The following is a 68,309-nucleotide window of genomic DNA, read 5'->3' on the forward strand; positions in this document are numbered from 1 at the left end:
GTAGGAGTCAGGCGAATGGACATGGCCGGAGTTCGAGTGTAAAAGTTCGGCAGGACGTTCGACCTTACCTCGGCAGGGCGACCAAGGTTCCTAAGCCTAGTAGGAGAGTTAGGCGAGGGGACTTGGCCGGAGTTCGAAAGTGAGGCTCGGCAGGATGTTCGACCTTACCTCGGCAGGGAGACCAAGCTTCCTAAGCCTAGTAGGAGTCAGGCAAAGGGACTTGGTTGGAGTTCGAATGTAAGGCTCAGCAGGACGTTCAACCTTACCTCGGCAAGGAGACCAAGCTTCCTAAGCCTAGTAGGAGAGTTAGGCCAGGGGACATTTCCGGAGTTTGAGTGTAAGGCTCGGCAGGACGTTCGACCTTACTTCAGCAGGGAGACCAAGCTTCCTAAGCCTAGTAGGAGTCAGGCGCGGGGACATGGCCGGAGTTCGAGTTTAAGGCTCGGCAGGACGTTCGACCTTACCTCGGCAGGGAGACCAAGCTTCCTAAGCCTAATAGGAGAGTTAGACGAGGGGACATGGCCGGAGTTAGAGTGTAAGGCTCGGCAGGATGTTCGACCTTACCTCGGCAGGGAGACCAAGCTTCCTAAGCCTAGTAGGAGAGTTAGGCGAGGGGACTTGGCCGGAGTTTGAGTGTAAGGCTCGGCAGGATTTTTGACCTTACCTCGGCAGGGAGACCAAGCTTCCTAAGCCTAGTAGGAGTCAGGCGAGTGGACTTGTCCGGAGTTCGAGTGTAAGGCTCGGCAGGGCTTTCGACCTTACCTCAGCAGGGAGACCTAGCTTCCTAAGCCTAGTAGGAGTCAGGCGAGCGGACTTGTCCGGAGTTCGAGTGTAAGGCTCGGCAGGATGTTCGACCTTACCTCGGCAGGAAGACCAAGCATCCTAAGCCTAGTAGGAGAGTTAGGCGAGGGGACTTGGCCGGAGTTCTAGTGCAAGGCTCGGCAGGATTTTTGACATTACCTCGGCAGGGTGACCAAGCTTCCTAAGCCTAGTAGGAGAGTTAGGCGAGGGGACCTGTCCGGAGTTCCTGTGTGAGACTCGGCAGGACGTTCGACCTTACCTCAGCAGGGAGACCAAGCTTCCTAAGCCTAGTAGGAGTCAGGCCAAGGGACTTGGCCGGAGTTCGAGTGTAACGCTCGGCAGGACGTTCGACCTTACCTAGGCAGGGAGACCAAGCTTCCTAAGCCTAGTAGGAGTCAGGCAAAGGGACTTGGCCGGAGTTCGAAAGTGAGGCTCGGCAAGACGTTCGACCTTACCTCGGCAGGGAGACTAAACTTCCTAAGCCTAGAATGAGATTTTGGCGAGGGGACCTGTCCGGAGTGCCTGTGTAAGGCTCGGCTGGACGTTCGACCTTACCTCGGCAGGGAGATCGAGCTTCCTAAGCCTAGAAAAAGAGTTTGGCGAGGGGACTTGGCCGTAGTTCGAAAGTGAGGCTCGGCAGGATGTTCGACCTTACCTCGGCAGGGAGACCAAGCTTCCTAAGCCTAGTAGGAGTCAGGCAAAGGGACTTGGCCGGAGTTCGAGTGTAACGCTCGGCAGGACGTTCGACCTTACCTAAGCAGGGAGACCAAGCTTCCTAAGCCTAGTAGGAGTCAGGCAAAGGGACTTGGTCGGAGTTCGAGTGTAAGGCTCAGCAGGACGTTCGACCTTACCTCGGCAGGGAGACCAAGCTTCCTAAGCCTAGTAGGAGAGTTAGGCGAGGGGACTTGGCCGGAGTTCTAGTGCAAGGCTCGGCAGGATTTTTGACCTTACCTCGGCAGGGTGACCAAGCTTCCTAAGCCTAGTAGGAGTCAGGCAAAGGGACTTGGCCGGAGTTCGAGTGTAAGGCTCGGCAGGACGTTCGACCTTAGCTAGGCAGGGAGACCAAGCTTCCTAAGCCTTGTAGGAGAGTTAGGCGAGGGGACCTGTCCGGAGTTCCTGTGTGAGACTCGGCAGGACGTTCGACCTTACCTCGGCAGGGAGACCAAGCTTCCTAAGCCTAATAGGAGAGTTAGACGAGGGGACATGGCCGGAGTTAGAGTGTAAGGCTCGGCAGGATGTTCGACCTTACCTCGGCAGGGAGACCAAGCTTCCTAAGCCTAGTAGGAGAGTTAGGCGAGGGGACTTGGCCGGAGTTCGAGTGTAAGGCTCGGCAGAACGTTCGACCTTACCTCGGCAGGGAGACCAAGCTTCCTAAGCCTAGTAGCAGAGTTAGGCGAGGGGACTTGGCCGGTCTTCGAAAGTGAGGCTCGGCAGGACGTTCGACCTTACCCCGGCAGGGAGACCAAGCTTCCTAAGCCTAGTAGGAGTCAGGCAAAGAGACTTGGCTGGAGTTCGAGTGTAAGGCTCGGCAGGACGTTCGACCTTACCTAGGCAGGGAGACCAAGCTTCCTAAGCCTAGTAGGAGTCAGGCAAAGGGACTTGGCCGGAGTTCGAGTGTAAGGCTCGGCAGGACGTTCGACCTTACCTCGGCAGGGAGACCAAGCTTCCTAAGCCTAGTAGGAGAGTCAGGCGAAGGGACATGGCCGGAGTTCGAGTGTAAGGCTCGGCAGGACGATCGACCTTACCTCGGCAGGGAGACCAAGCTTCCTAAGCCTAGTAGGAGAGTTAGGAGAGAGGACTAGGCCTAAGTTCGAGTGTAAGGTTCGGCAGGATGTTCGACCTTAACTCGGCAGGGAGACCAAGCTTCCTAAGCCTAGTAGGAGAGTTAGGCGAGGGTACTTGGCCGGAGTTCGAGTTTAAGGCTCAGCAGGACGTTCGACCTTACCTCGGCAGGGAGACCAAGCTTCCTAAGCCTAGTAGGAGTCAGGCGAATGGACATGGCCGGAGTTCGAGTGTAAAAGTTCGGCAGGACGTTCGACCTTACCTCGGCAGGGCGACCAAGGTTCCTAAGCCTAGTAGGAGAGTTAGGCGAGGGGACTTGGCCGGAGTTCGAAAGTGAGGCTCGGCAGGATGTTCGACCTTACCTCGGCAGGGAGACCAAGCTTCCTAAGCCTAGTAGGAGTCAGGCAAAGGGACTTGGTTGGAGTTCGAATGTAAGGCTCAGCAGGACGTTCAACCTTACCTCGGCAAGGAGACCAAGCTTCCTAAGCCTAGTAGGAGAGTTAGGCCAGGGGACATTTCCGGAGTTTGAGTGTAAGGCTCGGCAGGACGTTCGACCTTACTTCAGCAGGGAGACCAAGCTTCCTAAGCCTAGTAGGAGTCAGGCGCGGGTACATGGCCGGAGTTCGAGTTTAAGGCTCGGCAGGACGTTCGACCTCACCTCGGCAGGGAGACCAAGCTTCCTAAGCCTAATAGGAGAGTTAGACGAGGGGACATGGCCGGAGTTAGAGTGTAAGGCTCGGCAGGATGTTCGACCTTACCTCGGCAGGGAGACCAAGCTTCCTAAGCCTAATAGGAGAGTTAGGCGAGGGGACTTGGCCGGAGTTCGAGTGTAAGGCTCGGCAGAACGTTCGACCTTACCTCGGCAGGGAGACCAAGCTTCCTAAGCCTAGTAGCAGAGTTAGGCGAGGGGACTTGGCCGGTCTTCGAAAGTGAGGCTCGGCAGGACGTTCGACCTTACCCCGGCAGGGAGACCAAGCTTCCTAAGCCTAGTAGGAGTCAGGCAAAGAGACTTGGCTGGAGTTCGAGTGTAAGGCTCGGCAGGACGTTCGACCTTACCTCGGCAGGGAGACCAAGCTTCCTAAGCCTAGAAGGAGAGTTTGGCGAGGGGACTTGGCCGGAGTTCGAGTGTAAGGCTCGGCAGAACGTTCGACCTTACCTCGGCAGGGAGACCAAGCTTCCTAAGCCTAGTAGGAGAGTTAGGCGAGGGGACTTGTCCGGAGTTCGAGTCTAAGGCTCGGGAGGACGTTCAACCTTACCTCGGCAGGGAGACCAAGCTTCCTAAGCCTAGTAGGAGTCAGGCGAAGGGACATGGCCGGAGTTTGAGTGTAAGGCTCGGCTGGACGTTCGACCTTAACTCGGCAGGGAGACCAAGCTTCCTAAGCCTAGTAGGAGAGTCAGGCGAAGGGACATTGCCGGAGTTCGAGTGTAAGGCTCGGCAGGACGTTCGACCTTACCTCGGCAGGGAGACCAAGCTTCCTAAGCCTAGTAGGAGAGTTTGGAGAGAGGACTAGGCCTAAGTTCGAGTGTAAGGTTCGGCAGGATGTTCGACCTTACCTCGGCAGGGAGACCAAGCTTCCTAAGCCTAGTAGGAGAGTTAGGCGAGGGTACTTGGCCGGAGTTCGAGTTTAAGGCTCAGCAGGACGTTCGACCTTACCTCGGCAGGGAGACCAAGCTTCCTAAGCCTAGTAGGAGTCAGGCGAATGGACATGGCCGGAGTTCGAGTGTAAAAGTTCGGCAGGACGTTCGACCTTACCTCGGCAGGGCGACCAAGGTTCCTAAGCCTAGTAGGAGAGTTAGGCGAGGGTACTTGGCCGGAGTTCGAGTTTAAGGCTCAGCAGGACGTTCGACCTTACCTCGGCAGGGAGACCAAGCTTCCTAAGCCTAGTAGGAGTCAGGCGAATGGACATGGCCGGAGTTCGAGTGTAAAAGTTCGGCAGGACGTTCGACCTTACCTCGGCAGGGCGACCAAGGTTCCTAAGCCTAGTAGGAGAGTTAGGCGAGGGGACTTGGCCGGAGTTCGAAAGTGAGGCTCGGCAGGATGTTCGACCTTACCTCGGCAGGGAGACCAAGCTTCCTAAGCCTAGTAGGAGTCAGGCAAAGGGACTTGGTTGGAGTTCGAATGTAAGGCTCAGCAGGACGTTCAACCTTACCTCGGCAAGGAGACCAAGCTTCCTAAGCCTAGTAGGAGAGTTAGGCCAGGGGACATTTCCGGAGTTTGAGTGTAAGGCTCGGCAGGACGTTCGACCTTACTTCAGCAGGGAGACCAAGCTTCCTAAGCCTAGTAGGAGTCAGGCGCGGGGACATGGCCGGAGTTCGAGTTTAAGGCTCGGCAGGACGTTCGACCTTACCTCGGCAGGGAGACCAAGCTTCCTAAGCCTAATAGGAGAGTTAGACGAGGGGACATGGCCGGAGTTAGAGTGTAAGGCTCGGCAGGATGTTCGACCTTACCTCGGCAGGGAGACCAAGCTTCCTAAGCCTAGTAGGAGAGTTAGGCGAGGGGACTTGGCCGGAGTTCGAGTGTAAGGCTCGGCAGAACGTTCGACCTTACCTCGGCAGGGAGACCAAGCTTCCTAAGCCTAGTAGCAGAGTTAGGCGAGGGGACTTGGCCGGTCTTCGAAAGTGAGGCTCGGCAGGACGTTCGACCTTACCCCGGCAGGGAGACCAAGCTTCCTAAGCCTAGTAGGAGTCAGGCAAAGAGACTTGGCTGGAGTTCGAGTGTAAGGCTCGGCAGGACGTTCGACCTTACCTCGGCAGGGAGACCAAGCTTCCTAAGCCTAGAAGGAGAGTTTGGCGAGGGGACTTGGCCGGAGTTCGAGTGTAAGGCTCGGCAGAACGTTCGACCTTACCTCGGCAGGGAGACCAAGCTTCCTAAGCCTAGTAGGAGTCAGGCGAAGGGACATGGCCGGAGTTTGAGTGTAAGGCTCGGCTGGACGTTCGACCTTAACTCGGCAGGGAGACCAAGCTTCCTAAGCCTAGTAGGAGAGTCAGGCGAAGGGACATTGCCGGAGTTCGAGTGTAAGGCTCGGCAGGACGTTCGACCTTACCTCGGCAGGGAGACCAAGCTTCCTAAGCCTAGTAGGAGAGTTAGGAGAGAGGACTAGGCCTAAGTTCGAGTGTAAGGTTCGGCAGGATGTTCGACCTTACCTCGGCAGGGAGACCAAGCTTCCTAAGCCTAGTAGGAGAGTTAGGCGAGGGTACTTGGCCGGAGTTCGAGTTTAAGGCTCAGCAGGACGTTCGACCTTACCTCGGCAGGGAGACCAAGCTTCCTAAGCCTAGTAGGAGTCAGGCGAATGGACATGGCCGGAGTTCGAGTGTAAAAGTTCGGCAGGACGTTCGACCTTACCTCGGCAGGGCGACCAAGGTTCCTAAGCCTAGTAGGAGAGTTAGGCGAGGGGACTTGGCCGGAGTTCGAAAGTGAGGCTCGGCAGGATGTTCGACCTTACCTCGGCAGGGAGACCAAGCTTCCTAAGCCAAGTAGGAGAGTTAGGCGAGGGGACCTGCCCGGAGTTGGAGTGTAAGGCTCGGCCGGACGTTCGATCTTACCTCGGCAGGGAGACCAAGCTTCCTAAGCCTAGTAGGAGTCAGGCGAGTGGACTTGTGCGGAGTTCGAAAGTGAGGCTCGGCAGGACGTTCGACCTTACCTCGGCAGGGAGACCAAGCTTCCTAAGCCTAGTAGGAGTCAGGCAAAGGGATTTGGCCGGATTTGGAGTGTAAGGCTAGGCAGGACGTTCAACCTTACCTCGGCAGGGAGACCAAGCTTCCTAAGCCTAGTAGGAGAGTTAGGCGAGGGGACCTGCCCGGAGTTTGAGTGTAAGGCTCGGCAGGACGTTCGACCTTACCTCGGCAGGGAGACCAAGCTTCCTAAGCCTAGTAGGAGTCAGGCGAGTGGACTTGTCCGGAGTTCGAGTGTAAGGCTCGGCAGGACTTTCGACCTTACCTCAGCAGGGAGACCTAGCTTCCTAAGCCTAGAAGGAGTCAGGCTAAGGGACTTGGCCGGAGTTCGAGTGTAAGGCTCGGCCGGACGTTCGACCTTACCTCGGCAGGGAGACCAAGCTTACTAAGCCTAGTAGGAGAGTTAGGCGAGGGGACTTGGCCGGAGTTCGAGTGTAAGGCTCGGCAGGATTTTTGACCTTACCTCGTCAGGGAGACCAAGCTTCCTAAGCCTAGTAGGAGTCAGGCAAAGAGACTTGGCTGGAGTTCGAGTGTAAGGCTCAGCAGGACCTTCATCCTTACCTCGGCAGGGAGACCAAGCTTCCTAAGCCTAGTAGGAGAGTTAGGTGAGGGGACCTGCCCGGAGTTCGAGTGTAAGGCTCGGGAGGACGTTTGACCTTACCTCGGCAGGGAGACCAAGCTTCCTAAGCCTAGTAGGAGTCAGGCAAAGGGACTTGGCCGGAGTTCGAGTGTAACGCTCGGCAGGACGTTCGACCTTACCTAGGCAGGGAGACCAAGCTTCCTAAGCCTAGTAGGAGTCAGGCAAAGGGACTTGGCCGGAGTTCGAGTGTAAGGCTCGGCAGGACGTTCGCCCTTACCTCGGCAGGGAGACCAAGCTTCCTAAGCCTAGTAGCAGAGTTAGGCGAGGGGACTTGGCCGGTCTTCGAAAGTGAGGCTCGGCAGGACGTTCGACCTTACCCCGGCAGGGAGACCAAGCTTCCTAAGCCTAGTAGGAGTCAGGCAAAGAGACTTGGCTGGAGTTCGAGTGTAAGGCTCGGCAGGACGTTCGACCTTAACTCGGCAGGGAGACCAAGCTTCCTAAGCCTAGTAGGAGAGTCAGGCGAAGGGACATTGCCGGAGTTCGAGTGTAAGGCTCGGCAGGACGTTCGACCTTACCTCGGCAGGGAGACCAAGCTTCCTAAGCCTAGTAGGAGAGTTAGGAGAGAGGACTAGGCCTAAGTTCGAGTGTAAGGTTCGGCAGGATGTTCGACCTTACCTCGGCAGGGAGACCAAGCTTCCTAAGCCTAGTAGGAGAGTTAGGCGAGGGTACTTGGCCGGAGTTCGAGTTTAAGGCTCAGCAGGACGTTCGACCTTACCTCGGCAGGGAGACCAAGCTTCCTAAGCCTAGTAGGAGTCAGGCGAATGGACATGGCCGGAGTTCGAGTGTAAAAGTTCGGCAGGACGTTCGACCTTACCTCGGCAGGGCGACCAAGGTTCCTAAGCCTAGTAGGAGAGTTAGGCGAGGGTACTTGGCCGGAGTTCGAGTTTAAGGCTCAGCAGGACGTTCGACCTTACCTCGGCAGGGAGACCAAGCTTCCTAAGCCTAGTAGGAGTCAGGCGAATGGACATGGCCGGAGTTCGAGTGTAAAAGTTCGGCAGGACGTTCGACCTTACCTCGGCAGGGCGACCAAGGTTCCTAAGCCTAGTAGGAGAGTTAGGCGAGGGGACTTGGCCGGAGTTCGAAAGTGAGGCTCGGCAGGATGTTCGACCTTACCTCGGCAGGGAGACCAAGCTTCCTAAGCCTAGTAGGAGTCAGGCAAAGGGACTTGGTTGGAGTTCGAATGTAAGGCTCAGCAGGACGTTCAACCTTACCTCGGCAAGGAGACCAAGCTTCCTAAGCCTAGTAGGAGAGTTAGGCCAGGGGACATTTCCGGAGTTTGAGTGTAAGGCTCGGCAGGACGTTCGACCTTACTTCAGCAGGGAGACCAAGCTTCCTAAGCCTAGTAGGAGTCAGGCGCGGGTACATGGCCGGAGTTCGAGTTTAAGGCTCGGCAGGACGTTCGACCTTACCTCGGCAGGGAGACCAAGCTTCCTAAGCCTAATAGGAGAGTTAGACGAGGGGACATGGCCGGAGTTAGAGTGTAAGGCTCGGCAGGATGTTCGACCTTACCTCGGCAGGGAGACCAAGCTTCCTAAGCCTAATAGGAGAGTTAGGCGAGGGGACTTGGCCGGAGTTCGAGTGTAAGGCTCGGCAGAACGTTCGACCTTACCTCGGCAGGGAGACCAAGCTTCCTAAGCCTAGTAGCAGAGTTAGGCGAGGGGACTTGGCCGGTCTTCGAAAGTGAGGCTCGGCAGGACGTTCGACCTTACCCCGGCAGGGAGACCAAGCTTCCTAAGCCTAGTAGGAGTCAGGCAAAGAGACTTGGCTGGAGTTCGAGTGTAAGGCTCGGCAGGACGTTCGACCTTACCTCGGCAGGGAGACCAAGCTTCCTAAGCCTAGAAGTAGAGTTTGGCGAGGGGACTTGGCCGGAGTTCGAGTGTAAGGCTCGGCAGAACGTTCGACCTTACCTCGGCAGGGAGACCAAGCTTCCTAAGCCTAGTAGGAGAGTTAGGCGAGGGGACTTGTCCGGAGTTCGAGTCTAAGGCTCGGGAGGACGTTCAACCTTACCTCGGCAGGGAGACCAAGCTTCCTAAGCCTAGTAGGAGTCAGGCAAAGGGACATGGCCGGAGTTTGAGTGTAAGGCTCGGCTGGACGTTCGACCTTAACTCGGCAGGGAGACCAAGCTTCCTAAGCCTAGTAGGAGAGTCAGGCGAAGGGACATTGCCGGAGTTCGAGTGTAAGGCTCGGCAGGACGTTCGACCTTACCTCGGCAGGGAGACCAAGCTTCCTAAGCCTAGTAGGAGAGTTAGGAGAGAGGACTAGGCCTAAGTTCGAGTGTAAGTTTCGGCAGGATGTTCGACCTTACCTCGGCAGGGAGACCAAGCTTCCTAAGCCTAGTAGGAGAGTTAGGCGAGGGTACTTGGCCGGAGTTCGAGTTTAAGGCTCAGCAGGACGTTCGACCTTACCTCGGCAGGGAGACCAAGCTTCCTAAGCCTAGTAGGAGTCAGGCGAATGGACATGGCCGGAGTTCGAGTGTAAAAGTTCGGCAGGACGTTCGACCTTACCTCGGCAGGGCGACCAAGGTTCCTAAGCCTAGTAGGAGAGTTAGGCGAGGGGACTTGGCCGGAGTTCGAAAGTGAGGCTCGGCAGGATGTTCGACCTTACCTCGGCAGGGAGACCAAGCTTCCTAAGCCAAGTAGGAGAGTTAGGCGAGGGGACCTGCCCGGAGTTGGAGTGTAAGGCTCGGCCGGACGTTCGATCTTACCTCGGCAGGGAGACCAAGCTTCCTAAGCCTAGTAGGAGTCAGGCGAGTGGACTTGTGCGGAGTTCGAAAGTGAGGCTCGGCAGGACGTTCGACCTTACCTCGGCAGGGAGACCAAGCTTCCTAAGCCTAGTAGGAGTCAGGCAAAGGGATTTGGCCGGATTTGGAGTGTAAGGCTAGGCAGGACGTTCAACCTTACCTCGGCAGGGAGACCAAGCTTCCTAAGCCTAGTAGGAGAGTTAGGCGAGGGGACCTGCCCGGAGTTTGAGTGTAAGGCTCGGCAGGACGTTCGACCTTACCTCGGCAGGGAGACCAAGCTTCCTAAGCCTAGTAGGAGTCAGGCGAGTGGACTTGTCCGGAGTTCGAGTGTAAGGCTCGGCAGGACTTTCGACCTTACCTCAGCAGGGAGACCTAGCTTCCTAAGCCTAGAAGGAGTCAGGCTAAGGGACTTGGCCGGAGTTCGAGTGTAAGGCTCGGCCGGACGTTCGACCTTACCTCGGCAGGGAGACCAAGCTTACTAAGCCTAGTAGGAGAGTTAGGCGAGGGGACTTGGCCGGAGTTCGAGTGTAAGGCTCGGCAGGATTTTTGACCTTACCTCGTCAGGGAGACCAAGCTTCCTAAGCCTAGTAGGAGTCAGGCAAAGAGACTTGGCTGGAGTTCGAGTGTAAGGCTCAGCAGGACCTTCATCCTTACCTCGGCAGGGAGACCAAGCTTCCTAAGCCTAGTAGGAGAGTTAGGTGAGGGGACCTGCCCGGAGTTCGAGTGTAAGGCTCGGGAGGACGTTTGACCTTACCTCGGCAGGGAGACCAAGCTTCCTAAGCCTAGTAGGAGTCAGGCAAAGGGACTTGGCCGGAGTTCGAGTGTAACGCTCGGCAGGACGTTCGACCTTACCTAGGCAGGGAGACCAAGCTTCCTAAGCCTAGTAGGAGTCAGGCAAAGGGACTTGGCCGGAGTTCGAGTGTAAGGCTCGGCAGGACGTTCGCCCTTACCTCGGCAGGGAGACCAAGCTTCCTAAGCCTAGTAGCAGAGTTAGGCGAGGGGACTTGGCCGGTCTTCGAAAGTGAGGCTCGGCAGGACGTTCGACCTTACCCCGGCAGGGAGACCAAGCTTCCTAAGCCTAGTAGGAGTCAGGCAAAGAGACTTGGCTGGAGTTCGAGTGTAAGGCTCGGCAGGACGTTCGACCTTACCTCGGCAGGGAGACCAAGCTTCCTAAGCCTAGAAGGAGAGTTTGGCGAGGGGACTTGGCCGGAGTTCGAGTGTAAGGCTCGGCAGAACGTTCGACCTTACCTCGGCAGGGAGACCAAGCTTCCTAAGCCTAGTAGGAGAGTTAGGCGAGGGGACTTGTCCGGAGTTCGAGTCTAAGGCTCGGGAGGACGTTCAACCTTACCTCGGCAGGGAGACCAAGCTTCCTAAGCCTAGTAGGAGTCAGGCGAAGGGACATGGCCGGAGTTTGAGTGTAAGGCTCGGCTGGACGTTCGACCTTAACTCGGCAGGGAGACCAAGCTTCCTAAGCCTAGTAGGAGAGTCAGGCGAAGGGACATTGCCGGAGTTCGAGTGTAAGGCTCGGCAGGACGTTCGACCTTACCTCGGCAGGGAGACCAAGCTTCCTAAGCCTAGTAGGAGAGTTAGGAGAGAGGACTAGGCCTAAGTTCGAGTGTAAGGTTCGGCAGGATGTTCGACCTTACCTCGGCAGGGAGACCAAGCTTCCTAAGCCTAGTAGGAGAGTTAGGCGAGGGTACTTGGCCGGAGTTCGAGTTTAAGGCTCAGCAGGACGTTCGACCTTACCTCGGCAGGGAGACCAAGCTTCCTAAGCCTAGTAGGAGTCAGGCGAATGGACATGGCCGGAGTTCGAGTGTAAAAGTTCGGCAGGACGTTCGACCTTACCTCGGCAGGGCGACCAAGGTTCCTAAGCCTAGTAGGAGAGTTAGGCGAGGGTACTTGGCCGGAGTTCGAGTTTAAGGCTCAGCAGGACGTTCGACCTTACCTCGGCAGGGAGACCAAGCTTCCTAAGCCTAGTAGGAGTCAGGCGAATGGACATGGCCGGAGTTCGAGTGTAAAAGTTCGGCAGGACGTTCGACCTTACCTCGGCAGGGCGACCAAGGTTCCTAAGCCTAGTAGGAGAGTTAGGCGAGGGGACTTGGCCGGAGTTCGAAAGTGAGGCTCGGCAGGATGTTCGACCTTACCTCGGCAGGGAGACCAAGCTTCCTAAGCCTAGTAGGAGTCAGGCAAAGGGACTTGGTTGGAGTTCGAATGTAAGGCTCAGCAGGACGTTCAACCTTACCTCGGCAAGGAGACCAAGCTTCCTAAGCCTAGTAGGAGAGTTAGGCCAGGGGACATTTCCGGAGTTTGAGTGTAAGGCTCGGCAGGACGTTCGACCTTACTTCAGCAGGGAGACCAAGCTTCCTAAGCCTAGTAGGAGTCAGGCGCGGGTACATGGCCGGAGTTCGAGTTTAAGGCTCGGCAGGACGTTCGACCTTACCTCGGCAGGGAGACCAAGCTTCCTAAGCCTAATAGGAGAGTTAGACGAGGGGACATGGCCGGAGTTAGAGTGTAAGGCTCGGCAGGATGTTCGACCTTACCTCGGCAGGGAGACCAAGCTTCCTAAGCCTAATAGGAGAGTTAGGCGAGGGGACTTGGCCGGAGTTCGAGTGTAAGGCTCGGCAGAACGTTCGACCTTACCTCGGCAGGGAGACCAAGCTTCCTAAGCCTAGTAGCAGAGTTAGGCGAGGGGACTTGGCCGGTCTTCGAAAGTGAGGCTCGGCAGGACGTTCGACCTTACCCCGGCAGGGAGACCAAGCTTCCTAAGCCTAGTAGGAGTCAGGCAAAGAGACTTGGCTGGAGTTCGAGTGTAAGGCTCGGCAGGACGTTCGACCTTACCTCGGCAGGGAGACCAAGCTTCCTAAGCCTAGAAGGAGAGTTTGGCGAGGGGACTTGGCCGGAGTTCGAGTGTAAGGCTCGGCAGAACGTTCGACCTTACCTCGGCAGGGAGACCAAGCTTCCTAAGCCTAGTAGGAGAGTTAGGCGAGGGGACTTGTCCGGAGTTCGAGTCTAAGGCTCGGGAGGACGTTCAACCTTACCTCGGCAGGGAGACCAAGCTTCCTAAGCCTAGTAGGAGTCAGGCAAAGGGACATGGCCGGAGTTTGAGTGTAAGGCTCGGCTGGACGTTCGACCTTAACTCGGCAGGGAGACCAAGCTTCCTAAGCCTAGTAGGAGAGTCAGGCGAAGGGACATTGCCGGAGTTCGAGTGTAAGGCTCGGCAGGACGTTCGACCTTACCTCGGCAGGGAGACCAAGCTTCCTAAGCCTAGTAGGAGAGTTAGGAGAGAGGACTAGGCCTAAGTTCGAGTGTAAGTTTCGGCAGGATGTTCGACCTTACCTCGGCAGGGAGACCAAGCTTCCTAAGCCTAGTAGGAGAGTTAGGCGAGGGTACTTGGCCGGAGTTCGAGTTTAAGGCTCAGCAGGACGTTCGACCTTACCTCGGCAGGGAGACCAAGCTTCCTAAGCCTAGTAGGAGTCAGGCGAATGGACATGGCCGGAGTTCGAGTGTAAAAGTTCGGCAGGACGTTCGACCTTACCTCGGCAGGGCGACCAAGGTTCCTAAGCCTAGTAGGAGAGTTAGGCGAGGGGACTTGGCCGGAGTTCGAAAGTGAGGCTCGGCAGGATGTTCGACCTTACCTCGGCAGGGAGACCAAGCTTCCTAAGCCAAGTAGGAGAGTTAGGCGAGGGGACCTGCCCGGAGTTGGAGTGTAAGGCTCGGCCGGACGTTCGATCTTACCTCGGCAGGGAGACCAAGCTTCCTAAGCCTAGTAGGAGTCAGGCGAGTGGACTTGTGCGGAGTTCGAAAGTGAGGCTCGGCAGGACGTTCGACCTTACCTCGGCAGGGAGACCAAGCTTCCTAAGCCTAGTAGGAGTCAGGCAAAGGGATTTGGCCGGATTTGGAGTGTAAGGCTAGGCAGGACGTTCAACCTTACCTCGGCAGGGAGACCAAGCTTCCTAAGCCTAGTAGGAGAGTTAGGCGAGGGGACCTGCCCGGAGTTTGAGTGTAAGGCTCGGCAGGACGTTCGACCTTACCTCGGCAGGGAGACCAAGCTTCCTAAGCCTAGTAGGAGTCAGGCGAGTGGACTTGTCCGGAGTTCGAGTGTAAGGCTCGGCAGGACTTTCGACCTTACCTCAGCAGGGAGACCTAGCTTCCTAAGCCTAGAAGGAGTCAGGCTAAGGGACTTGGCCGGAGTTCGAGTGTAAGGCTCGGCCGGACGTTCGACCTTACCTCGGCAGGGAGACCAAGCTTACTAAGCCTAGTAGGAGAGTTAGGCGAGGGGACTTGGCCGGAGTTCGAGTGTAAGGCTCGGCAGGATTTTTGACCTTACCTCGTCAGGGAGACCAAGCTTCCTAAGCCTAGTAGGAGTCAGGCAAAGAGACTTGGCTGGAGTTCGAGTGTAAGGCTCAGCAGGACCTTCATCCTTACCTCGGCAGGGAGACCAAGCTTCCTAAGCCTAGTAGGAGAGTTAGGTGAGGGGACCTGCCCGGAGTTCGAGTGTAAGGCTCGGGAGGACGTTTGACCTTACCTCGGCAGGGAGACCAAGCTTCCTAAGCCTAGTAGGAGTCAGGCAAAGGGACTTGGCCGGAGTTCGAGTGTAACGCTCGGCAGGACGTTCGACCTTACCTAGGCAGGGAGACCAAGCTTCCTAAGCCTAGTAGGAGTCAGGCAAAGGGACTTGGCCGGAGTTCGAGTGTAAGGCTCGGCAGGACGTTCGACCTTACCTCGGCAGGGAGACTAAACTTCCTAAGCCTAGAATGAGATTTTGGCGAGGGGACCTGTCCGGAGTTCCTGTGTAAGGCTCGGCTGGACGTTCGACCTTACCTCGGCAGGGAGACCAAGCTTCCTAAGCCTAGAAGGAGAGTTTGGCGAGGGGACTTGGCCGTAGTTCGAAAGTGAGGCTCGGCAGGATGTTCGACCTTACCTCGGCAGGGAGACCAAGCTTCCTAAGCCGAGTAGGAGTCAGGCAAAGGGACTTGGCCGGAGTTCGAGTGTAACGCTCGGCAGGACGTTCGACCTTACCTAGGCAGGGAGACCAAGCTTCCTAAGCCTAGTAGGAGTCAGGCAAAGGGACTTGGCCGGAGTTCGAGTGTAAGGCTCGGCAGGACGTTCGACCTTACCTCGGCAGGGAGACCAAGCTTCCTAAGCCTAGTAGGAGAGTCAGGCGAAGGGACATGGCCGGAGTTCGAGTGTAAGGCTCGGCAGGACGATCGACCTTACCTCGGCAGGGAGACCAAGCTTCCTAAGCCTAGTAGGAGAGTTAGGAGAGAGGACTAGGCCTAAGTTCGAGTGTAAGGTTCGGCAGGATGTTCGACCTTACCTCGGCAGGGAGACCAAGCTTCCTAAGCCTAGTAGGAGAGTTAGGCGAGTGTACTTGGCCGGAGTTCGAGTTAAAGGCTCAGCAGGACGTTCGACCTTACCTCGGCAGGGAGACCAAGCTTCCTAAGCCTAGTAGGAGTCAGGCGAATGGACATGGCCGGAGTTCGAGTGTAAAAGTTCGGCAGGACGTTCGACCTTACCTCGGCAGGGCGACCAAGGTTCCTAAGCCTAGTAGGAGAGTTAGGCGAGGGGACTTGGCCGGAGTTCGAAAGTGAGGCTCGGCAGGATGTTCGACCTTACCTCGGCAGGGAGACCAAGCTTCCTAAGCCTAGTAGGAGTCAGGCAAAGGGACTTGGTTGGAGTTCGAATGTAAGGCTCAGCAGGACGTTCAACCTTACCTCGGCAAGGAGACCAAGCTTCCTAAGCCTAGTAGGAGAGTTAGGCCAGGGGACATTTCCGGAGTTTGAGTGTAAGGCTCGGCAGGACGTTCGACCTTACTTCAGCAGGGAGACCAAGCTTCCTAAGCCTAGTAGGAGTCAGGCGCGGGTACATGGCCGGAGTTCGAGTTTAAGGCTCGGCAGGACGTTCGACCTTACCTCGGCAGGGAGACCAAGCTTCCTAAGCCTAGTAGGAGAGTTAGGCGAGGGGACTTGGCCGGAGTTCGAGTGTAAGGCTCGGCAGAACGTTCGACCTTACCTCGGCAGGGAGACCAAGCTTCCTAAGCCTAGTAGCAGAGTTAGGCGAGGGGACTTGGCCGGTCTTCGAAAGTGAGGCTCGGCAGGACGTTCGACCTTACCCCGGCAGGGAGACCAAGCTTCCTAAGCCTAGTAGGAGTCAGGCAAAGAGACTTGGCTGGAGTTCGAGTGTAAGGCTCGGCAGGACGTTCGACCTTACCTAGGCAGGGAGACCAAGCTTCCTAAGCCTAGTAGGAGTCAGGCAAAGGGACTTGGCCGGAGTTCGAGTGTAAGGCTCGGCAGGACGTTCGACCTTACCTCGGCAGGGAGACCAAGCTTCCTAAGCCTAGTAGGAGAGTCAGGCGAAGGGACATGGCCGGAGTTCGAGTGTAAGGCTCGGCAGGACGATCGGCCTTACCTCGGCAGGGAGACCAAGCTTCCTAAGCCTAGTAGGAGTCAGGCAAACGGACTTGGCCGAAGTTCGAGTGTAAGGCTCAGCAGGACGTTTGACCTTACCTCGGCAGGGAGACCAAGCTTCCTAAGCGTAGTAGGAGAGTTAGGCGAGGGGACTTGGCCGGAGTTCGAAAGTGAGGCTCGGCAGGATGTTCGACCTTACCTCGGCAGGGAGACCAAGCTTCCTAAGCCTAGTAGGAGTCAGGCAAAGGGACTTGGCCGGAGTTCGAGTGTAACGCTCGGCAGGACGTTCGACCTTACCTAGGCAGGGAGACCAAGCTTCCTAAGCCTAGTAGGAGTCAGGCAAAGGGACTTGGCCGGAGTTCGAGTGTAAGGCTCGGCAGGACGTTCGACCTTACCTCGGCAGGGAGACTAAACTTCCTAAGCCTAGAATGAGATTTTGGCGAGGGGACCTGTCCGGAGTTCCTGTGTAAGGCTCGGCTGGACGTTCGACCTTACCTCGGCAGGGAGACCAAGCTTCCTAAGCCTAGAAGGAGAGTTTGGCGAGGGGACTTGGCCGTAGTTCGAAAGTGAGGCTCGGCAGGATGTTCGACCTTACCTCGGCAGGGAGACCAAGCTTCCTAAGCCGAGTAGGAGTCAGGCAAAGGGACTTGGCCGGAGTTCGAGTGTAACGCTCGGCAGGACGTTCGACCTTACCTAGGCAGGGAGACCAAGCTTCCTAAGCCTAGTAGGAGTCAGGCAAAGGGACTTGGCCGGAGTTCGAGTGTAAGGCTCGGCAGGACGTTCGACCTTACCTCGGCAGGGAGACCAAGCTTCCTAAGCCTAGTAGGAGAGTCAGGCGAAGGGACATGGCCGGAGTTCGAGTGTAAGGCTCGGCAGGACGATCGACCTTACCTCGGCAGGGAGACCAAGCTTCCTAAGCCTAGTAGGAGAGTTAGGAGAGAGGACTAGGCCTAAGTTCGAGTGTAAGGTTCGGCAGGATGTTCGACCTTACCTCGGCAGGGAGACCAAGCTTCCTAAGCCTAGTAGGAGAGTTAGGCGAGGGTACTTGGCCGGAGTTCGAGTTTAAGGCTCAGCAGGACGTTCGACCTTACCTCGGCAGGGAGACCAAGCTTCCTAAGCCTAGTAGGAGTCAGGCGAATGGACATGGCCGGAGTTCGAGTGTAAAAGTTCGGCAGGACGTTCGACCTTACCTCGGCAGGGCGACCAAGGTTCCTAAGCCTAGTAGGAGAGTTAGGCGAGGGGACTTGGCCGGAGTTCGAAAGTGAGGCTCGGCAGGATGTTCGACCTTACCTCGGCAGGGAGACCAAGCTTCCTAAGCCTAGTAGGAGTCAGGCAAAGGGACTTGGTTGGAGTTCGAATGTAAGGCTCAGCAGGACGTTCAACCTTACCTCGGCAAGGAGACCAAGCTTCCTTAGCCTAGTAGGAGAGTTAGGCCAGGGGACATTTCCGGAGTTTGAGTGTAAGGCTCGGCAGGACGTTCGACCTTACTTCAGCAGGGAGACCAAGCTTCCTAAGCCTAGTAGGAGTCAGGCGCGGGTACATGGCCGGAGTTCGAGTTTAAGGCTCGGCAGGACGTTCGACCTTACCTCGGCAGGGAGACCAAGCTTCCTAAGCCTAGTAGGAGAGTTAGGCGAGGGGACTTGGCCGGAGTTCGAGTGTAAGGCTCGGCAGAACGTTCGACCTTACCTTGGCAGGGAGACCAAGCTTCCTAAGCCTAGTAGCAGAGTTAGGCGAGGGGACTTGGCCGGTCTTCGAAAGTGAGGCTCGGCAGGACGTTCGACCTTACCCCGGCAGGGAGACCAAGCTTCCTAAGCCTAGTAGGAGTCAGGCAAAGAGACTTGGCTGGAGTTCGAGTGTAAGGCTCGGCAGGACGTTCGACCTTACCTAGGCAGGGAGACCAAGCTTCCTAAGCCTAGTAGGAGTCAGGCAAAGGGACTTGGCCGGAGTTCGAGTGTAAGGCTCGGCAGGACGTTCGACCTTACCTCGGCAGGGAGACCAAGCTTCCTAAGCCTAGTAGGAGAGTCAGGCGAAGGGACATGGCCGGAGTTCGAGTGTAAGGCTCGGCAGGACGATCGGCCTTACCTCGGCAGGGAGACCAAGCTTCCTAAGCCTAGTAGGAGAGTTAGGAGAGAGGACTAGGCCTAAGTTCGAGTGTAAGGTTCGGCAGGATGTTCGACCTTACCTCGGCAGGGAGACCAAGCTTCCTAAGCCTAGTAGGAGAGTTAGGCGAGGGTACTTGGCCGGAGTTCGAGTTTAAGGCTCAGCAGGACGTTCGACCTTACCTCGGCAGGGAGACCAAGCTTCCTAAGCCTAGTAGGAGTCAGGCGAATGGACATGGCCGGAGTTCGAGTGTAAAAGTTCGGCAGGACGTTCGACCTTACCTCGGCAGGGCGACCAAGGTTCCTAAGCCTAGTAGGAGAGTTAGGCGAGGGGACTTGGCCGGAGTTCGAAAGTGAGGCTCGGCAGGATGTTCGACCTTACCTCGGCAGGGAGACCAAGCTTCCTAAGCCTAGTAGGAGTCAGGCAAAGGGACTTGGTTGGAGTTCGAATGTAAGGCTCAGCAGGACGTTCAACCTTACCTCGGCAAGGAGACCAAGCTTCCTAAGCCTAGTAGGAGAGTTAGGCCAGGGGACATTTCCGGAGTTTGAGTGTAAGGCTCGGCAGGACGTTCGACCTTACTTCAGCAGGGAGACCAAGCTTCCTAAGCCTAGTAGGAGTCAGGCGAGGGGACTTGTCCGGAGTTCGAGTCTAAGGCTCGGGAGGACGTTCAACCTTACCTCGGCAGGGAGACCAAGCTTCCTAAGCCTAGTAGGAGTTAGGCGAAGGGACATGGCCGGAGTTTGAGTGTAAGGCTCGGCTGGACGTTCGACCTTAACTCGGCAGGGAGACCAAGCTTCCTAAGCCTAGAAGGAGAGTTTGGCGAGGGGACTTGGCCGGAGTTCGAGTGTAAGGCTCGGCAGAACGTTCGACCTTACCTTGGCAGGGAGACCAAGCTTCCTAAGCCTAGTAGCAGAGTTAGGCGAGGGGACTTGGCCGGTCTTCGAAAGTGAGGCTCGGCAGGACGTTCGACCTTACCCCGGCAGGGAGACCAAGCTTCCTAAGCCTAGTAGGAGTCAGGCAAAGAGACTTGGCTGGAGTTCGAGTGTAAGGCTCGGCAGGACGTTCGACCTTACCTCGGCAGGGAGACCGAGCTTCCTAAGCCTAGAAGGAGAGTTTGGCGAGGGGACTTGGCCGGAGTTCGAGTGTAAGGCTCGGCAGGACGTTCGACCTTACTTCAGCAGGGAGACCAAGCTTCCTAAGCCTAGTAGGAGTCAGGCGCGGGGACATGGCCGGAGTTCGAGTTTAAGGCTCGGCAGGACGTTCGACCTTACCTCGGCAGGGAGACCAAGCTTCCTAAGCCTAGTAGGAGAGTTAGGCGAATGGACATGGCCGGAGTTCGAGTGTAAAAGTTCGGCAGGACGTTCTACCTTACTTCGGCAGGGCGACCAAGGTTCCTAAGCCTAGTAGGAGAGTTAGGCCAGGGGACTTGGCCGGAGTTCGAAAGTGAGGCTCGGCAGGACGTTCGACCTTACCTCGGCAGGGAGACCAAGCTTCCTAAGCCTAGTAGGAGTCAGGCAAAGGGACTTGGCCGGAGTTGGAGTGTAAGGCTAGGCAGGATGTTCAACCTTACCTCGGCAGGAAGACCAAGCTTCCTAAGCCTAGTAGGAGTCAGGCAAACGGACTTGGCCGAAGTTCGAGTGTAAGGCTCAGCAGGACGTTTGACCTTACCTCGGCAGGGAGACCAAGCTTCCTAAGCGTAGTAGGAGAGTTAGGCGAGGGGACTTGGCCGGAGTTCGAAAGTGATGCTCGGCAGGATGTTCGACCTTACCTCGGCAGGGAGACCAAGCTTCCTAAGCCTAGTAGGAGTCAGGCAAAGGGACTTGGCCGGAGTTCGAGTGTAACGCTCGGCAGGACGTTCGACCTTACCTCGGCAGGGAGACCAAGCTTCCTAAGCCTAGTAGGAGTCAGGCAAAGTGACTTGGCCGGAGTTCGAGTGTAAGGCTCGGCAGGACGTTCGACCTTACCTCGGCAGGGAGGCCAAGCCTCCTAAGACTAGTAGGAGTCAGGCGCGGGGACATGGCCGGAGTTCGAGTTTAAGGCTCGGCAGGACGTTCGACCTTACCTCGGCAGGGAGACCAAGCTTCCTAAGCCTAGTAGGAGAGTTAGGTGAGGGGACTTGGCCGGAGTTCGAGTGTAAGGCTCGGCAGGATGTTCGACCTTACCTCGGCAGGGAGACCAAGCTTCCTAAGCCTAGTAGGAGAGTTAGGCGAGGGGACTTGGCCGGAGTTTGAGTGTAAGGCTCGGCAGGATTTTTGACCTTACCTCGGCAGGGAGACCAAGCTTCCTAAGCCTAGTAGGAGTCAGGCGAGTGGACTTGTCCGGAGTTCGAGTGTAAGGCTCGGCAGGGCTTTCGACCTTACCTCAGCAGGGAGACCTAGCTTCCTAAGCCTAGTAGGAGTCAGGCGAGCGGACTTGTCCGGAGATCGAGTGTAAGGCTCGGCAGGATGTTCGACCTTACCTCGGCAGGAAGACCAAGCATCCTAAGCCTAGTAGGAGAGTTAGGCGAGGGGACTTGGCCGGAGTTCTAGTGCAAGGCTCGGCAGGATTTTTGACCTTACCTCGGCAGGGTGACCAAGCTTCCTAAGCCTAGTAGGAGAGTTAGGCGAGGGGACCTGTCCGGAGTTCCTGTGTGAGACTCGGCAGGACTTTCGACCTTACCTCGGCAGGGAGACCAAGCTTCCTAAGCCTAGTAGGAGTCAGGCCAAGGGACTTGGCCGGAGTTCGAGTGTAACGCTCGGCAGGACGTTCGACCTTACCTAGGCAGGGAGACCAAGCTTCCTAAGCCTAGTAGGAGTCAGGCAAAGGGACTTGGCCAGAGTTCGAGTGTAAGGCTCGGCAGGACGTTCGACCTTACCTCGACAGGGAGACCAAGCTTCCTAAGCCTAGTAGGAGTCAGGCAAAGGGACTTGGCCGGAGTTCGAGTGTAACGCTCGGCAGGACGTTCGACCTTACCTAGGCAGGGAGACCAAGCTTCCTAAGCCTAGTAGGAGTCAGGCAAAGGGACTTGGCCGGAGTTCGAGTGTAAGGCTCGGCAGGACGTTCGACCTTACCTCGGCAGGGAGACCAAGCTTCCTAAGCCTAGTAGGAGAGTTAGGCGAGGGGACTTAGCCGGAGTTCGAAAGTGAGGCTCGGCAGGACGTTCAACCTTGCCTCGGCAGGGAGACCAAGCTTCCTAAGCCTAGTAGGATTCAGGCAAAGGGACTTGGCTGGAGTTCGAGTGTAAGGTTCAGCAGGACGTTCGACCTTACCTCGGCAGGGAGACTAAACTTCCTAAGCCTAGAATGAGATTTTGGCGAGGGGACCTGTCCGGAGTTCCTGTGTAAGGCTCGGCTGGACGTTCGACCTTACCTCGGCAGGGAGACCAAGCTTCCTAAGCCTAGTAGGACAGTTAGGCCAGGGGACCTGCCCGGAGTTTGAGTGTAAGGCTCGGCAGAACGTTCGACCTTACCTCGGCAGGGAGACCAAGCTTCCTAAGCCTAGTAGGAGAGTTAGGCGAGGGGACTTGACCGGAGTTTGAGTGTAAGGCTCGGCAGGATTTTTGACCTTACCTCGGCAGGGAGACCAAGCTTCCTAAGCCTAGTAGGAGTCAGGCGAGTGGACTTGTCCGGAGTTCGAGTGTAAGGCTCGGCAGGACTTTCGACCTTACCTCAGCAGGGAGACCTAGCTTCCTAAGCCTAGTAGGAGTCAGGCGAGTGGACTTGTCCGGAGTTCGAGTGTAAGGCTCGGCAGGACTTTCGACCTTACCTCGGCAGGGAGACCAAGCTTCCTAAGCCTAGTAGGAGAGTCAGGCGAAGGGACATGGCCGGAGTTCGAGTGTAAGGCTCGGCAGGACGATCGACCTTACCTCGGCAGGGAGACCAAGCTTCCTAAGCCTAGTAGGAGAGTTAGGAGAGAGGACTAGGCCTAAGTTCGAGTGTAAGGTTCGGCAGGATGTTCGACCTTACCTCGGCAGGGAGACCAAGCTTCCTAAGCCTAGTAGGAGAGTTAGGCGAGGGTACTTGGCCGGAGTTCGAGTTTAAGGCTCAGCAGGACGTTCGACCTTACCTCGGCAGGGAGACCAAGCTTCCTAAGCCTAGTAGGAGTCAGGCGAATGGACATGGCCGGAGTTCGAGTGTAAAAGTTCGGCAGGACGTTCGACCTTACCTCGGCAGGGCGACCAAGGTTCCTAAGCCTAGTAGGAGAGTTAGGCGAGGGGACTTGGCCGGAGTTCGAAAGTGAGGCTCGGCAGGATGTTCGACCTTACCTCGGCAGGGAGACCAAGCTTCCTAAGCCTAGTAGGAGTCAGGCAAAGGGACTTGGTTGGAGTTCGAATGTAAGGCTCAGCAGGACGTTCAACCTTACCTCGGCAAGGAGACCAAGCTTCCTAAGCCTAGTAGGAGAGTTAGGCCAGGGGACATTTCCGGAGTTTGAGTGTAAGGCTCGGCAGGACGTTCGACCTTACTTCAGCAGGGAGACCAAGCTTCCTAAGCCTAGTAGGAGTCAGGCGCGGGTACATGGCTGGAGTTCGAGTTTAAGGCTCGGCAGGACGTTCGACCTTACCTCGGCAGGGAGACCAAGCTTCCTAAGCCTAGTAGGAGAGTTAGGCGAGGGGACTTGGCCGGAGTTCGAGTGTAAGGCTCGGCAGAACGTTCGACCTTACCTCGGCAGGGAGACCAAGCTTCCTAAGCCTAGTAGCAGAGTTAGGCGAGGGGACTTGGCCGGTCTTCGAAAGTGAGGCTCGGCAGGACGTTCGACCTTACCCCGGCAGGGAGACCAAGCTTCCTAAGCCTAGTAGGAGTCAGGCAAAGAGACTTGGCTGGAGTTCGAGTGTAAGGCTCGGCAGGACGTTCGACCTTACCTAGGCAGGGAGACCAAGCTTCCTAAGCCTAGTAGGAGTCAGGCAAAGGGACTTGGCCGGAGTTCGAGTGTAAGGCTCGGCAGGACGTTCGACCTTACCTCGGCAGGGAGACCAAGCTTCCTAAGCCTAGTAGGAGAGTCAGGCGAAGGGACATGGCCGGAGTTCGAGTGTAAGGCTCGGCAGGACGATCGACCTTACCTCGGCAGGGAGACCAAGCTTCCTAAGCCTAGTAGGAGAGTTAGGAGAGAGGACTAGGCCTAAGTTCGAGTGTAAGGTTCGGCAGGATGTTCGACCTTACCTCGGCAGGGAGACCAAGCTTCCTAAGCCTAGTAGGAGAGTTAGGCGAGGGTACTTGGCCGGAGTTCGAGTTTAAGGCTCAGCAGGACGTTCGACCTTACCTCGGCAGGGAGACCAAGCTTCCTAAGCCTAGTAGGAGTCAGGCGAATGGACATGGCCGGAGTTCGAGTGTAAAAGTTCGGCAGGACGTTCGACCTTACCTCGGCAGGGCGACCAAGGTTCCTAAGCCTAGTAGGAGAGTTAGGCGAGGGGACTTGGCCGGAGTTCGAAAGTGAGGCTCGGCAGGATGTTCGACCTTACCTCGGCAGGGAGACCAAGCTTCCTAAGCCTAGTAGGAGTCAGGCAAAGGGACTTGGTTGGAGTTCGAATGTAAGGCTCAGCAGGACGTTCAACCTTACCTCGGCAAGGAGACCAAGCTTCCTAAGACTAGTAGGAGAGTTAGGCCAGGGGACATTTCCGGAGTTTGAGTGTAAGGCTCGGCAGGACGTTCGACCTTACTTCAGCAGGGAGACCAAGCTTCCTAAGCCTAGTAGGAGTCAGGCGAGGGGACTTGTCCGGAGTTCGAGTCTAAGGCTCGGGAGGACGTTCAACCTTACCTCGGCAGGGAGACCAAGCTTCCTAAGCCTAGTAGGAGTTAGGCGAAGGGACATGGCCGGAGTTTGAGTGTAAGGCTCGGCTGGACGTTCGACCTTAACTCGGCAGGGAGACCAAGCTTCCTAAGCCTAGAAGGAGAGTTTGGCGAGGGGACTTGGCCGGAGTTCGAGTGTAAGGCTCGGCAGAACGTTCGACCTTACCTTGGCAGGGAGACCAAGCTTCCTAAGCCTAGTAGCAGAGTTAGGCGAGGGGACTTGGCCGGTCTTCGAAAGTGAGGCTCGGCAGGACGTTCGACCTTACCCCGGCAGGGAGACCAAGCTTCCTAAGCCTAGTAGGAGTCAGGCAAAGAGACTTGGCTGGAGTTCGAGTGTAAGGCTCGGCAGGACGTTCGACCTTACCTCGGCAGGGAGACCAAGCTTCCTAAGCCTAGAAGGAGAGTTTGGCGAGGGGACTTGGCCGGAGTTCGAGTGTAAGGCTCGGCAGAACGTTCGACCTTACCTCGGCAGGGAGACCAAGCTTCCTAAGCCTAGTAGGAGTCAGGCGAGGGGACTTGTCCGGAGTTCGAGTCTAAGGCTCGGGAGGACGTTCAACCTTACCTCGGCAGGGAGACCAAGCTTCCTAAGCCTAGTAGGAGTTAGGCGAAGGGACATGGCCGGAGTTTGAGTGTAAGGCTCGGCTGGACGTTCGACCTTAACTCGGCAGGGAGACCAAGCTTCCTAAGCCTAGTAGGAGAGTCAGGCGAAGGGACATGGCCGGAGTTCGAGTGTAAGGCTCGGCAGGACGTTCGACCTTACCTCGGCAGGGAGACCAAGCTTCCTAAGCCTAGTAGGAGAGTTAGGAGAGAGGACTAGGCCTAAGTTCGAGTGTAAGGTTCGGCAGGATGTTCGACCTTACCTCGGCAGGGAGACCAAGCTTCCTAAGCCTAGTAGGAGAGTTAGGCGAGGGTACTTGGCCGGAGTTCGAGTTTAAGGCTCAGCAGGACGTTCGACCTTACCTCGGCAGGGAGACCAAGCTTCCTAAGCCTAGTAGGAGTCAGGCGAATGGACATGGCCAGAGTTCGAGTGTAAAAGTTCGGCAGGACGTTCGACCTTACCTCGGCAGGGAGACCAAGCTTCCTAAGCCTAGTAGGAGTCAGGCAAAGGGACTTGGCTGGAGTTCGAATGTAAGGCTCAGCAGGACGTTCAACCTTACCTCGGCAAGGAGACCAAGCTTCCTAAGCCTAGTAGGAAAGTTAGGCCAGGGAACATTTCCGGAGTTTGAGTGTAAGGCTCGGCAGGACGTTCGACCTTACTTCAGCAGGGAGACCAAGCTTCCTAAGCCTAGTAGGAGTCAGGCGCGGGGACATGGCCGGAGTTCGAGTTTAAGGCTCGGCAGGACGTTCGACCTTACCTCGGCAGGGAGACCAAGCTTCCTAAGCCTAATAGGAGAGTTAGACGAGGGGACATGGCCGGAGTTAGAGTGTAAGGCTCGGCAGGATGTTCGACCTTACCTCGGCAGGGAGACCAAGCTTCCTAAGCCTAGTAGGAGAGTTAGGCGAATGGACATGGCCGGAGTTCGAGTGTAAAAGTTCGGCAGGACGTTCTACCTTACTTCGGCAGGGAGACCAAGCTTCCTAAGCCTAGTAGGAGAGTTAGGCGAGGGGACTTGTCCGGAGTTCGAGTCTAAGGCTCGGGAGGACGTTCAACCTTACCTCGGCAGGGAGACCAAGCTTCCTAAGCCTAGTAGGAGTCAGGCGAAGGGACATGGCCGGAGTTGGAGTGTAAGGCTAGGCAGGATGTTCAACCTTACCTCGGCAGGAAGACCAAGCTTCCTAAGCCTAGTAGGAGTCAGGCAAACGGACTTGGCCGAAGTTCGAGTGTAAGGCTCAGCAGGACTTTTGACCTTACCTCGGCAGGGAGACCAAGCTTCCTAAGCGTAGTAGGAGAGTTAGGCGAGGGGACTTGGCCGGAGTTCGAAAGTGATGCTCGGCAGGATGTTCGACCTTACCTCGGCAGGGAGACCAAGCTTCCTAAGCCTAGTAGGAGTCAGGCAAAGGGACTTGGCCGGAGTTCGAGTGTAACGCTCGGCAGGACGTTCGACCTTACCTCGGCAGGGAGACCAAGCTTCCTAAGCCTAGTAGGAGTCAGGCAAAGTGACTTGGCCGGAGTTCGAGTGTAAGGCTCGGCAGGACGTTCGACCTTACCTCGGCAGGGAGACCAAGCCTCCTAAGACTAGTAGGAGTCAGGCGCGGGGACATGGCCGGAGTTCGAGTTTAAGGCTCGGCAGGACGTTCGACCTTACCTCGGCAGGGAGACCAAGCTTCCTAAGCCTGATAGGAGAGTTAGGTGAGGGGACTTGGCCGGAGTTCGAGTGTAAGGCTCGGCAGGATGTTCGACCTTACCTCGGCAGGGAGACCAAGCTTCCTAAGCCTAGTAGGAGAGTTAGGCGAGGGGACTTGGCCGGAGTTTGAGTGTAAGGCTCGGCAGGATTTTTGACCTTACCTCGGCAGGGAGACCAAGCTTCCTAAGCCTAGTAGGAGTCAGGCGAGTGGACTTGTCCGGAGTTCGAGTGTAAGGCTCGGCAGGGCTTTCGACCTTACCTCAGCAGGGAGACCTAGCTTCCTAAGCCTAGTAGGAGTCAGGCGAGCGGACTTGTCCGGAGTTCGAGTGTAAGGCTCGGCAGGATGTTCGACCTTACCTCGGCAGGAAGACCAAGCATCCTAAGCCTAGTAGGAGAGTTAGGCGAGGGGACTTGGCCGGAGTTCTAGTGCAAGGCTCGGCAGGATTTTTGACCTTACCTCGGCAGGGTGACCAAGCTTCCTAAGCCTAGTAGGAGAGTTAGGCGAGGGGACCTGTCCGGAGTTCCTGTGTGAGACTCGGCAGGACTTTCGACCTTACCTCGGCAGGGAGACCAAGCTTCCTAAGCTTAGTAGGAGTCAGGCCAAGGGACTTGGCCGGAGTTCGAGTGTAACGCTCGGCAGGACGTTCGACCTTACCTAGGCAGGGAGACCAAGCTTCCTAAGCCTAGTAGGAGTCAGGCAAAGGGACTTGGCCAGAGTTCGAGTGTAAGGCTCGGCAGGACGTTCGACCTTACCTCGACAGGGAGACCAAGCTTCCTAAGCCTAGTAGGAGTCAGGCAAAGGGACTTGGCCGGAGTTCGAGTGTAACGCTCGGCAGGACGTTCGACCTTACCTAGGCAGGGAGACCAAGCTTCCTAAGCCTAGTAGGAGTCAGGCAAAGGGACTTGGCCGGAGTTCGAGTGTAAGGCTCGGCAGGACGTTCGACCTTACCTCGGCAGGGAGACCAAGCTTCCTAAGCCTAGTAGGAGAGTTAGGCGAGGGGACTTAGCCGGAGTTCGAAAGTGAGGCTCGGCAGGACGTTCAACCTTACCTCGGCAGGGAGACCAAGCTTCCTAAGCCTAGTAGGATTCAGGCAAAGGGACTTGGCTGGAGTTCGAGTGTAAAGCTCGGCAGGACGTTCGACCTTACCTCGGCAGGGAGACTAAACTTCCTAAGCCTAGAATGAGATTTTGGCGAGGGGACCTGTCCGGAGTTCCTGTGTAAGGCTCGGCTGGACGTTCGACCTTACCTCGGCAGGGAGACCAAGCTTCCTAAGCCTAGAAGGAGAGTTTGGCGAGGGGACTTGGCCGGAGTTCGAGTGTAAGGCTCGGCAGAACGTTCGACCTTACCTCGGCAGGGAGACCAAGCTTCCTAAGCCTAGTAGGAGTCAGGCGAGGGGACTTGTCCGGAGTTCGAGTCTAAGGCTCGGGAGGACGTTCAACCTTACCTCGGCAGGGAGACCAAGCTTCCTAAGCCTAGTAGGAGTCAGGCGAAGGGACATGGCCGGAGTTTGAGTGTAAGGCCCGGCAGGACGTTCGACCTTAACTCGGCAGGGAGACCAAGCTTCCTAAGCCTAGTAGGAGAGTCAGGCGAAGGGACATGGCCGGAGTTCGAGTGTAAGGCTCGGCAGAACGTTCGACCTTACCTCGGTAGGGAGACCAAGCTTCCTAAGCCTAGTAGGAGTCAGGCAAAGGGACTTGGCCGGAGTTCGAGTGTAAGGCTCGACAGGACGTTCGACCTTACCTCAGCCGGGAGACCAAGTTTCCTAAGCCTAGTAGGAGTCAGGCGCGGGGACATGGCCGGAGTTCGAGTTTAAGGCTCGGCAGGACGTTCGACCTTACCTCAGCAGGGAGACCAAGCTTCCTAAGCCTAGTAGGAGTCAGGCGCGGGGACATGGCCGGAGTTCGAGTTTAAGGCTCGGCAGGACGTTCGACCTTACCTCGGCAGGGAGACCAAGCTTCCTAAGCCTAATAGGAGAGTTAGGCGAGGGGACTTGGCTGGAGTTCGAGTGTAAGACTCGGCAGAACGTTCGACCTTACCTCGGCAGGGAGACCAAGCTTCCTAACCCTAGTAGTAGAGTTAGGCGAGGGGACTTGGCCGGTCTACAAAAGTGAGGCTCGGCAGGACGTTCGACCTTACCCCGGCAGGGAGACCAAGCTTCCTAAGCCTAGTAGGAGTCAGGCAAAAAGACTTGGCTGGAGTTCGAGTGTAAGGCTCGGCAGGACGTTCGACCTTACCTCGGCAGGGAGACCAAGCTTCCTAAGCCTAGAAGGAGAGTTTGGCGAGGGGACTTGGCCGGAGTTCGAGTGTAAGGCTCGGCAGAACGTTCGACCTTACCTCGGCAGGGAGACCAAGCTTCCTAAGCCTAGTAGGAGTCAGGCGAGGGGACTTGTCCGGAGTTCGAGTCTAAGGCTCGGGAGGACGTTCAACCTTACCTCGGCAGGGAGACCAAGCTTCCTAAGCCTAGTAGGAGTCAGGCGAAGGGACATGGCCGGAGTTTGAGTGTAAGGCCCGGCAGGACGTTCGACCTTAACTCGGCAGGGAGACCAAGCTTCCTAAGCCTAGTAGGAGAGTCAGGCGAAGGGACATGGCCGGAGTTCGAGTGTAAGGCTCGGCAGGACGTTCGACCTTACCTCGGCAGGGAGACCAAGCTTCCTAAGCCTAATAGGAGAGTTAGGCGAGGGGACTTGGCCGGAGTTCGAGTGTAAGGCTCGGCAGAACGTTCGACCTTACCTCGGCAGGGAGACCAAGCTTCCAAAGCCTAGTAGCAGAGTTAGGCGAGGGGACTTGGCCGGTCTTCGAAAGTGAGGCTCGGCAGGACGTTCGACCTTACCCCGGCAGGGAGACCAAGCTTCCTAAGCCTAGTAGGAGTCAGGCAAAGAGACTTGGCTGGAGTTCGAGTGTAAAGCTCGGCAGGACGTTCGACCTTACCTCGGCAGGGAGACCAAGCTTCCTAAGCCTAGAAGGAGAGTTTGGCGAGGGGACTTGGCCGGAGTTCGAGTGTAAGGCTCGGCAGAACGTTCGACCTTACCTCGGCAGGAAGACCAAGCTTCCTAAGCCTAGTAGGAGTCAGGCGAGGGGACTTGTCCGGAGTTCGAGTCTAAGGCTCGGGAGGACGTTCAACCTTACCTCGGCAGGGAGACCAAGCTTCCTAAGCCTAGTAGGAGTCAGGCGAAGGGACATGACCGGAGTTTGAGTGTAAGGCTCGGCTGGACGTTCGACCTTAACTCGGCAGGGAGACCAAGCTTCCTAAGCCTAGTAGGAGAGTCAGGCGAAGGGACATGGCCGGAGTTCGAGTGTAAGGCTCGGCAGGACGTTCGACCTTACCTCGGCAGGGAGACCAAGCTTCCTAAGCCTAATAGGAGTGTTAGGCGAGGGGACTTGGCCGGAGTTCGAGTGTAAGGCTCGGCAGAACGTTCGACCTTACCTCGGCAGGGAGACCAAGCTTCCTAACCCTAGTAGTAGAGTTAGGCGAGGGGACTTGGCCGGTCTACAAAAGTGAGGCTCGGCAGGACGTTCGACCTTACCCCGGCAGGGAGACCAAGCTTCCTAAGCCTAGTAGGAGTCAGGCAAAAAGACTTGGCTGGAGTTCGAGTGTAAGGCTCGGCAGGACGTTCGACCTTACCTCGGCAGGGAGACCAAGCTTCCTAAGCCTAGAAGGAGAGTTTGGCGAGGGGACTTGGCCGGAGTTCGAGTGTAAGGCTCGGCAGAATGTTCGACCTTACCTCGGCAGGGAGACCAAGCTTCCTAAGCCTAGTAGGAGTCAGGCGAGGGGACTTGTCCGGAGTTCGAGTCTAAGGCTCGGGAGGACGTTCAACCTTACCTCGGCAGGGAGACCAAGCTTCCTAAGCCTAGTAGGAGTCAGGCGAAGGGACATGGCCGGAGTTTGAGTGTAAGGCCCGGCTGGACGTTCGACCTTAACTCGGCAGGGAGACCAAGCTTCCTAAGCCTAGTAGGAGAGTCAGGCGAAGGGACATGGCTGGAGTTCGAGTGTAAGGCTCGGCAGGACGTTCGACCTTACCTCGGCAGGGAGACCAAGCTTCCTAAGCCTAATAGGAGAGTTAGGCGAGGGGACTTGGCCGGAGTTCGAGTGTAAGGCTCGGCAGAACGTTCGACCTTACCTCGGCAGGGAGACCAAGCTTCCAAAGCCTAGTAGCAGAGTTAGGCGAGGGGACTTGGCCGGTCTTCGAAAGTGAGGCTCGGCAGGACGTTCGACCTTACCCCGGCAGGGAGACCAAGCTTCCTAAGCCTAGTAGGAGTCAGGCAAAGAGACTTGGCTGGAGTTCGAGTGTAAGGCTCGGCAGGACGTTCGACCTTACCTCGGCAGGGAGACCAAGCTTCCTAAGCCTAGAAGGAGAGTTTGGCGAGGGGACTTGGCCGGAGTTCGAGTGTAAGGCTCGGCAGAACGTTCGACCTTACCTCGGCAGGGAGACCAAGCTTCCTAAGCCTAGTAGGAGTCAGGCGAGGGGACTTGTCCGGAGTTCGAGTCTAAGGCTCGGGAGGACGTTCAACCTTACCTCGGCAGGGAGACCAAGCTTCCTAAGCCTAGTAGGAGTCAGGCGAAGGGACATGACCGGAGTTTGAGTGTAAGGCTCGGCTGGACGTTCGACCTTAACTCGGCAGGGAGACCAAGCTTCCTAAGCCTAGTAGGAGAGTCAGGCGAAGGGACATGGCCGGAGTTCGAGTGTAAGGCTCGGCAGGACGTTCGACCTTACCTCGGCAGGGAGACCAAGCTTCCTAAGCCTAATAGGAGAGTTAGGCGAGGGGACTTGGCCGGAGTTCGAGTGTAAGGCTCGGCAGAACGTTCGACCTTAACTCGGCAGGGAGACCAAGCTTCCTAAGCCTAGTAGCAGAGTTAGGCGAGGGGACTTGGCCGGTCTTCGAAAGTGAGGCTCGGCAGGATGTTCGACCTTACCCCGGCAGGGAGACCAAGCTTCCTAAGCCTAGTAGGAGTCAGGCAAAGAGACTTGGCTGGAGTTCGAGTATAAGGCTCGGCAGGACGTTCGACCTTACCTCGGCAGGGAGACCAAGCTTCCTAAGCCTAGAAGGAGAGTTTGGCGAGGGGACTTGGCCGGAGTTCGAGTGTAAGGCTCGGCAGGATTTTTGACCTTACCTCGGCAGGGAGACCAAGCTTCCTAAGCCTAGTAGGAGTCAGGCGAGTGGACTTGTCCGGAGTTCGAGTGTAAGGCTCGGCAGGGCTTTCGACCTTACCTCAGCAGGGAGACCTAGCTTCCTAAGCCTAGTAGGAGTCAGGCGAGCGGACTTGTCCGGAGTTCGAGTGTAAGGCTCGGCAGGATGTTCGACCTTACCTCGGCAGGAAGACCAAGCATCCTAAGCCTAGTAGGAGAGTTAGGCGAGGGGACTTGGCCGGAGTTCTAGTGCAAGGCTCGGCAGGATTTTTGACCTTACCTCGGCAGGGTGACCAAGCTTCCTAAGCCTAGTAGGAGAGTTAGGCGAGGGGACCTGTCCGGAGTTCCTGTGTGAGACTCGGCAGGACTTTCGACCTTACCTCGGCAGGGAGACCAAGCTTCCTAAGCTTAGTAGGAGTCAGGCCAAGGGACTTGGCCGGAGTTCGAGTGTAACGCTCGGCAGGACGTTCGACCTTACCTAGGCAGGGAGACCAAGCTTCCTAAGCCTAGTAGGAGTCAGGCAAAGGGACTTGGCCAGAGTTCGAGTGTAAGGCTCGGCAGGACGTTCGACCTTACCTCGACAGGGAGACCAAGCTTCCTAAGCCTAGTAGGAGTCAGGCAAAGGGACTTGGCCGGAGTTCGAGTGTAACGCTCGGCAGGACGTTCGACCTTACCTAGGCAGGGAGACCAAGCTTCCTAAGCCTAGTAGGAGTCAGGCAAAGGGACTTGGCCGGAGTTCGAGTGTAAGGCTCGGCAGGACGTTCGACCTTACCTCGGCAGGGAGACCAAGCTTCCTAAGCCTAGTAGGAGAGTTAGGCGAGGGGACTTAGCCGGAGTTCGAAAGTGAGGCTCGGCAGGACGTTCAACCTTGCCTCGGCAGGGAGACCAAGCTTCCTAAGCCTAGTAGGATTCAGGCAAAGGGACTTGGCTGGAGTTCGAGTGTAAGGTTCGGCAGGACGTTCGACCTTACCTCGGCAGGGAGACTAAACTTCCTAAGCCTAGAATGAGATTTTGGCGAGGGGACCTGTCCGGAGTTCCTGTGTAAGGCTCGGCTGGACGTTCGACCTTACCTCGGCAGGGAGACCAAGCTTCCTAAGCCTAGTAGGACAGTAAGGCCAGGGGACCTGCCCGGAGTTTGAGTGTAAGGCTCGGCAGGATGTTCGACCTTACCTCGGCAGGGAGACCAAGCTTCCTAAGCCTAGTAGGAGAGTTAGGCGAGGGGACTTGACCGGAGTTTGAGTGTAAGGCTCGGCAGGATTTTTGACCTTACCTCGGCAGGGAGACCAAGCTTCCTAAGCCTAGTAGGAGTCAGGCGAGTGGACTTGTCCGGAGTTCGAGTGTAAGGCTCGGCAGGACTTTCGACCTTACCTCAGCAGGGAGACCTAGCTTCCTAAGCCTAGTAGGAGTCAGGCGAGTGGACTTGTCCGGAGTTCGAGTGTAAGGCTCGGCAGGACTTTCGACCTTACCTCGGCAGGGAGACCAAGCTTCCTAAGCCTAGTAGGAGAGTCAGGCGAAGGGACATGGCCGGAGTTCGAGTGTAAGGCTCGGCAGGACGATCGACCTTACCTCGGCAGGGAGACCAAGCTTCCTAAGCCTAGTAGGAGAGTTAGGAGAGAGGACTAGGCCTAAGTTCGAGTGTAAGGTTCGGCAGGATGTTCGACCTTACCTCGGCAGGGAGACCAAGCTTCCTAAGCCTAGTAGGAGAGTTAGGCGAGGGTACTTGGCCGGAGTTCGAGTTTAAGGCTCAGCAGGACGTTCGACCTTACCTCGGCAGGGAGACCAAGCTTCCTAAGCCTAGTAGGAGTCAGGCGAATGGACATGGCCGGAGTTCGAGTGTAAAAGTTCGGCAGGACGTTCGACCTTACCTCGGCAGGGCGACCAAGGTTCCTAAGCCTAGTAGGAGAGTTAGGCGAGGGGACTTGGCCGGAGTTCGAAAGTGAGGCTCGGCAGGATGTTCGACCTTACCTCGGCAGGGAGACCAAGCTTCCTAAGCCTAGTAGGAGTCAGGCAAAGGGACTTGGTTGGAGTTCGAATGTAAGGCTCAGCAGGACGTTCAACCTTACCTCGGCAAGGAGACCAAGCTTCCTAAGCCTAGTAGGAGAGTTAGGCCAGGGGACATTTCCGGAGTTTGAGTGTAAGGCTCGGCAGGACGTTCGACCTTACTTCAGCAGGGAGACCAAGCTTCCTAAGCCTAGTAGGAGTCAGGCGCGGGTACATGGCTGGAGTTCGAGTTTAAGGCTCGGCAGGACGTTCGACCTTACCTCGGCAGGGAGACCAAGCTTCCTAAGCCTAGTAGGAGAGTTAGGCGAGGGGACTTGGCCGGAGTTCGAGTGTAAGGCTCGGCAGAACGTTCGACCTTACCTCGGCAGGGAGACCAAGCTTCCTAAGCCTAGTAGCAGAGTTAGGCGAGGGGACTTGGCCGGTCTTCGAAAGTGAGGCTCGGCAGGACGTTCGACCTTACCCCGGCAGGGAGACCAAGCTTCCTAAGCCTAGTAGGAGTCAGGCAAAGAGACTTGGCTGGAGTTCGAGTGTAAGGCTCGGCAGGACGTTCGACCTTACCTAGGCAGGGAGACCAAGCTTCCTAAGCCTAGTAGGAGTCAGGCAAAGGGACTTGGCCGGAGTTCGAGTGTAAGGCTCGGCAGGACGTTCGACCTTACCTCGGCAGGGAGACCAAGCTTCCTAAGCCTAGTAGGAGAGTCAGGCGAAGGGACATGGCCGGAGTTCGAGTGTAAGGCTCGGCAGGACGATCGACCTTACCTCGGCAGGGAGACCAAGCTTCCTAAGCCTAGTAGGAGAGTTAGGAGAGAGGACTAGGCCTAAGTTCGAGTGTAAGGTTCGGCAGGATGTTCGACCTTACCTCGGCAGGGAGACCAAGCTTCCTAAGCCTAGTAGGAGAGTTAGGCGAGGGTACTTGGCCGGAGTTCGAGTTTAAGGCTCAGCAGGACGTTCGACCTTACCTCGGCAGGGAGACCAAGCTTCCTAAGCCTAGTAGGAGTCAGGCGAATGGACATGGCCGGAGTTCGAGTGTAAAAGTTCGGCAGGACGTTCGACCTTACCTCGGCAGGGCGACCAAGGTTCCTAAGCCTAGTAGGAGAGTTAGGCGAGGGGACTTGGCCGGAGTTCGAAAGTGAGGCTCGGCAGGATGTTCGACCTTACCTCGGCAGGGAGACCAAGCTTCCTAAGCCTAGTAGGAGTCAGGCAAAGGGACTTGGTTGGAGTTCGAATGTAAGGCTCAGCAGGACGTTCAACCTTACCTCGGCAAGGAGACCAAGCTTCCTAAGACTAGTAGGAGAGTTAGGCCAGGGGACATTTCCGGAGTTTGAGTGTAAGGCTCGGCAGGACGTTCGACCTTACTTCAGCAGGGAGACCAAGCTTCCTAAGCCTAGTAGGAGTCAGGCGAGGGGACTTGTCCGGAGTTCGAGTCTAAGGCTCGGGAGGACGTTCAACCTTACCTCGGCAGGGAGACCAAGCTTCCTAAGCCTAGTAGGAGTTAGGCGAAGGGACATGGCCGGAGTTTGAGTGTAAGGCTCGGCTGGACGTTCGACCTTAACTCGGCAGGGAGACCAAGCTTCCTAAGCCTAGAAGGAGAGTTTGGCGAGGGGACTTGGCCGGAGTTCGAGTGTAAGGCTCGGCAGAACGTTCGACCTTACCTTGGCAGGGAGACCAAGCTTCCTAAGCCTAGTAGCAGAGTTAGGCGAGGGGACTTGGCCGGTCTTCGAAAGTGAGGCTCGGCAGGACGTTCGACCTTACCCCGGCAGGGAGACCAAGCTTCCTAAGCCTAGTAGGAGTCAGGCAAAGAGACTTGGCTGGAGTTCGAGTGTAAGGCTCGGCAGGACGTTCGACCTTACCTCGGAAGGGAGACCAAGCTTCCTAAGCCTAGAAGGAGAGTTTGGCGAGGGGACTTGGCCGGAGTTCGAGTGTAAGGCTCGGCAGAACGTTCGACCTTACCTCGGCAGGGAGACCAAGCTTCCTAAGCCTAGTAGGAGTCAGGCGAGGGGACTTGTCCGGAGTTCGAGTCTAAGGCTCGGGAGGACGTTCAACCTTACCTCGGCAGGGAGACCAAGCTTCCTAAGCCTAGTAGGAGTTAGGCGAAGGGACATGGCCGGAGTTTGAGTGTAAGGCTCGGCTGGACGTTCGACCTTAACTCGGCAGGGAGACCAAGCTTCCTAAGCCTAGTAGGAGAGTCAGGCGAAGGGACATGGCCGGAGTTCGAGTGTAAGGCTCGGCAGGACGTTCGACCTTACCTCGGCAGGGAGACCAAGCTTCCTAAGCCTAGTAGGAGAGTTAGGAGAGAGGACTAGGCCTAAGTTCGAGTGTAAGGTTCGGCAGGATGTTCGACCTTACCTCGGCAGGGAGACCAAGCTTCCTAAGCCTAGTAGGAGAGTTAGGCGAGGGTACTTGGCCGGAGTTCGAGTTTAAGGCTCAGCAGGACGTTCGACCTTACCTCGGCAGGGAGACCAAGCTTCCTAAGCCTAGTAGGAGTCAGGCGAATGGACATGGCCGGAGTTCGAGTGTAAAAGTTCGGCAGGACGTTCGACCTTACCTCGGCAGGGAGACCAAGCTTCCTAAGCCTAGTAGGAGTCAGGCAAAGGGACTTGGCTGGAGTTCGAATGTAAGGCTCAGCAGGACGTTCAACCTTACCTCGGCAAGGAGACCAAGCTTCCTAAGCCTAGTAGGAAAGTTAGGCCAGGGAACATTTCCGGAGTTTGAGTGTAAGGCTCGGCAGGACGTTCGACCTTACTTCAGCAGGGAGACCAAGCTTCCTAAGCCTAGTAGGAGTCAGGCGCGGGGACATGGCCGGAGTTCGAGTTTAAGGCTCGGCAGGACGTTCGACCTTACCTCGGCAGGGAGACCAAGCTTCCTAAGCCTAATAGGAGAGTTAGACGAGGGGACATGGCCGGAGTTAGAGTGTAAGGCTCGGCAGGATGTTCGACCTTACCTCGGCAGGGAGACCAAGCTTCCTAAGCCTAGTAGGAGAGTTAGGCAAATGGACATGGCCGGAGTTCGAGTGTAAAAGTTCGGCAGGACGTTCTACCTTACTTCGGCAGGGCGACCAAGGTTCCTAAGCCTAGTAGGAGAGTTAGGCCAGGGGACTTGGCCGGAGTTCGAAAGTGAGGCTCGGCAGGACGTTCGACCTTACCTCGGCAGGGAGACCGAGCTTCCTAAGCCTAGTAGGAGTCAGGCAAAGGGACTTGGCCGGAGTTGGAGTGTAAGGCTAGGCAGGATGTTCAACCTTACCTCGGCAGGAAGACCAAGCTTCCTAAGCCTAGTAGGAGTCAGGCAAACGGACTTGGCCGAAGTTCGAGTGTAAGGCTCAGCAGGACGTTTGACCTTACCTCGGCAGGGAGACCAAGCTTCCTAAGCGTAGTAGGAGAGTTAGGCGAGGGGACTTGGCCGGAGTTCGAAAGTGATGCTCGGCAGGATGTTCGACCTTACCTCGGCAGGGAGACCAAGCTTCCTAAGCCTAGTAGGAGTCAGGCAAAGGGACTTGGCCGGAGTTCGAGTGTAACGCTCGGCAGGACGTTCGACCTTACCTCGGCAGGGAGACCAAGCTTCCTAAGCCTAGTAGGAGTCAGGCAAAGTGACTTGGCCGGAGTTCGAGTGTAAGGCTCGGCAGGACGTTCGACCTTACCTCGGCAGGGAGACCAAGCCTCCTAAGACTAGTAGGAGTCAGGCGCGGGGACATGGCCGGAGTTCGAGTTTAAGGCTCGGCAGGACGTTCGACCTTACCTCGGCAGGGAGACCAAGCTTCCTAAGCCTGATAGGAGAGTTAGGTGAGGGGACTTGGCCGGAGTTCGAGTGTAAGGCTCGGCAGGATGTTCGACCTTACCTCGGCAGGGAGACCAAGCTTCCTAAGCCTAGTAGGAGAGTTAGGCGAGGGGACTTGGCCGGATTTGGAGTGTAAGGCTAGGCAGGACGTTCAACCTTACCTCGGCAGGGAGACCAAGCTTCCTAAGCCTAGTAGGAGTCAGGCGAGTGGACTTGTCCGGAGTTCGAGTGTAAGGCTCGGCAGGGCTTTCGACCTTACCTCAGCAGGGAGACCTAGCTTCCTAAGCCTAGTAGGAGTCAGGCGAGCGGACTTGTCCGGAGTTCGAGTGTAAGGCTCGGCAGGATGTTCGACCTTACCTCGGCAGGAAGACCAAGCATCCTAAGCCTAGTAGGAGAGTTAGGCGAGGGGACTTGGCCGGAGTTCTAGTGCAAGGCTCGGCAGGATTTTTGACCTTACCTCGGCAGGGTGACCAAGCTTCCTAAGCCTAGTAGGAGAGTTAGGCGAGGGGACCTGTCCGGAGTTCCTGTGTGAGACTCGGCAGGACTTTCGACCTTACCTCGGCAGGGAGACCAAGCTTCCTAAGCTTAGTAGGAGTCAGGCCAAGGGACTTGGCCGGAGTTCGAGTGTAACGCTCGGCAGGACGTTCGACCTTACCTAGGCAGGGAGACCAAGCTTCCTAAGCCTAGTAGGAGTCAGGCAAAGGGACTTGGCCAGAGTTCGAGTGTAAGGCTCGGCAGGACGTTCGACCTTACCTCGACAGGGAGACCAAGCTTCCTAAGCCTAGTAGGAGTCAGGCAAAGGGACTTGGCCGGAGTTCGAGTGTAACGCTCGGCAGGACGTTCGACCTTACCTAGGCAGGGAGACCAAGCTTCCTAAGCCTAGTAGGAGTCAGGCAAAGGGACTTGGCCGGAGTTCGAGTGTAAGGCTCGGCAGGACGTTCGACCTTACCTCGGCAGGGAGACCAAGCTTCCTAAGCCTAGTAGGAGAGTTAGGCGAGGGGACTTAGCCGGAGTTCGAAAGTGAGGCTCGGCAGGACGTTCAACCTTACCTCGGCAGGGAGACCAAGCTTCCTAAGCCTAGTAGGATTCAGGCAAAGGGACTTGGCTGGAGTTCGAGTGTAAAGCTCGGCAGGACGTTCGACCTTACCTCGGCAGGGAGACTAAACTTCCTAAGCCTAGAATGAGATTTTGGCGAGGGGACCTGTCCGGAGTTCCTGTGTAAGGCTCGGCTGGACGTTCGACCTTACCTCGGCAGGGAGACCAAGCTTCCTAAGCCTAGTAGGACAGTTAGGCCAGGGGACCTGCCCGGAGTTTGAGTGTAAGGCTCGGCAGGATGTTCGACCTTACCTCGGCAGGGAGACCAAGCTTCCTAAGCCTAGAAGGAGTCAGGCGAGTGGACTTGTCCGGAGTTCGAGTGTAAGGCTCGGCAGGACTTTCGACCTTACCTCAGCAGGGAGACCTAGCTTCCTAAGCCTAGTAGGAGTCAGGCGAGTGGACTTGTCCGGAGTTCGAGTGTAAGGCTCGGCAGGACGTTCGACCTTACCTCGGTAGGGAGACCACGCTTCCTAAGCCTAGTAGGAGTCAGGAGAAGGGACATGGCCGGAGTTCGAGTGTAAGGCTCGGCAGAACGTTCGACCTTACCTCGGTAGGGAGACCAAGCTTCCTAAGCCTAGTAGGAGTCAGGCAAAGGGACTTGGCCGGAGTTCGAGTGTAAGGCTCGACAGGACGTTCGACCTTACCTCAGCCGGGAGACCAAGTTTCCTAAGCCTAGTAGGAGTCAGGCGCGGGGACATGGCCGGAGTTCGAGTTTAAGGCTCGGCAGGACGTTCGACCTTACCTCAGCAGGGAGACCAAGCTTCCTAAGCCTAGTAGGAGTCAGGCGCGGGGACATGGCCGGAGTTCGAGTTTAAGGCTCGGCAGGACGTTCGACCTTACCTCGGCAGGGAGACCAAGCTTCCTAAGCCTAATAGGACAGTTAGGCGAGGGGACTTGGCTGGAGTTCGAGTGTAAGGCTCGGCAGAACGTTCGACCTTACCTCGGCAGGGAGACCAAGCTTCCTAACCCTAGTAGTAGAGTTAGGCGAGGGGACTTGGCCGGTCTACAAAAGTGAGGCTCGGCAGGACGTTCGACCTTACCCCGGCAGGGAGACCAAGCTTCCTAAGCCTAGTAGGAGTCAGGCAAAAAGACTTGGCTGGAGTTCGAGTGTAAGGCTCGGCAGGACGTTCGACCTTACCTCGGCAGGGAGACCAAGCTTCCTAAGCCTAGAAGGAGAGTTTGGCGAGGGGACTTGGCCGGAGTTCGAGTGTAAGGCTCGGCAGAACGTTCGACCTTACCTCGGCAGGGAGACCAAGCTTCCTAAGCCTAGTAGGAGTCAGGCGAGGGGACTTGTCCGGAGTTCGAGTCTAAGGCTCGGGAGGACGTTCAACCTTACCTCGGCAGGGAGACCAAGCTTCCTAAGCCTAGTAGGAGTCAGGCGAAGGGACATGGCCGGAGTTTGAGTGTAAGGCCCGGCAGGACGTTCGACCTTAACTCGGCAGGGAGACCAAGCTTCCTAAGCCTAGTAGGAGAGTCAGGCGAAGGGACATCGCCGGAGTTCGAGTGTAAGGCTCGGCAGGACGTTCGACCTTACCTCGGCAGGGAGACCAAGCTTCCTAAGCCTAATAGGAGAGTTAGGCGAGGGGACTTGGCCGGAGTTCGAGTGTAAGGCTCGGCAGAACGTTCGACCTTACCTCGGCAGGGAGACCAAGCTTCCAAAGCCTAGTAGCAGAGTTAGGCGAGGGGACTTGGCCGGTCTTCGAAAGTGAGGCTCGGCAGGACGTTCGACCTTACCCCGGCAGGGAGACCAAGCTTCCTAAGCCTAGTAGGAGTCAGGCAAAGAGACTTGGCTGGAGTTCGAGTGTAAAGCTCGGCAGGACGTTCGACCTTACCTCGGCAGGGAGACCAAGCTTCCTAAGCCTAGAAGGAGAGTTTGGCGAGGGGACTTGGCCGGAGTTCGAGTGTAAGGCTCGGCAGAACGTTCGACCTTACCTCGGCAGGAAGACCAAGCTTCCTAAGCCTAGTAGGAGTCAGGCGAGGGGACTTGTCCGGAGTTCGAGTCTAAGGCTCGGGAGGACGTTCAACCTTACCTCGGCAGGGAGACCAAGCTTCCTAAGCCTAGTAGGAGTCAGGCGAAGGGACATGACCGGAGTTTGAGTGTAAGGCTCGGCTGGACGTTCGACCTTAACTCGGCAGGGAGACCAAGCTTCCTAAGCCTAGTAGGAGAGTCAGGCGAAGGGACATGGCCGGAGTTCGAGTGTAAGGCTCGGCAGGACGTTCGACCTTACCTCGGCAGGGAGACCAAGCTTCCTAAGCCTAATAGGAGAGTTAGGCGAGGGGACTTGGCCGGAGTTCGAGTGTAAGGCTCGGCAGAACGTTCGACCTTACCTCGGCAGGGAGACCAAGCTTCCTAACCCTAGTAGTAGAGTTAGGCGAGGGGACTTGGCCGGTCTACAAAAGTGAGGCTCGGCAGGACGTTCGACCTTACCCCGGCAGGGAGACCAAGCTTCCTAAGCCTAGTAGGAGTCAGGCAAAAAGACTTGGCTGGAGTTCGAGTGTAAGGCTCGGCAGGACGTTCGACCTTACCTCGGCAGGGAGACCAAGCTTCCTAAGCCTAGAAGGAGAGTTTGGCGAGGGGACTTGGCCGGAGTTCGAGTGTAAGGCTCGGCAGAATGTTCGACCTTACCTCGGCAGGGAGACCAAGCTTCCTAAGCCTAGTAGGAGTCAGGCGAGGGGACTTGTCCGGAGTTCGAGTCTAAGGCTCGGGAGGACGTTCAACCTTACCTCGGCAGGGAGACCAAGCTTCCTAAGCCTAGTAGGAGTCAGGCGAAGGGACATGGCCGGAGTTTGAGTGTAAGGCCCGGCTGGACGTTCGACCTTAACTCGGCAGGGAGACCAAGCTTCCTAAGCCTAGTAGGAGAGTCAGGTGAAGGGACATGGCTGGAGTTCGAGTGTAAGGCTCGGCAGGACGTTCGACCTTACCTCGGCAGGGAGACCAAGCTTCCTAAGCCTAATAGGAGAGTTAGGCGAGGGGACTTGGCCGGAGTTCGAGTGTAAGGCTCGGCAGAACGTTCGACCTTACCTCGGCAGGGAGACCAAGCTTCCAAAGCCTAGTAGCAGAGTTAGGCGAGGGGACTTGGCCGGTCTTCGAAAGTGAGGCTCGGCAGGACGTTCGACCTTACCCCGGCAGGGAGACCAAGCTTCCTAAGCCTAGTAGGAGTCAGGCAAAGAGACTTGGCTGGAGTTCGAGTGTAAGGCTCGGCAGGACGTTCGACCTTACCTCGGCAGGGAGACCAAGCTTCCTAAGCCTAGAAGGAGAGTTTGGCGAGGGGACTTGGCCGGAGTTCGAGTGTAAGGCTCGGCAGAACGTTCGACCTTACCTCGGCAGGGAGACCAAGCTTCCTAAGCCTAGTAGGAGTCAGGCGAGGGGACTTGTCCGGAGTTCGAGTCTAAGGCTCGGGAGGACGTTCAACCTTACCTCGGCAGGGAGACCAAGCTTCCTAAGCCTAGTAGGAGTCAGGCGAAGGGACATGACCGGAGTTTGAGTGTAAGGCTCGGCTGGACGTTCGACCTTAACTCGGCAGGGAGACCAAGCTTCCTAAGCCTAGTAGGAGAGTCAGGCGAAGGGACATGGCCGGAGTTCGAGTGTAAGGCTCGGCAGGACGTTCGACCTTACCTCGGCAGGGAGACCAAGCTTCCTAAGCCTAATAGGAGAGTTAGGCGAGGGGACTTGGCCGGAGTTCGAGTGTAAGGCTCGGCAGAACGTTCGACCTTAACTCGGCAGGGAGACCAAGCTTCCTAAGCCTAGTAGCAGAGTTAGGCGAGGGGACTTGGCCGGTCTTCGAAAGTGAGGCTCGGCAGGATGTTCGACCTTACCCCGGCAGGGAGACCAAGCTTCCTAAGCCTAGTAGGAGTCAGGCAAAGAGACTTGGCTGGAGTTCGAGTGTAAGGCTCGGCAGGACGTTCGACCTTACCTCGGCAGGGAGACCAAGCTTCCTAAGCCTAGAAGGAGAGTTTGGCGAGGGGACTTGGCCGGAGTTCGAGTGTAAGGCTCGGCAGGATTTTTGACCTTACCTCGGCAGGGAGACCAAGCTTCCTAAGCCTAGTAGGAGTCAGGCGAGTGGACTTGTCCGGAGTTCGAGTGTAAGGCTCGGCAGGGCTTTCGACCTTACCTCAGCAGGGAGACCTAGCTTCCTAAGCCTAGTAGGAGTCAGGCGAGCGGACTTGTCCGGAGTTCGAGTGTAAGGCTCGGCAGGATGTTCGACCTTACCTCGGCAGGAAGACCAAGCATCCTAAGCCTAGTAGGAGAGTTAGGCGAGGGGACTTGGCCGGAGTTCTAGTGCAAGGCTCGGCAGGATTTTTGACCTTACCTCGGCAGGGTGACCAAGCTTCCTAAGCCTAGTAGGAGAGTTAGGCGAGGGGACCTGTCCGGTATTCCTGTGTGAGACTCGGCAGGACTTTCGACCTTACCTCGGCAGGGAGACCAAGCTTCCTAAGCTTAGTAGGAGTCAGGCCAAGGGACTTGGCCGGAGTTCGAGTGTAACGCTCGGCAGGACGTTCGACCTTACCTAGGCAGGGAGACCAAGCTTCCTAAGCCTAGTAGGAGTCAGGCAAAGGGACTTGGCCAGAGTTCGAGTGTAAGGCTCGGCAGGACGTTCGACCTTACCTCGACAGGGAGACCAAGCTTCCTAAGCCTAGTAGGAGTCAGGCAAAGAAACTTGGCCGGAGTTCGAGTGTAACGCTCGGCAGGACGTTCGACCTTACCTAGGCAGGGAGACCAAGCTTCCTAAGCCTAGTAGGAGTCAGGCAAAGGGACTTGGCCGGAGTTCGAGTGTAAGGCTCGGCAGGACGTTCGACCTTACCTCGGCAGGGAGACCAAGCTTCCTAAGCCTAGTAGGAGAGTTAGGCGAGGGGACTTAGCCGGAGTTCGAAAGTGAGGCTCGGCAGGACGTTCAACCTTACCTCGGCAGGGAGACCAAGCTTCCTAAGCCTAGTAGGATTCAGGCAAAGGGACTTGGCTGGAGTTCGAGTGTAAGGCTCGGCAGGACGTTCGACCTTACCTCGGCAGGGAGACTAAACTTCCTAAGCCTAGAATGAGATTTTGGCGAGGGGACCTGTCCGGAGTTCCTGTGTAAGGCTCGGCTGGACGTTCGACCTTACCTCGGCAGGGAGACCAAGCTTCCTAAGCCTAGTAGGACAGTTAGGCCAGGGGACCTGCCCGGAGTTTGAGTGTAAGGCTCGGCAGGATGTTCGACCTTACCTCGGCAGGGAGACCAAGCTTCCTAAGCCTAGTAGGAGTCAGGCGAGTGGACTTGTCCGGAGTTCGAGTGTAAGGCTCGGCAGGACTTTCGACCTTACCTCAGCAGGGAGACCTAGCTTCCTAAGCCTAGTAGGAGTCAGGCGAGTGGACTTGTCCGGAGTTCGAGTGTAAGGCTCGGCAGGACTTTCGACCTTACCTCGGTAGGGAGACCACGCTTCCTAAGCCTAGTAGGAGTCAGGAGAAGGGACATGGCCGGAGTTCGAGTGTAAGGCTCGGCAGAACGTTCGACCTTACCTCGGTAGGGAGACCAAGCTTCCTAAGCCTAGTAGGAGTCAGGCAAAGGGACTTGGCCGGAGTTCGAGTGTAAGGCTCGACAGGACGTTCGACCTTACCTCAGCCGGGAGACCAAGTTTCCTAAGCCTAGTAGGAGTCAGGCGCGGGGACATGGCCGGAGTTCGAGTTTAAGGCTCGGCAGGACGTTCGACCTTACCTCAGCAGGGAGACCAAGCTTCCTAAGCCTAGTAGGAGTCAGGCGCGGGGACATGGCCGGAGTTCGAGTTTAAGGCTCGGCAGGACGTTCGACCTTACCTCGGCAGGGAGACCAAGCTTCCTAAGCCTAATAGGAGAGTTAGGCGAGGGGACTTGGCCGGAGTTCGAGTGTAAGGCTCGGCAGAACGTTCGACCTTACCTCGGCAGGGAGACCAAGCTTCCTAACCCTAGTAGTAGAGTTAGGCGAGGGGACTTGGCCGGTCTACAAAAGTGAGGCTCGGCAGGACGTTCGACCTTACCCCGGCAGGGAGACCAAGCTTCCTAAGCCTAGTAGGAGTCAGGCAAAAAGACTTGGCTGGAGTTCGAGTGTAAGGCTCGGCAGGACGTTCGACCTTACCTCGGCAGGGAGACCAAGCTTCCTAAGCCTAGTAGGAGTCAGGCGAATGGACATGGCCGGAGTTCGAGTGTAAAAGTTCGGCAGGACGTTCGACCTTACCTCGGCAGGGCGACCAAGGTTCCTAAGCCTAGTAGGAGAGTTAGGCGAGGGGACTTGGCCGGAGTTCGAAAGTGAGGCTCGGCAGGATGTTCGACCTTACCTCGGCAGGGAGACCAAGCTTCCTAAGCCTAGTAGGAGTCAGGCAAAGGGACTTGGTTGGAGTTCGAATGTAAGGCTCAGCAGGACGTTCAACCTTACCTCGGCAAGGAGACCAAGCTTCCTAAGCCTAGTAGGAGAGTTAGGCCAGGGGACATTTCCGGAGTTTGAGTGTAAGGCTCGGCAGGACGTTCGACCTTACTTCAGCAGGGAGACCAAGCTTCCTAAGCCTAGTAGGAGTCAGGCGCGGGTACATGGCCGGAGTTCGAGTTTAAGGCTCGGCAGGACGTTCGACCTTACCTCGGCAGGGAGACCAAGCTTCCTAAGCCTAGTAGGAGAGTTAGGCGAGGGGACTTGGCCGGAGTTCGAGTGTAAGGCTCGGCAGAACGTTCGACCTTACCTCGGCAGGGAGACCAAGCTTCCTAAGCCTAGTAGCAGAGTTAGGCGAGGGGACTTGGCCGGTCTTCGAAAGTGAGGCTCGGCAGGACGTTCGACCTTACCCCGGCAGGGAGACCAAGCTTCCTAAGCCTAGTAGGAGTCAGGCAAAGAGACTTGGCTGGAGTTCGAGTGTAAGGCTCGGCAGGACGTTCGACCTTACCTAGGCAGGGAGACCAAGCTTCCTAAGCCTAGTAGGAGTCAGGCAAAGGGACTTGGCCGGAGTTCGAGTGTAAGGCTCGGCAGGACGTTCGACCTTACCTCGGCAGGGAGACCAAGCTTCCTAAGCCTAGTAGGAGAGTCAGGCGAAGGGACATGGCCGGAGTTCGAGTGTAAGGCTCGGCAGGACGATCGACCTTACCTCGGCAGGGAGACCAAGCTTCCTAAGCCTAGTAGGAGAGTTAGGAGAGAAGACTAGGCCTAAGTTCGAGTGTAAGGTTCGGCAGGATGTTCGACCTTACCTCGGCAGGGAGACCAAGCTTCCTAAGCCTAGTAGGAGAGTTAGGCGAGGGTACTTGGCCGGAGTTCGAGTTTAAGGCTCAGCAGGACGTTCGACCTTACCTCGGCAGGGAGACCAAGCTTCCTAAGCCTAGTAGGAGTCAGGCGAATGGACATGGCCGGAGTTCGAGTGTAAAAGTTCGGCAGGACGTTCGACCTTACCTCGGCAGGGCGACCAAGGTTCCTAAGCCTAGTAGGAGAGTTAGGCGAGTGGACTTGGCCGGAGTTCGAAAGTGAGGCTCGGCAGGATGTTCGACCTTACCTCGGCAGGGAGACCAAGCTTCCTAAGCCTAGTAGGAGTCAGGCAAAGGGACTTGGTTGGAGTTCGAATGTAAGGCTCAGCAGGACGTTCAACCTTACCTCGGCAAGGAGACCAAGCTTCCTAAGACTAGTAGGAGAGTTAGGCCAGGGGACATTTCCGGAGTTTGAGTGTAAGGCTCGGCAGGACGTTCGACCTTACTTCAGCAGGAAGACCAAGCTTCCTAAGCCTAGTAGGAGTCAGGCGAGGGGACTTGTCCGGAGTTCGAGTCTAAGGCTCGGGAGGACGTTCAACCTTACCTCGGCAGGGAGACCAAGCTTCCTAAGCCTAGTAGGAGTTAGGCGAAGGGACATGGCCGGAGTTTGAGTGTAAGGCTCGGCTGGACGTTCGACCTTAACTCGGCAGGGAGACCAAGCTTCCTAAGCCTAGAAGGAGAGTTTGGCGAGGGGACTTGGCCGGAGTTCGAGTGTAAGGCTCGGCAGAACGTTCGACCTTACCTTGGCAGGGAGACCAAGCTTCCTAAGCCTAGTAGCAGAGTTAGGCGAGGGGACTTGGCCGGTCTTCGAAAGTGAGGCTCGGCAGGACGTTCGACCTTACCCCGGCAGGGAGACCAAGCTTCCTAAGCCTAGTAGGAGTCAGGCAAAGAGACTTGGCTGGAGTTCGAGTGTAAGGCTCGGCAGGACGTTCGACCTTACCTCGGCAGGGAGACCAAGCTTCCTAAGCCTAGAAGGAGAGTTTGGCGAGGGGACTTGGCCGGAGTTCGAGTGTAAGGCTCGGCAGAACGTTCGACCTTACCTCGGCAGGGAGACCAAGCTTCCTAAGCCTAGTAGGAGTCAGGCGAGGGGACTTGTCCGGAGTTCGAGTCTAAGGCTCGGGAGGACGTTCAACCTTACCTCGGCAGGGAGACCAAGCTTCCTAAGCCTAGTAGGAGTTAGGCGAAGGGACATGGCCGGAGTTTGAGTGTAAGGCTCGGCTGGACGTTCGACCTTAACTCGGCAGGGAGACCAAGCTTCCTAAGCCTAGTAGGAGAGTCAGGCGAAGGGACATGGCCGGAGTTCGAGTGTAAGGCTCGGCAGGACGTTCGACCTTACCTCGGCAGGGAGACCAAGCTTCCTAAGCCTAGTAGGAGAGTTAGGAGAGAGGACTAGGCCTAAGTTCGAGTGTAAGGTTCGGCAGGATGTTCGACCTTACCTCGGCAGGGAGACCAAGCTTCCTAAGCCTAGTAGGAGAGTTAGGCGAGGGTACTTGGCCGGAGTTCGAGTTTAAGGCTCAGCAGGACGTTCGACCTTACCTCGGCAGGGAGACCAAGCTTCCTAAGCCTAGTAGGAGTCAGGCGAATGGACATGGCCGGAGTTCGAGTGTAAAAGTTCGGCAGGACGTTCGACCTTACCTCGGCAGGGAGACCAAGCTTCCTAAGCCTAGTAGGAGTCAGGCAAAGGGACTTGGCTGGAGTTCGAATGTAAGGCTCAGCAGGACGTTCAACCTTACCTCGGCAAGGAGACCAAGCTTCCTAAGCCTAGTAGGAAAGTTAGGCCAGGGAACATTTCCGGAGTTTGAGTGTAAGGCTCGGCAGGACGTTCGACCTTACTTCAGCAGGGAGACCAAGCTTCCTAAGCCTAGTAGGAGTCAGGCGCGGGGACATGGCCGGAGTTCGAGTTTAAGGCTCGGCAGGACGTTCGACCTTACCTCGGCAGGGAGACCAAGCTTCCTAAGCCTAATAGGAGAGTTAGACGAGGGGACATGGCCGGAGTTAGAGTGTAAGGCTCGGCAGGATGTTCGACCTTACCTCGGCAGGGAGACCAAGCTTCCTAAGCCTAGTAGGAGAGTTAGGCGAATGGACATGGCCGGAGTTCGAGTGTAAAAGTTCGGCAGGACGTTCTACCTTACTTCGGCAGGGCGACCAAGGTTCCTAAGCCTAGTAGGAGAGTTAGGCCAGGGGACTTGGCCGGAGTTCGAAAGTGAGGCTCGGCAGGACGTTCGACCTTACCTCGGCAGGGAGACCGAGCTTCCTAAGCCTAGTAGGAGTCAGGCAAAGGGACTTGGCCGGAGTTGGAGTGTAAGGCTAGGCAGGATGTTCAACCTTACCTCGGCAGGAAGACCAAGCTTCCTAAGCCTAGTAGGAGTCAGGCAAACGGACTTGGCCGAAGTTCGAGTGTAAGGCTCAGCAGGACGTTTGACCTTACCTCGGCAGGGAGACCAAGCTTCCTAAGCGTAGTAGGAGAGTTAGGCGAGGGGACTTGGCCGGAGTTCGAAAGTGATGCTCGGCAGGATGTTCGACCTTACCTCGGCAGGGAGACCAAGCTTCCTAAGCCTAGTAGGAGTCAGGCAAAGGGACTTGGCCGGAGTTCGAGTGTAACGCTCGGCAGGACGTTCGACCTTACCTCGGCAGGGAGACCAAGCTTCCTAAGCCTAGTAGGAGTCAGGCAAAGTGACTTGGCCGGAGTTCGAGTGTAAGGCTCGGCAGGACGTTCGACCTTACCTCGGCAGGGAGACCAAGCCTCCTAAGACTAGTAGGAGTCAGGCGCGGGGACATGGCCGGAGTTCGAGTTTAAGGCTCGGCAGGACGTTCGACCTTACCTCGGCAGGGAGACCAAGCTTCCTAAGCCTGATAGGAGAGTTAGGTGAGGGGACTTGGCCGGAGTTCGAGTGTAAGGCTCGGCAGGATGTTCGACCTTACCTCGGCAGGGAGACCAAGCTTCCTAAGCCTAGTAGGAGAGTTAGGCGAGGGGACTTGGCCGGAGTTTGAGTGTAAGGCTCGGCAGGATTTTTGACCTTACCTCGGCAGGGAGACCAAGCTTCCTAAGCCTAGTAGGAGTCAGGCGAGTGGACTTGTCCGGAGTTCGAGTGTAAGGCTCGGCAGGGCTTTCGACCTTACCTCAGCAGGGAGACCTACCTTCCTAAGCCTAGTAGGAGTCAGGCGAGCGGACTTGTCCGGAGTTCGAGTGTAAGGCTCGGCAGGATGTTCGACCTTACCTCGGCAGGAAGACCAAGCATCCTAAGCCTAGTAGGAGAGTTAGGCGAGGGGACTTGGCCGGAGTTCTAGTGCAAGGCTCGGCAGGATTTTTGACCTTACCTCGGCAGGGTGACCAAGCTTCCTAAGCCTAGTAGGAGAGTTAGGCGAGGGGACCTGTCCGGAGTTCCTGTGTGAGACTCGGCAGGACTTTCGACCTTACCTCGGCAGGGAGACCAAGCTTCCTAAGCTTAGTAGGAGTCAGGCCAAGGGACTTGGCCGGAGTTCGAGTGTAACGCTCGGCAGGACGTTCGACCTTACCTAGGCAGGGAGACCAAGCTTCCTAAGCCTAGTAGGAGTCAGGCAAAGGGACTTGGCCAGAGTTCGAGTGTAAGGCTCGGCAGGACGTTCGACCTTACCTCGACAGGGAGACCAAGCTTCCTAAGCCTAGTAGGAGTCAGGCAAAGGGACTTGGCCGGAGTTCGAGTGTAACGCTCGGCAGGACGTTCGACCTTACCTAGGCAGGGAGACCAAGCTTCCTAAGCCTAGTAGGAGTCAGGCAAAGGGACTTGGCCGGAGTTCGAGTGTAAGGCTCGGCAGGACGTTCGACCTTACCTCGGCAGGGAGACCAAGCTTCCTAAGCCTAGTAGGAGAGTTAGGCGAGGGGACTTAGCCGGAGTTCGAAAGTGAGGCTCGGCAGGACGTTCAACCTTACCTCGGCAGGGAGACCAAGCTTCCTAAGCCTAGTAGGATTCAGGCAAAGGGACTTGGCTGGAGTTCGAGTGTAAAGCTCGGCAGGACGTTCGACCTTACCTCGGCAGGGAGACTAAACTTCCTAAGCCTAGAATGAGATTTTGGCGAGGGGACCTGTCCGGAGTTCCTGTGTAAGGCTCGGCTGGACGTTCGACCTTACCTCGGCAGGGAGACCAAGCTTCCTAAGCCTAGTAGGACAGTTAGGCCAGGGGACCTGCCCGGAGTTTGAGTGTAAGGCTCGGCAGGATGTTCGACCTTACCTCGGCAGGGAGACCAAGCTTCCTAAGCCTAGAAGGAGTCAGGCGAGTGGACTTGTCCGGAGTTCGAGTGTAAGGCTCGGCAGGACTTTCGACCTTACCTCAGCAGGGAGACCTAGCTTCCTAAGCCTAGTAGGAGTCAGGCGAGTGGACTTGTCCGGAGTTCGAGTGTAAGGCTCGGCAGGACGTTCGACCTTACCTCGGTAGGGAGACCACGCTTCCTAAGCCTAGTAGGAGTCAGGAGAAGGGACATGGCCGGAGTTCGAGTGTAAGGCTCGGCAGAACGTTCGACCTTACCTCGGTAGGGAGACCAAGCTTCCTAAGCCTAGTAGGAGTCAGGCAAAGGGACTTGGCCGGAGTTCGAGTGTAAGGCTCGACAGGACGTTCGACCTTACCTCAGCCGGGAGACCAAGTTTCCTAAGCCTAGTAGGAGTCAGGCGCGGGGACATGGCCGGAGTTCGAGTTTAAGGCTCGGCAGGACGTTCGACCTTACCTCAGCAGGGAGACCAAGCTTCCTAAGCCTAGTAGGAGTCAGGCGCGGGGACATGGCCGGAGTTCGAGTTTAAGGCTCGGCAGGACGTTCGACCTTACCTCGGCAGGGAGACCAAGCTTCCTAAGCCTAATAGGAGAGTTAGGCGAGGGGACTTGGCTGGAGTTCGAGTGTAAGGCTCGGCAGAACGTTCGACCTTACCTCGGCAGGGAGACCAAGCTTCCTAACCCTAGTAGTAGAGTTAGGCGAGGGGACTTGGCCGGTCTACAAAAGTGAGGCTCGGCAGGACGTTCGACCTTACCCCGGCAGGGAGACCAAGCTTCCTAAGCCTAGTAGGAGTCAGGCAAAAAGACTTGGCTGGAGTTCGAGTGTAAGGCTCGGCAGGACGTTCGACCTTACCTCGGCAGGGAGACCAAGCTTCCTAAGCCTAGAAGGAGAGTTTGGCGAGGGGACTTGGCCGGAGTTCGAGTGTAAGGCTCGGCAGAACGTTCGACCTTACCTCGGCAGGGAGACCAAGCTTCCTAAGCCTAGTAGGAGTCAGGCGAGGGGACTTGTCCGGAGTTCGAGTCTAAGGCTCGGGAGGACGTTCAACCTTACCTCGGCAGGGAGACCAAGCTTCCTAAGCCTAGTAGGAGTCAGGCGAAGGGACATGGCCGGAGTTTGAGTGTAAGGCCCGGCAGGACGTTCGACCTTAACTCGGCAGGGAGACCAAGCTTCCTAAGCCTAGTAGGAGAGTCAGGCGAAGGGACATGGCCGGAGTTCGAGTGTAAGGCTCGGCAGGACGTTCGACCTTACCTCGGCAGGGAGACCAAGCTTCCTAAGCCTAATAGGAGAGTTAGGCGAGGGGACTTGGCCGGAGTTCGAGTGTAAGGCTCGGCAGAACGTTCGACCTTACCTCGGCAGGGAGACCAAGCTTCCAAAGCCTAGTAGCAGAGTTAGGCGAGGGGACTTGGCCGGTCTTCGAAAGTGAGGCTCGGCAGGACGTTCGACCTTACCCCGGCAGGGAGACCAAGCTTCCTAAGCCTAGTAGGAGTCAGGCAAAGAGACTTGGCTGGAGTTCGAGTGTAAAGCTCGGCAGGACGTTCGACCTTACCTCGGCAGGGAGACCAAGCTTCCTAAGCCTAGAAGGAGAGTTTGGCGAGGGGACTTGGCCGGAGTTCGAGTGTAAGGCTCGGCAGAACGTTCGACCTTACCTCGGCAGGAAGACCAAGCTTCCTAAGCCTAGTAGGAGTCAGGCGAGGGGACTTGTCCGGAGTTCGAGTCTAAGGCTCGGGAGGACGTTCAACCTTACCTCGGCAGGGAGACCAAGCTTCCTAAGCCTAGTAGGAGTCAGGCGAAGGGACATGACCGGAGTTTGAGTGTAAGGCTCGGCTGGACGTTCGACCTTAACTCGGCAGGGAGACCAAGCTTCCTAAGCCTAGTAGGAGAGTCAGGCGAAGGGACATGGCCGGAGTTCGAGTGTAAGGCTCGGCAGGACGTTCGACCTTACCTCGGCAGGGAGACCAAGCTTCCTAAGCCTAATAGGAGAGTTAGGCGAGGGGACTTGGCCGGAGTTCGAGTGTAAGGCTCGGCAGAACGTTCGACCTTACCTCGGCAGGGAGACCAAGCTTCCTAACCCTAGTAGTAGAGTTAGGCGAGGGGACTTGGCCGGTCTACAAAAGTGAGGCTCGGCAGGACGTTCGACCTTACCCCGGCAGGGAGACCAAGCTTCCTAAGCCTAGTAGGAGTCAGGCAAAAAGACTTGGCTGGAGTTCGAGTGTAAGGCTCGGCAGGACGTTCGACCTTACCTCGGCAGGGAGACCAAGCTTCCTAAGCCTAGAAGGAGAGTTTGGCGAGGGGACTTGGCCGGAGTTCGAGTGTAAGGCTCGGCAGAATGTTCGACCTTACCTCGGCAGGGAGACCAAGCTTCCTAAGCCTAGTAGGAGTCAGGCGAGGGGACTTGTCCGGAGTTCGAGTCTAAGGCTCGGGAGGACGTTCAACCTTACCTCGGCAGGGAGACCAAGCTTCCTAAGCCTAGTAGGAGTCAGGCGAAGGGACATGGCCGGAGTTTGAGTGTAAGGCCCGGCTGGACGTTCGACCTTAACTCGGCAGGGAGACCAAGCTTCCTAAGCCTAGTAGGAGAGTCAGGCGAAGGGACATGGCTGGAGTTCGAGTGTAAGGCTCGGCAGGACGTTCGACCTTACCTCGGCAGGGAGACCAAGCTTCCTAAGCCTAGAAGGAGAGTTTGGCGAGGGGACTTGGCCGGAGTTCGAGTGTAAGGCTCGGCAGGATTTTTGACCTTACCTCGGCAGGGAGACCAAGCTTCCTAAGCCTAGTAGGAGTCAGGCGAGTGGACTTGTCCGGAGTTCGAGTGTAAGGCTCGGCAGGGCTTTCGACCTTACCTCAGCAGGGAGACCTAGCTTCCTAAGCCTAGTAGGAGTCAGGCGAGCGGACTTGTCCGGAGTTCGAGTGTAAGGCTCGGCAGGATGTTCGACCTTACCTCGGCAGGAAGACCAAGCATCCTAAGCCTAGTAGGAGAGTTAGGCGAGGGGACTTGGCCGGAGTTCTAGTGCAAGGCTCGGCAGGATTTTTGACCTTACCTCGGCAGGGTGACCAAGCTTCCTAAGCCTAGTAGGAGAGTTAGGCGAGGGGACCTGTCCGGAGTTCCTGTGTGAGACTCGGCAGGACTTTCGACCTTACCTCGGCAGGGAGACCAAGCTTCCTAAGCTTAGTAGGAGTCAGGCCAAGGGACTTGGCCGGAGTTCGAGTGTAACGCTCGGCAGGACGTTCGACCTTACCTAGGCAGGGAGACCAAGCTTCCTAAGCCTAGTAGGAGTCAGGCAAAGGGACTTGGCCAGAGTTCGAGTGTAAGGCTCGGCAGGACGTTCGACCTTACCTCGACAGGGAGACCAAGCTTCCTAAGCCTAGTAGGAGTCAGGCAAAGGGACTTGGCCGGAGTTCGAGTGTAACGCTCGGCAGGACGTTCGACCTTACCTAGGCAGGGAGACCAAGCTTCCTAAGCCTAGTAGGAGTCAGGCAAAGGGACTTGGCCGGAGTTCGAGTGTAAGGCTCGGCAGGACGTTCGACCTTACCTCGGCAGGGAGACCAAGCTTCCTAAGCCTAGTAGGAGAGTTAGGCGAGGGGACTTAGCCGGAGTTCGAAAGTGAGGCTCGGCAGGACGTTCAACCTTACCTCGGCAGGGAGACCAAGCTTCCTAAGCCTAGTAGGATTCAGGCAAAGGGACTTGGCTGGAGTTCGAGTGTAAGGCTCGGCAGGACGTTCGACCTTACCTCGGCAGGGAGACTAAACTTCCTAAGCCTAGAATGAGATTTTGGCGAGGGGACCTGTCCGGAGTTCCTGTGTAAGGCTCGGCTGGACGTTCGACCTTACCTCGGCAGGGAGACCAAGCTTCCTAAGCCTAGTAGGACAGTTAGGCCAGGGGACCTGCCCGGAGTTTGAGTGTAAGGCTCGGCAGGATGTTCGACCTTACCTCGGCAGGGAGACCAAGCTTCCTAAGCCTAGTAGGAGTCAGGCGAGTGGACTTGTCCGGAGTTCGAGTGTAAGGCTCGGCAGGACTTTCGACCTTACCTCAGCAGGGAGACCTAGCTTCCTAAGCCTAGTAGGAGTCAGGCGAGTGGACTTGTCCGGAGTTCGAGTGTAAGGCTCGGCAGGACTTTCGACCTTACCTCGGTAGGGAGACCACGCTTCCTAAGCCTAGTAGGAGTCAGGAGAAGGGACATGGCCGGAGTTCGAGTGTAAGGCTCGGCAGAACGTTCGACCTTACCTCGGTAGGGAGACCAAGCTTCCTAAGCCTAGTAGGAGTCAGGCAAAGGGACTTGGCCGGAGTTCGAGTGTAAGGCTCGACAGGACGTTCGACCTTACCTCAGCCGGGAGACCAAGTTTCCTAAGCCTAGTAGGAGTCAGGCGCGGGGACATGGCCGGAGTTCGAGTTTAAGGCTCGGCAGGACGTTCGACCTTACCTCAGCAGGGAGACCAAGCTTCCTAAGCCTAGTAGGAGTCAGGCGCGGGGACATGGCCGGAGTTCGAGTTTAAGGCTCGGCAGGACGTTCGACCTTACCTCGGCAGGGAGACCAAGCTTCCTAAGCCTAATAGGAGAGTTAGGCGAGGGGACTTGGCCGGAGTTCGAGTGTAAGGCTCGGCAGAACGTTCGACCTTACCTCGGCAGGGAGACCAAGCTTCCTAACCCTAGTAGTAGAGTTAGGCGAGGGGACTTGGCCGGTCTACAAAAGTGAGGCTCGGCAGGACGTTCGACCTTACCCCGGCAGGGAGACCAAGCTTCCTAAGCCTAGTAGGAGTCAGGCAAAAAGACTTGGCTGGAGTTCGAGTGTAAGGCTCGGCAGGACGTTCGACCTTACCTCGGCAGGGAGACCAAGCTTCCTAAGCCTAGAAGGAGAGTTTGGCGAGGGGACTTGGCCGGAGTTCGAGTGTAAGGCTCGGCAGAACGTTCGACCTTACCTCGGCAGGGAGACCAAGCTTCCTAAGCCTAGTAGGAGTCAGGCGAGGGGACTTGTCCGGAGTTCGAGTCTAAGGCTCGGGAGGACGTTCAACCTTACCTCGGCAGGGAGACCAAGCTTCCTAAGCCTAGTAGGAGTCAGGCGAAGGGACATGGCCGGAGTTTGAGTGTAAGGCCCGGCAGGACGTTCGACCTTAACTCGGCAGGGAGACCAAGCTTCCTAAGCCTAGTAGGAGAGTCAGGCGAAGGGACATGGCCGGAGTTCGAGTGTAAGGCTCGGCAGGACGTTCGACCTTACCTCGGCAGGGAGACCAAGCTTCCTAAGCCTAATAGGAGAGTTAGGCGAGGGGACTTGGCCGGAGTTCGAGTGTAAGGCTCGGCAGAACGTTCGACCTTACCTCGGCAGGGAGACCAAGCTTCCAAAGCCTAGTAGCAGAGTTAGGCGAGGGGACTTGGCCGGTCTTCGAAAGTGAGGCTCGGCAGGACGTTCGACCTTACCCCGGCAGGGAGACCAAGCTTCCTAAGCCTAGTAGGAGTCAGGCAAAGAGACTTGGCTGGAGTTCGAGTGTAAAGCTCGGCAGGACGTTCGACCTTACCTCGGCAGGGAGACCAAGCTTCCTAAGCCTAGAAGGAGAGTTTGGCGAGGGGACTTGGCCGGAGTTCGAGTGTAAGGCTCGGCAGAACGTTCGACCTTACCTCGGCAGGGAGACCAAGCTTCCTAAGCCTAGTAGGAGTCAGGCGAGGGGACTTGTCCGGAGTTCGAGTCTAAGGCTCGGGAGGACGTTCAACCTTACCTCGGCAGGGAGACCAAGCTTCCTAAGCCTAGTAGGAGTCAGGCGAAGGGACATGACCGGAGTTTGAGTGTAAGGCTCGGCTGGACGTTCGACCTTAACTCGGCAGGGAGACCAAGCTTCCTAAGCCTAGTAGGAGAGTCAGGCGAAGGGACATGGCCGGAGTTCGAGTGTAAGGCTCGGCAGGACGTTCGACCTTACCTCGGCAGGGAGACCAAGCTTCCTAAGCCTAATAGGAGAGTTAGGCGAGGGGACTTGGCCGGAGTTCGAGTGTAAGGCTCGGCAGGACGTTCGACCTTACCCCGGCAGGGAGACCAAGCTTCCTAAGCCTAGTAGGAGTCAGGCAAAAAGACTTGGCTGGAGTTCGAGTGTAAGGCTCGGCAGGACGTTCGACCTTACCTCGGCAGGGAGACCAAGCTTCCTAAGCCTAGAAGGAGAGTTTGGCGAGGGGACTTGGCCGGAGTTCGAGTGTAAGGCTCGGCAGAACGTTCGACCTTACCTCGGCAGGGAGACCAAGCTTCCTAAGCCTAGTAGGAGTCAGGCGAGGGGACTTGTCCGGAGTTCGAGTCTAAGGCTCGGGAGGACGTTCAACCTTACCTCGGCAGGGAGACCAAGCTTCCTAAGCCTAGTAGGAGTCAGGCGAAGGGACATGGCCGGAGTTTGAGTGTAAGGCCCGGCTGGACGTTCGACCTTAACTCGGCAGGGAGACCAAGCTTCCTAAGCCTAGTAGGAGAGTCAGGCGAAGGGACATGGCCGGAGTTCGAGTGTAAGGCTCGGCAGGACGTTCGACCTTACCTCGGCAGGGAGACCAAGCTTCCTAAGCCTAATAGGAGAGTTAGGCGAGGGGACTTGGCCGGAGTTCGAGTGTAAGGCTCGGCAGAACGTTCGACCTTACCTCGGCAGGGAGACCAAGCTTCCAAAGCCTAGTAGCAGAGTTAGGCGAGGGGACTTGGCCGGTCTTCGAAAGTGAGGCTCGGCAGGACGTTCGACCTTACCCCGGCAGGGAGACCAAGCTTCCTAAGCCTAGTAGGAGTCAGGCAAAGAGACTTGGCTGGAGTTCGAGTGTAAAGCTCGGCAGGACGTTCGACCTTACCTCGGCAGGGAGACCAAGCTTCCTAAGCCTAGAAGGAGAGTTTGGCGAGGGGACTTGGCCGGAGTTCGAGTGTAAGGCTCGGCAGAACGTTCGACCTTACCTCGGCAGGGAGACCAAGCTTCCTAAGCCTAGTAGGAGTCAGGCGAGGGGACTTGTCCGGAGTTCGAGTCTAAGGCTCGGGAGGACGTTCAACCTTACCTCGGCAGGGAGACCAAGCTTCCTAAGCCTAGTAGGAGTCAGGCGAAGGGACATGACCGGAGTTTGAGTGTAAGGCTCGGCTGGACGTTCGACCTTAACTCGGCAGGGAGACCAAGCTTCCTAAGCCTAGTAGGAGAGTCAGGCGAAGGGACATGGCCGGAGTTCGAGTGTAAGGCTCGGCAGGACGTTCGACCTTACCTCGGCAGGGAGACCAAGCTTCCTAAGCCTAATAGGAGAGTTAGGCGAGGGGACTTGGCCGGAGTTCGAGTGTAAGGCTCGGCAGAACGTTCGACCTTAACTCGGCAGGGAGACCAAGCTTCCTAAGCCTAGTAGCAGAGTTAGGCGAGGGGACTTGGCCGGTCTTCGAAAGTGAGGCTCGGCAGGATGTTCGACCTTACCCCGGCAGGGAGACCAAGCTTCCTAAGCCTAGTAGGAGTCAGGCAAAGAGACTTGGCTGGAGTTCGAGTGTAAGGCTCGGCAGGACGTTCGACCTTACCTCGGCAGGGAGACCAAGCTTCCTAAGCCTAGTAGGAGTCAGGCAAAGGGATTTGGCCGGATTTGGAGTGTAAGGCTAGGCAGGACGTTCAACCTTACCTCGGCAGGGAGACCAAGCTTCCTAAGCCTAGTAGGAGAGTTAGGCGAGGGGACCTGCCCGGAGTTTGAGTGTAAGGCTCGGCAGGACGTTCGACCTTACCTCGGCAGGGAGACCAAGCTTCCTAAGCCTAGTAGGAGTCAGGCGAGTGGACTTGTCCGGAGTTCGAGTGTAAGGCTCGGCAGGACTTTCGACCTTACCTCAGCAGGGAGACCTAGCTTCCTAAGCCTAGAAGGAGTCAGGCTAAGGGACTTGGCCGGAGTTCGAGTGTAAGGCTCGGCCGGACGTTCGACCTTACCTCGGCAGGGAGACCAAGCTTACTAAGCCTAGTAGGAGAGTTAGGCGAGGGGACTTGGCCGGAGTTCGAGTGTAAGGCTCGGCAGGATTTTTGACCTTACCTCGTCAGGGAGACCAAGCTTCCTAAGCCTAGTAGGAGTCAGGCAAAGAGACTTGGCTGGAGTTCGAGTGTAAGGCTCAGCAGGACCTTCATCCTTACCTCGGCAGGGAGACCAAGCTTCCTAAGCCTAGTAGGAGAGTTAGGTGAGGGGACCTGCCCGGAGTTCGAGTGTAAGGCTCGGGAGGACGTTTGACCTTACCTCGGCAGGGAGACCAAGCTTCCTAAGCCTAGTAGGAGTCAGGCAAAGGGACTTGGCCGGAGTTCGAGTGTAACGCTCGGCAGGACGTTCGACCTTACCTAGGCAGGGAGACCAAGCTTCCTAAGCCTAGTAGGAGTCAGGCAAAGGGACTTGGCCGGAGTTCGAGTGTAAGGCTCGGCAGGACGTTCGACCTTACCTCGGCAGGGAGACCAAGCTTCCTAAGCCTAGTAGCAGAGTTAGGCGAGGGGACTTGGCCGGTCTTCGAAAGTGAGGCTCGGCAGGACGTTCGACCTTACCCCGGCAGGGAGACCAAGCTTCCTAAGCCTAGTAGGAGTCAGGCAAAGAGACTTGGCTGGAGTTCGAGTGTAAGGCTCGGCAGGACGTTCGACCTTACCTCGGCAGGGAGACCAAGCTTCCTAAGCCTAGAAGGAGAGTTTGGCGAGGGGACTTGGCCGGAGTTCGAGTGTAAGGCTCGGCAGAACGTTCGACCTTACCTCGGCAGGGAGACCAAGCTTCCTAAGCCTAGTAGGAGAGTTAGGCGAGGGGACTTGTCCGGAGTTCGAGTCTAAGGCTCGGGAGGACGTTCAACCTTACCTCGGCAGGGAGACCAAGCTTCCTAAGCCTAGTAGGAGTCAGGCGAAGGGACATGGCCGGAGTTTGAGTGTAAGGCTCGGCTGGACGTTCGACCTTAACTCGGCAGGGAGACCAAGCTTCCTAAGCCTAGTAGGAGAGTCAGGCGAAGGGACATTGCCGGAGTTCGAGTGTAAGGCTCGGCAGGACGTTCGACCTTACCTCGGCAGGGAGACCAAGCTTCCTAAGCCTAGTAGGAGAGTTAGGAGAGAGGACTAGGCCTAAGTTCGAGTGTAAGGTTCGGCAGGATGTTCGACCTTACCTCGGCAGGGAGACCAAGCTTCCTAAGCCTAGTAGGAGAGTTAGGCGAGGGTACTTGGCCGGAGTTCGAGTTTAAGGCTCAGCAGGACGTTCGACCTTACCTCGGCAGGGAGACCAAGCTTCCTAAGCCTAGTAGGAGTCAGGCGAATGGACATGGCCGGAGTTCGAGTGTAAAAGTTCGGCAGGACGTTCGACCTTACCTCGGCAGGGCGACCAAGGTTCCTAAGCCTAGTAGGAGAGTTAGGCGAGGGTACTTGGCCGGAGTTCGAGTTTAAGGCTCAGCAGGACGTTCGACCTTACCTCGGCAGGGAGACCAAGCTTCCTAAGCCTAGTAGGAGTCAGGCGAATGGACATGGCCGGAGTTCGAGTGTAAAAGTTCGGCAGGACGTTCGACCTTACCTCGGCAGGGCGACCAAGGTTCCTAAGCCTAGTAGGAGAGTTAGGCGAGGGGACTTGGCCGGAGTTCGAAAGTGAGGCTCGGCAGGATGTTCGACCTTACCTCGGCAGGGAGACCAAGCTTCCTAAGCCTAGTAGGAGTCAGGCAAAGGGACTTGGTTGGAGTTCGAATGTAAGGCTCAGCAGGACGTTCAACCTTACCTCGGCAAGGAGACCAAGCTTCCTAAGCCTAGTAGGAGAGTTAGGCCAGGGGACATTTCCGGAGTTTGAGTGTAAGGCTCGGCAGGACGTTCGACCTTACTTCAGCAGGGAGACCAAGCTTCCTAAGCCTAGTAGGAGTCAGGCGCAGGGACATGGCCGGAGTTCGAGTTTAAGGCTCGGCAGGACGTTCGACCTTACCTCGGCAGGGAGACCAAGCTTCCTAAGCCTAATAGGAGAGTTAGACGAGGGGACATGGCCGGAGTTAGAGTGTAAGGCTCGGCAGGATGTTCGACCTTACCTCGGCAGGGAGACCAAGCTTCCTAAGCCTAGTAGGAGAGTTAGGCGAGGGGACTTGGCCGGAGTTCGAGTGTAAGGCTCGGCAGAACGTTCGACCTTACCTCGGCAGGGAGACCAAGCTTCCTAAGCCTAGTAGCAGAGTTAGGCGAGGGGACTTGGCCGGTCTTCGAAAGTGAGGCTCGGCAGGACGTTCGACCTTACCCCGGCAGGGAGACCAAGCTTCCTAAGCCTAGTAGGAGTCAGGCAAAGAGACTTGGCTGGAGTTCGAGTGTAAGGCTCGGCAGGACGTTCGACCTTACCTCGGCAGGGAGACCAAGCTTCCTAAGCCTAGAAGGAGAGTTTGGCGAGGGGACTTGGCCGGAGTTCGAGTGTAAGGCTCGGCAGAACGTTCGACCTTACCTCGGCAGGGAGACCAAGCTTCCTAAGCCTAGTAGGAGAGTTAGGCGAGGGGACTTGTCCGGAGTTCGAGTGTAAGGCTCGGCAGGACGTTCAACCTTACCTCGGCAGGGAGACCAAGCTTCCTAAGCCTAGTAGGAGTCAGGCGAAGGGACATGGCCGGAGTTTGAGTGTAAGGCTCGGCTGGACGTTCGACCTTAACTCGGCAGGGAGACCAAGCTTCCTAAGCCTAGTAGGAGAGTCAGGCGAAGGGACATTGCCGGAGTTCGAGTGTAAGGCTCGGCAGGACGTTCGACCTTACCTCGGCAGGGAGACCAAGCTTCCTAAGCCTAGTAGGAGAGTTAGGAGAGAGGACTAGGCCTAAGTTCGAGTGTAAGGTTCGGCAGGATGTTCGACCTTACCTCGGCAGGGAGACCAAGCTTCCTAAGCCTAGTAGGAGAGTTAGGCGAGGGTACTTGGCCGGAGTTCGAGTTTAAGGCTCAGCAGGACGTTCGACCTTACCTCGGCAGGGAGACCAAGCTTCCTAAGCCTAGTAGGAGTCAGGCGAATGGACATGGCCGGAGTTCGAGTGTAAAAGTTCGGCAGGACGTTCGACCTTACCTCGGCAGGGCGACCAAGGTTCCTAAGCCTAGTAGGAGAGTTAGGCGAGGGGACTTGGCCGGAGTTCGAAAGTGAGGCTCGGCAGGATGTTCGACCTTACCTCGGCAGGGAGACCAAGCTTCCTAAGCCAAGTAGGAGAGTTAGGCGAGGGGACCTGCCCGGAGTTGGAGTGTAAGGCTCGGCCGGACGTTCGATCTTACCTCGGCAGGGAGACCAAGCTTCCTAAGCCTAGTAGGAGTCAGGCGAGTGGACTTGTGCGGAGTTCGAAAGTGAGGCTCGGCAGGACGTTCGACCTTACCTCGGCAGGGAGACCAAGCTTCCTAAGCCTAGTAGGAGTCAGGCAAAGGGATTTGGCCGGATTTGGAGTGTAAGGCTAGGCAGGACGTTCAACCTTACCTCGGCAGGGAGACCAAGCTTCCTAAGCCTAGTAGGAGTCAGGCGAGTGGACTTGTCCGGAGTTCGAGTGTAAGGCTCGGCAGGACTTTCGACCTTACCTCAGCAGGGAGACCTAGCTTCCTAAGCCTAGAAGGAGTCAGGCTAAGGGACTTGGCCGGAGTTCGAGTGTAAGGCTCGGCCGGACGTTCGACCTTACCTCGGCAGGGAGACCAAGCTTACTAAGCCTAGTAGGAGAGTTAGGCGAGGGGACTTGGCCGGAGTTCGAGTGTAAGGCTCGGCAGGATTTTTGACCTTACCTCGTCAGGGAGACCAAGCTTCCTAAGCCTAGTAGGAGTCAGGCAAAGAGACTTGGCTGGAGTTCGAGTGTAAGGCTCAGCAGGACCTTCATCCTTACCTCGGCAGGGAGACCAAGCTTCCTAAGCCTAGTAGGAGAGTTAGGTGAGGGGACCTGCCCGGAGTTCGAGTGTAAGGCTCGGGAGGACGTTTGACCTTACCTCGGCAGGGAGACCAAGCTTCCTAAGCCTAGTAGGAGTCAGGCAAAGGGACTTGGCCGGAGTTCGAGTGTAACGCTCGGCAGGACGTTCGACCTTACCTAGGTAGGGAGACCAAGCTTCCTAAGCCTAGTAGGAGTCAGGCAAAGGGACTTGGCCGGAGTTCGAGTGTAAGGCTCGGCAGGACGTTCGACCTTACCTCGGCAGGGAGACTAAACTTCCTAAGCCTAGAATGAGATTTTGGCGAGGGGACCTGTCCGGAGTTCCTGTGTAAGGCTCGGCTGGACGTTCGACCTTACCTCGGCAGGGAGACCAAGCTTCCTAAGCCTAGAAGGAGAGTTTGGCGAGGGGACTTGGCCGTAGTTCGAAAGTGAGGCTCGGCAGGATGTTCGACCTTACCTCGGCAGGGAGACCAAGCTTCCTAAGCCGAGTAGGAGTCAGGCAAAGGGACTTGGCCGGAGTTCGAGTGTAACGCTCGGCAGGACGTTCGACCTTACCTAGGCAGGGAGACCAAGCTTCCTAAGCCTAGTAGGAGTCAGGCAAAGGGACTTGGCCGGAGTTCGAGTGTAAGGCTCGGCAGGACGTTCGACCTTACCTCGGCAGGGAGACCAAGCTTCCTAAGCCTAGTAGGAGAGTCAGGCGAAGGGACATGGCCGGAGTTCGAGTGTAAGGCTCGGCAGGACGATCGACCTTACCTCGGCAGGGAGACCAAGCTTCCTAAGCCTAGTAGGAGAGTTAGGAGAGAGGACTAGGCCTAAGTTCGAGTGTAAGGTTCGGCAGGATGTTCGACCTTACCTCGGCAGGGAGACCAAGCTTCCTAAGCCTAGTAGGAGAGTTAGGCGAGGGTACTTGGCCGGAGTTCGAGTTTAAGGCTCAGCAGGACGTTCGACCTTACCTCGGCAGGGAGACCAAGCTTCCTAAGCCTAGTAGGAGTCAGGCGAATGGACATGGCCGGAGTTCGAGTGTAAAAGTTCGGCAGGACGTTCGACCTTACCTCGGCAGGGCGACCAAGGTTCCTAAGCCTAGTAGGAGAGTTAGGCGAGGGGACTTGGCCGGAGTTCGAAAGTGAGGCTCGGCAGGATGTTCGACCTTACCTCGGCAGGGAGACCAAGCTTCCTAAGCCTAGTAGGAGTCAGGCAAAGGGACTTGGTTGGAGTTCGAATGTAAGGCTCAGCAGGACGTTCAACCTTACCTCGGCAAGGAGACCAAGCTTCCTAAGCCTAGTAGGAGAGTTAGGCCAGGGGACATTTCCGGAGTTTGAGTGTAAGGCTCGGCAGGACGTTCGACCTTACTTCAGGAGGGAGACCAAGCTTCCTAAGCCTAGTAGGAGTCAGGCGCGGGTACATGGCCGGAGTTCGAGTTTAAGGCTCGGCAGGACGTTCGACCTTACCTCGGCAGGGAGACCAAGCTTCCTAAGCCTAGTAGGAGAGTTAGGCGAGGGGACTTGGCCGGAGTTCGAGTGTAAGGCTCGGCAGAACGTTCGACCTTACCTCGGCAGGGAGACCAAGCTTCCTAAGCCTAGTAGCAGAGTTAGGCGAGGGGACTTGGCCGGTCTTCGAAAGTGAGGCTCGGCAGGACGTTCGACCTTACCCCGGCAGGGAGACCAAGCTTCCTAAGCCTAGTAGGAGTCAGGCAAAGAGACTTGGCTGGAGTTCGAGTGTAAGGCTCGGCAGGACGTTCGACCTTACCTAGGCAGGGAGACCAAGCTTCCTAAGCCTAGTAGGAGTCAGGCAAAGGGACTTGGCCGGAGTTCGAGTGTAAGGCTCGGCAGGACGTTCGACCTTACCTCGGCAGGGAGACCAAGCTTCCTAAGCCTAGTAGGAGAGTCAGGCGAAGGGACATGGCCGGAGTTCGAGTGTAAGGCTCGGCAGGACGATCGGCCTTACCTCGGCAGGGAGACCAAGCTTCCTAAGCCTAGTAGGAGAGTTAGGAGAGAGGACTAGGCCTAAGTTCGAGTGTAAGGTTCGGCAGGATGTTCGACCTTACCTCGGCAGGGAGACCAAGCTTCCTAAGCCTAGTAGGAGAGTTAGGCGAGGGTACTTGGCCGGAGTTCGAGTTTAAGGCTCAGCAGGACGTTCGACCTTACCTCGGCAGGGAGACCAAGCTTCCTAAGCCTAGTAGGAGTCAGGCGAATGGACATGGCCGGAGTTCGAGTGTAAAAGTTCGGCAGGACGTTCGACCTTACCTCGGCAGGGCGACCAAGGTTCCTAAGCCTAGTAGGAGAGTTAGGCGAGGGGACTTGGCCGGAGTTCGAAAGTGAGGCTCGGCAGGATGTTCGACCTTACCTCGGCAGGGAGACCAAGCTTCCTAAGCCTAGTAGGAGTCAGGCAAAGGGACTTGGTTGGAGTTCGAATGTAAGGCTCAGCAGGACGTTCAACCTTACCTCGGCAAGGAGACCAAGCTTCCTAAGACTAGTAGGAGAGTTAGGCCAGGGGACATTTCCGGAGTTTGAGTGTAAGGCTCGGCAGGACGTTCGACCTTACTTCAGCAGGGAGACCAAGCTTCCTAAGCCTAGTAGGAGTCAGGCGAGGGGACTTGTCCGGAGTTCGAGTCTAAGGCTCGGGAGGACGTTCAACCTTACCTCGGCAGGGAGACCAAGCTTCCTAAGCCTAGTAGGAGTTAGGCGAAGGGACATGGCCGGAGTTTGAGTGTAAGGCTCGGCTGGACGTTCGACCTTAACTCGGCAGGGAGACCAAGCTTCCTAAGCCTAGAAGGACAGTTTGGCGAGGGGACTTGGCCGGAGTTCGAGTGTAAGGCTCGGCAGAACGTTCGACCTTACCTTGGCAGGGAGACCAAGCTTCCTAAGCCTAGTAGCAGAGTTAGGCGAGGGGACTTGGCCGGTCTTCGAAAGTGAGGCTCGGCAGGACGTTCGACCTTACCCCGGCAGGGAGACCAAGCTTCCTAAGCCTAGTAGGAGTCAGGCAAAGAGACTTGGCTGGAGTTCGAGTGTAAGGCTCGGCAGGACGTTCGACCTTACCTCGGCAGGGAGACCGAGCTTCCTAAGCCTAGAAGGAGAGTTTGGCGAGGGGACTTGGCCGGAGTTCGAGTGTAAGGCTCGGCAGAACGTTCGACCTTACCTCGGCAGGGAGACCAAGCTTCCTAAGCCTAGTAGGAGTCAGGCGAGGGGACTTGTCCGGAGTTCGAGTCTAAGGCTCGGGAGGACGTTCAACCTTACCTCGGCAGGGAGACCAAGCTTCCTAAGCCTAGTAGGAGTTAGGCGAAGGGACATGGCCGGAGTTTGAGTGTAAGGCTCGGCTGGACGTTCGACCTTACCTCGGCAGGGAGACCAAGCTTCCTAAGCCTAGTAGGAGAGTCAGGCGAAGGGACATGGCCGGAGTTCGAGTGTAAGGCTCGGCAGGACGTTCGACCTTACCTCGGCAGGGAGACCAAGCTTCCTAAGCCTAGTAGGAGAGTTAGGAGAGAGGACTAGGCCTAAGTTCGAGTGTAAGGTTCGGCAGGATGTTCGACCTTACCTCGGCAGGGAGACCAAGCTTCCTAAGCCTAGTAGGAGAGTTAGGCGAGGGTACTTGGCCGGAGTTCGAGTTTAAGGCTCAGCAGGACGTTCGACCTTACCTCGGCAGGGAGACCAAGCTTCCTAAGCCTAGTAGGAGTCAGGCGAATGGACATGGCCGGAGTTCGAGTGTAAAAGTTCGGCAGGACGTTCGACCTTACCTCAGCAGGGAGACCAAGCTTCCTAAGCCTAGTAGGAGTCAGGCAAAGGGACTTGGCTGGAGTTCGAATGTAAGGCTCAGCAGGACGTTCAACCTTACCTCGGCAAGGAGACCAAGCTTCCTAAGCCTAGTAGGAGAGTTAGGCCAGGGAACATTTCCGGAGTTTGAGTGTAAGGCTCGGCAGGACGTTCGACCTTACTTCAGCAGGGAGACCAAGCTTCCTAAGCCTAGTAGGAGTCAGGCGCGGGGACATGGCCGGAGTTCGAGTTTAAGGCTCGGCAGGACGTTCGACCTTACCTCGGCAGGGAGACCAAGCTTCCTAAGCCTAGTAGGAGAGTTAGGCGAATGGACATGGCCGGAGTTCGAGTGTAAAAGTTCGGCAGGACGTTCTACCTTACTTCGGCAGGGCGACCAAGGTTCCTAAGCCTAGTAGGAGAGTTAGGCCAGGGGACTTGGCCGGAGTTCGAAAGTGAGGCTCGGCAGGACGTTCGACCTTACCTCGGCAGGGAGACCAAGCTTCCTAAGCCTAGTAGGAGTCAGGCAAAGGGACTTGGCCGGAGTTGGAGTGTAAGGCTAGGCAGGATGTTCAACCTTACCTCGGCAGGAAGACCAAGCTTCCTAAGCCTAGTAGGAGTCAGGCAAACGGACTTGGCCGAAGTTCGAGTGTAAGGCTCAGCAGGACGTTTGACCTTACCTCGGCAGGGAGACCAAGCTTCCTAAGCGTAGTAGGAGAGTTAGGCGAGGGGACTTGGCCGGAGTTCGAAAGTGATGCTCGGCAGGATGTTCGACCTTACCTCGGCAGGGAGACCAAGCTTCCTAAGCCTAGTAGGAGTCAGGCAAAGGGACTTGGCCGGAGTTCGAGTGTAACGCTCGGCAGGACGTTCGACCTTACCTCGGCAGGGAGACCAAGCTTCCTAAGCCTAGTAGGAGTCAGGCAAAGTGACTTGGCCGGAGTTCGAGTGTAAGGCTCGGCAGGACGTTCGACCTTACCTCGGCAGGGAGACCAAGCCTCCTAAGACTAGTAGGAGTCAGGCGCGGGGACATGGCCGGAGTTCGAGTTTAAGGCTCGGCAGGACGTTCGACCTTACCTCGGCAGGGAGACCAAGCTTCCTAAGCCTAGTAGGAGAGTTAGGTGAGGGGACTTGGCCGGAGTTCGAGTGTAAGGCTCGGCAGGATGTTCGACCTTACCTCGGCAGGGAGACCAAGCTTCCTAAGCCTAGTAGGAGAGTTAGGCGAGGGGACTTGGCCGGAGTTTGAGTGTAAGGCTCGGCAGGATTTTTGACCTTACCTCGGCAGGGAGACCAAGCTTCCTAAGCCTAGTAGGAGTCAGGCGAGTGGACTTGTCCGGAGTTCGAGTGTAAGGCTCGGCAGGGCTTTCGACCTTACCTCAGCAGGGAGACCTAGCTTCCTAAGCCTAGTAGGAGTCAGGCGAGCGGACTTGTCCGGAGATCGAGTGTAAGGCTCGGCAGGATGTTCGACCTTACCTCGGCAGGAAGACCAAGCATCCTAAGCCTAGTAGGAGAGTTAGGCGAGGGGACTTGGCCGGAGTTCTAGTGCAAGGCTCGGCAGGATTTTTGACCTTACCTCGGCAGGGTGACCAAGCTTCCTAAGCCTAGTAGGAGAGTTAGGCGAGGGGACCTGTCCGGAGTTCCTGTGTGAGACTCGGCAGGACTTTCGACCTTACCTCGGCAGGGAGACCAAGCTTCCTAAGCCTAGTAGGAGTCAGGCCAAGGGACTTGGCCGGAGTTCGAGTGTAACGCTCGGCAGGACGTTCGACCTTACCTAGGCAGGGAGACCAAGCTTCCTAAGCCTAGTAGGAGTCAGGCAAAGGGACTTGGCCAGAGTTCGAGTGTAAGGCTCGGCAGGACTTTCGACCTTACCTCGACAGGGAGACCAAGCTTCCTAAGCCTAGTAGGAGTCAGGCAAAGGGACTTGGCCGGAGTTCGAGTGTAACGCTCGGCAGGACGTTCGACCTTACCTAGGCAGGGAGACCAAGCTTCCTAAGCCTAGTAGGAGTCAGGCAAAGGGACTTGGCCGGAGTTCGAGTGTAAGGCTCGGCAGGACGTTCGACCTTACCTCGGCAGGGAGACCAAGCTTCCTAAGCCTAGTAGGAGAGTTAGGCGAGGGGACTTAGCCGGAGTTCGAAAGTGAGGCTCGGCAGGACGTTCAACCTTGCCTCGGCAGGGAGACCAAGCTTCCTAAGCCTAGTAGGATTCAGGCAAAGGGACTTGGCTGGAGTTCGAGTGTAAGGTTCGGCAGGACGTTCGACCTTACCTCGGCAGGGAGACTAAACTTCCTAAGCCTAGAATGAGATTTTGGCGAGGGGACCTGTCCGGAGTTCCTGTGTAAGGCTCGGCTGGACGTTCGACCTTACCTCGGCAGGGAGACCAAGCTTCCTAAGCCTAGTAGGAGAGTTAGGCCAGGGGACCTGCCCGGAGTTTGAGTGTAAGGCTCGGCAGGATGTTCGACCTTACCTCGGCAGGGAGACCAAGCTTCCTAAGCCTAGTAGGAGAGTTAGGCGAGGGGACTTGACCGGAGTTTGAGTGTAAGGCTCGGCAGGATTTTTGACCTTACCTCGGCAGGGAGACCAAGCTTCCTAAGCCTAGTAGGAGTCAGGCGAGTGGACTTGTCCGGAGTTCGAGTGTAAGGCTCGGCAGGACTTTCGACCTTACCTCAGCAGGGAGACCTAGCTTCCTAAGCCTAGTAGGAGTCAGGCGAGTGGACTTGTCCGGAGTTCGAGTGTAAGGCTCGGCAGGACTTTCGACCTTACCTCGGCAGGGAGACCAAGCTTCCTAAGCCTAGTAGGAGAGTCAGGCGAAGGGACATGGCCGGAGTTCGAGTGTAAGGCTCGGCAGGACGATCGACCTTACCTCGGCAGGGAGACCAAGCTTCCTAAGCCTAGTAGGAGAGTTAGGAGAGAGGACTAGGCCTAAGTTCGAGTGTAAGGTTCGGCAGGATGTTCGACCTTACCTCGGCAGGGAGACCAAGCTTCCTAAGCCTAGTAGGAGAGTTAGGCGAGGGTACTTGGCCGGAGTTCGAGTTTAAGGCTCAGCAGGACGTTCGACCTTACCTCGGCAGGGAGACCAAGCTTCCTAAGCCTAGTAGGAGTCAGGCGAATGGACATGGCCGGAGTTCGAGTGTAAA

The sequence above is a fragment of the Lonchura striata genome, chromosome W (assembly GCF_050655825.1).
Source record: "Lonchura striata isolate lonStrDom1 chromosome W, ASM5065582v1, whole genome shotgun sequence".
Classification (NCBI taxonomy): Eukaryota; Metazoa; Chordata; class Aves; order Passeriformes; family Estrildidae; genus Lonchura; species Lonchura striata.